General features: G+C 34.9%; 1 protein-coding gene across 1 annotated transcript; it reads right to left on the bottom strand.

The window, feature by feature from the left end:
• Positions 1 to 46,860: 46,860 nt before the first annotated feature.
• On the bottom strand, positions 46,861 to 51,615 carry LOC112703205 (cytochrome c oxidase subunit 6b-1). Its single transcript, XM_025754548.2, has 5 exons — positions 51,309 to 51,615; positions 49,371 to 49,619; positions 49,090 to 49,172; positions 48,900 to 48,981; positions 46,861 to 47,060 (listed from the first exon to the last, which is right to left on the bottom strand). Exons 1-5 carry the CDS (start codon positions 51,336 to 51,338, stop codon positions 47,007 to 47,009), a joined length of 498 nt encoding a protein of 165 aa, XP_025610333.1. The 5' UTR covers positions 51,339 to 51,615; the 3' UTR covers positions 46,861 to 47,006.
• Between the last annotated feature and the right edge of the window lie 20,474 nt (positions 51,616 to 72,089).

Genomic DNA, 72,089 nt, shown 5'->3' with positions numbered 1-72,089 from the left:
GCGTTCCCACACAATCATTCACATACAAATCTCATGGCTTAACATTTTCACTTCGGCACTATAACTATTTACTTTTCGTCACCCTCCCGTGACCTTTCAATCATTCTCATAATCACACGTGCCGATTTATCTTCTCTTTTTCTTTTAAAACCAAAACCACCTCTTTGTGACATTCTACAAAACCTTTAAAACAATTTCACTTAAACCAATTCTTCTTTCAAAAGACAAAGAAAAACTATTTATTAGTTAAACACCTCAACAAGGCCTCTAGACTTTAGGAGAGCAACAACCAATCTCATCCTCTTAAGTTCATTAGAAATCCTTAACGATCATTGTTTTCTTAAATTGAATTCAATCAAATAAAGTTTCTAAATCAAATCAAAACCAAATCATACAATTCAGAAGTTTCGAATCAATTTCAAACCAAAACCAATCCGAGTTTTATCCTTAAATCTAATTCTTTAACTTTTTCCAAGACGTCGCAAAAAAAATCATTCAATTAAAATTCAATTACTTTTAAAGTTTACTAAAACTCCTCTGAATAAAATTCTTAAATCAAATTCAAAACATAAGCCCTTTCAAATCTAAATCAACCTTAAAACTTAATACTTTTCTTAAATAATTTAAAGTCGTAAAATAATTCTTTTCTAAATAAATCAAACTCAAAACATGTACTTTTCTTAAATGAATTAAACTTGAAACATAATTATTTTCTTAATAAATCAAAAATAAAATAATACAATTTCTCAAATCCAATATTTTTCTAAATAACATTTCAAACAAAGTCTTAAATCTTATGACAAAAGTTTGGCAGCATCTCTCATAAAACACAGACTTTGCCACTCTTTTCGAGTCCCATCCAAACCATTTCTCAAACTCTTTCAAATCATTTCCAATAAATCAAAACCATTTCTAATAATAAAACATTTATAAAATCAAACAAATTAAAAATTCAACCACTTCCAAAATCAAACCCTTTCCATATCTCAAAGCATGTCATCAATTCATTTCTTATTAAATCTCAACGTCATCATCAAATCTCACTAATTCCACTAGACTACCAACAACATTTCCCCAAATTCATCAAAATAATTTGGTTCTTGGTTACATTTAAAATGATTGAATCCCAAACTAAAAACAAATATCAATATATCACGAAAATTCAACATAAATTCAGTCAAGTTCAATCAATAATCAATCAAACGAACATTCACTTATCAAATTCACATTCAATTATTATAAAATTACTAAACCCTACCTCCATATAAAATCACAACAATCGAAGCTTCAAGAAGGTTTTTGAACGAGAAATTGAAGAAGAAAACATCAGGCTATTCCACCTCCGGAGTTCCCTCGGCCGAACTTTGCATGGAGGGACAGTAACTCCACCATGAATTTTCCAAAACAAAAGTGACATCAACGTGAAGAGCAGCAAGAAATGAACACTTTCATCGGTTTAGATTTTTTATTGAAGTCACGAATCTCAAGAAATCGAACGTCGAAAATTTACGTGCCATGGAATTTTCTTTCTTTTTCTCTCACAGTTTCTTTGTTCCTTTTCACGAGGAATGTTTCGGTCATGAATGAAGGGAAAAATGATTAATGATGATTAAGGTGATTAAATGACATGTAAGTGGGTCAGGTGTCACTTAATAAGGCTGCTGAGTCAGCGATTCAAATTATAATTATCTTGAACCGATAACTATAAAAACTGTATATATTAAAATACAAGTAATAATATATATGAGTTACTAATATAAATGACATTATCAACTTAACGATACAAGATATACGGTAAAATATTAGCAAAGCTAAGTTCACCGAAAAGTACCGATATTTACTCATATCGGTGGATATCTAGCTCGACAATAATATTATTAACTAAATTTTGTTTTTAAATTAAAAATATTAATTACTTAAATTAAAATGTATATAATTTTTATTATTTATAAATTACTAAATTATATACTTTTAATTATGTAAAATATTTCATCATAATAAAAATATATAAGAATCTGAATTTAATTGAACTAAAATAGTTATAAAAATTAATTTAATTACTTTTAATAAAATAATTTCTAAAAATAAGGAACTCCAATTAATAAAATTAATTATAACTTATTTATATTTAGATTTTCAAAAATGTGGGTTGTTATATTCTACCCACTTTACAAAAATTTTTGCCCTCGAAAATTGATATGAAAAAGAAACTAGATTCACGAAAAAATATAAGCAACGTCAAGGATGAATACTTGAAAAAATTCAAGTGAACATATAGGATTGCATTCAAGCAAAGATATATATGAACGATAAAGTGTGGCTGAAAAAAGTAATCAAATCACATTTTAAGGAAGGAATCCGAAACAAAGAATTCCAATGAAAACAATGAAAGAAGAGACGACACCAAGTCACACAGCACGAATAAAGAGTATACGTTAAAATAAATCCTAAAAATGTAACTTCTAATGTTCTCAAACCCCATGATTCGCATAACCTATTATTTCTATCTCGTCTATGATAATTCATTAGTTTTTTCGTATACATAAATCAACAGTATTAAGTTGGCTAGACCTAATACTACGAGTAATGCAACGGTCGACTAACAACATTCATCAATTGATAATCATGCATGTGAAACTCAAACTCTTGTCATTATGACAAGTCCTATTGCATGATAGACACTTAGAGTATGTAGTGAAGCATAGTCAATCCATTTCCAAGGCTCTAACAGGAATGAACTACTCTGATACCATAATGTAACACCCTAACTTTTAGCAGCTCATGATCGTACTAAAAACCCAGGCATTACTTACCTTTATTCCTTTAATTTCATACTATATTTATTTAGTATTGAGCCTTCGCGAATACAAATCAAAATTTTAATTTAAAAAACAAAATCCTTTATTTTAAATCACTAAACCACAAAGGTATATATATTCACATAGCATTAATACATAGACTTATACCACGATTCTCAAAAATAAATTCTGCCCCTCTAAAAAATGAAAATAACAAACGACGAGGGAAAAATAAAATCGAATAACTTAACTCGTTAACATAATCTTTTATGCTCCTATTGCTCCGCACTAAACCTTCGCACCTGTAGCTAAAAAGGGTGGAAATAGGGAGTAAGAACTAGGGAGTTCTTAGTAGTGTTGGGGTAGTTAGTTAAGTCAGGATTAGTACAACTCAATTTAATTCAAAGTCTAGCACAAGAACCCAAAATAATAACCAGTCATAGAAATTCAAATTAACAAGTAATGAAAATCATAAACACACTCAAGCAATCACAAACAATTCACAACACCGAAGCAAATGCAAAATATACAAACAGGGATCATGCATGCCTATTCCCATCGCAGGTAATAAGATCATTTGTCGGTTTCGACCCGCACCCGATGCAATCCAACTCGCAAGTCAGATAAGGCATTCCAGCGACATAACCTCTGCAAGTTTCTACTTCTTGCAGGCGCTGATTCTCCAGCTAAAGTATGTCGAACATGACCTCTATAAGTACTTGCAAGTGCTGATTCTCCAGTTGAAGTATGTTACCCTTTTTCCATTCTATATTTACGGGAGTCCCCACACAGTCATTTACATACAAAGCCCATGGCTTAACATTTCCACTTCGGCACCATAACTATTTACTTTTTGTCACCCTATCGTGACCTTTCAATCATTCTTATAATCACATGTGCCGATTTATCTTCTCTTTTTCTTTTGAATCCAAAACCACATCTTTGTGACATTCTACAAAACCTTTAAAATAATTTCACTTAAATCAATTCTTCTTTCAAAAGACAAAGAAAAACCATTTATAAGATAATCCCCTCAACAAGGCCTTTAGACATTAGGGGAGCGACAACCAATCTCATTTTCTTAAGTTCATTAGAAATCCTTAATGATTATTGTTTTCTTAAATTGAATTCAATCAAATAAAGTTTCTAAATCAAATCAAAACCAAATCATACAATTCAAAAGTTCTGAACCAATTTCAAACCAAAACCAATCCGAGTTTCATCCTTAAAATTAATCTTTAACTTTTTCCAAGACGCCGCTGGTGCACGAAAATTACACTCACACTATGTAATTTCGCACAACTAACCAGCAAGTGCACTGGGTCGTCCAACTAATACCCTACGTGAGTAAGGGTCGATCCCACAGAGATTTTTGGCTTGAAGCAAGCTATGGTTATCTTGCAACTCTTTGTCAGGATATCAATTATAATTATCAGTTGACTTGCAAATGAACAAGAGAGCATGGATTAAATAATACTTATTATGCAGTAATGGAGAATATGTTGGAGTTTTGGAGATGCTTTCCCTTCTAAATCTCTGCTTTCCCCTGTCTTTTTCTTCACACACGCAAGGTTCCTCCTATGGCAAGCTGTGTGTTGGTAGATCACCGTTGTCAATGGCTACCATCCATCCTCTCGGTGAAAATGGTCCAAGTGCACTGTCACCACACGGCTAATCATCTGTTGGTTCTCACTCATACTGGAATAGGATTCATTGATCCTTTTGCGTCTGTCACTACGCCCAACCTTTGTGAGTTTGAAGCTCGTCACAGTCATTCAATCCCTGAATCCTACTCGGAATACCACAGACAAGGTTTAGACTTTCCGGATTCTCAAGAATGCTGCCAATGGATTCTAGCTTATACCACAAAGATTCTGATTAAGGAATCCAATAGATACTCATTCAATCGAAGGTAGAATGGAAGTGGATGTCAGGCACGCGTTCATAGGTTGAGAATGGTGATGAATGTCATGGATAATCTCCTTCTTCATATTGAAGTGCGAATGAATATCTTAGATAGAAACAAGCGTGTTTGAATAGAAAATAGAAATAATTGTATTAATTCATCGAGATGCTGCAGATCTCCTCACCCCCAACAATGGAGTTTAGAGACTCATGCCGTCAAAAAGTACAAAGTTCCGATCTAAAAATGTCATGAGGTACAAAATAAATCTCTAAAAGTTGTTTAAATACTAAACTAGTAACCTAGGTTTACAGAAAATGAGTAAACTAAGATAGATAGTGCAAAAATCTACTTCTGGAGCCTACTTGGTGTGTGCTAGGGCTGAGACTTGAGCTTTTTATGTGCCTGAACTGATTCTGGAGTTAAACAATAGGTTGTAACCTGTTTTGGGCTTTTAACTCCAACTGGTAACCTGTTTCTGGCGTTTGACACCAGAATGGAATATGGAATTGGCGTTAAACGCCAGTTTACATCGTTTATCTTCGAGAAAAGTATAGACTATTATATATTGATGGAAAGCCCTAGATGTCTACTTTCCAATCCAATTAAGAGCGTGCCAATTAGATTCCTCTAGCTCCAAAAAATCCATTCCGAGTGCAGGGAGGTCAGCATCCAACAACATCAGCAGTCCTTTTACATCCTGAATCAGATTTTTGCTCAGCTCCCTCAATTTTAGCCAGAAAATATCTGAAATCATACAAAAACACAAAAAATCATAGTAAAGTCTAGAAATATGAATTTTGCCTAAAAACTCATAAAAATATACTAAAAACTAAGTAAAACATACTAAAAACTACATGAAATTACCCCCAAAAAGCGTATAAAATATCCGCTCATCACAACACCAAACTTAAACTGTTGCTTGTTCCCAAGCAACTAGATAAATAAAATAGGAAAAAAAGAAATCAAGAAGCAATAATATCTCAGAGTTTTAAGTGAAGCTCATATTCTAATTAGATGAGCGGGACTAGTAGCTTTTTGCTTCCGAATAGTTTTGGCATCTCACTTTATCCTTTGAAATTCAGAATGATTGGCATCCATAGGAACTCAGAATTCAGATAATATTATTGATTCTCCTAGTTTAGTATGTTGATTCTTGAACACAGCTACTTTATGAGTCTTGGCCGTGGTCCTAAGCACTTTGTTTTCCAATATTACCACCGGATATATAAATGCCACAGACACATAACTAGGTGAACCTTTTCAGATTGTGACTTAGCATTGCTAAAGTCCCCATTTAGAGGTGTCCAGAGTTCTTAAGCACACTCTTTTGCTTTGGATCACGACTTTAACCACTCAGTCTCAAGCTCTTCACCTGGACCTTCATGACACAAGCACATGGTTATGGACAACTTGATTTAGCCGCTTAGGCCAGGATTTTATTCCTTTAGGCCCTCCTGTCCATTGATGCTCAAAGCCTTGGATCCTTTTTACCCTTGTCTTTTGGTTTAAAGGGCTATTGGCTTTTTCTGCTGCTCATTCTTTTTTTTTCACTGCTTTTTCTTGCTTCAAGAATCAATTTCATGATTTTTCAGATCATCAGTAACATTTCTCTTGTTCATCATTCTTTCAGGAGCCAACAATTTTAACATTCATAAAATTTAATATAAAAAATATGCAATGTTTAGGCATTCATTCAGAAGACAAAAAATATTACCACCACATATAAATAATTAAAATTTCCTTATTAAAAACTCGAAAAAAATATTGCCTCCTTATTCTAAAACCCTACTATTTTATTTATGTTTGATGATGATGAGAAAAATAAATTATATCTTAATTGGAGATAAAATCAATATAAAAATACTGATTACTACTACTCATATATAACTTCTAAGGTAAATTCCTAATAAGAACAATTATCACAGAGTTAAGGAAAAGATTAGGACTCAACAACCTTTATTTTGGGAGGTGGATGCTCCTTTAGTCTGTGGGGTGCTTGGCCCTTCAAGAGATAGCTTCTGACGCTTCAGTTGCTTTAGTTTACGCCCTTTCTCTTCTTGTTCCCTAAGCAGTTTGCAAAGCATGCTACTTTGATTTTGCTGTTCTTCCTTGAGTTGGTCCATAGCTTCTTGCAACTTGGTGACAGATGCTTTAAGACGCTCCCAGTATTCAATTTGAGGGATTTCCGGGAGGAACTCCTGTGCTTTCCTCTTGATGGGATCGTCCTGCACTTGTTGTCCTTCCATTGACTTTTTGGTGATTGGTTGCTCAACTGAGATATACTCATTTACTCCCATCTTCACCCCAGCATCTTTACATAGCATAGAGATTAAGTTTGGATAAGCTAATTTGGCATCTTTGGAGTTCTTGTTTGCAATTGTGTAAAGTTCACAAGAGATCAGCTGATGAACTTCCACTTCTTTTCCCAACATAATGCAATGGATCATTACTGCTTTTTGGATGGTGACTTCAGAGCGGTTGCTAGTGGGCAGTATAGAATGCCCGATGAAGTCCAGCCAACCTCTGACAACTGGTTTGAGATGTCCTCTCTTGAGTTGGTTTGGGACACCCTTTGTGTTGGTTGTCCACTTGGTTCTAGGGAGGCATATGTCCTCTAGAATTTCGTCCAAGCCCTTATTTGTTCTCATCATTCTTCTATTAAAGGAGTCTGGGTCATCTTGCAGTTGATGCAGCTTGAAGATCTCTCTTATTTTGTCAGGGTAGAGGTGAACAATCTTCCCTCTGACCAGAGTTCGATAGTCATAGAAGGTGGTTCCAGCTATTCTCTACCTATCTGTTTGCCACAGATTAGAATAGAATTCCTGAACCATGTTTCTTTCCACCTTTGTTTCAGGATTAACTAGGATTTCCCAGCTCCTGTTTCGAATTTGCTCTTGGATCTCTGGATATTCGTCTTCTTTCAGATCGAATTTAACTTCCAGGATCACTGATCTTAGACCCATTATTTTGTAGTAATGGTTTGAATGTTCTTTGGTTAAGAACTTCCCTTGATTCTAAAGTGATTTTGAAATATTCTCTTTCTTGCCTCTTGGAGTGGTTTGTTTTCCCTTAGGAGCCATGATCTTAGTGGGTATTGGTTTAGTAATCACGGATAAACACACCAAACTTAGAGGTTTGCTTGTCCTCAAGTGAAAGAAAGGAAAGGAGAGGGATAGATGGAGAGCCAAGTTCGAATTGTGAAGGAGACGAGGGAGGCCGAACGTGGATTTAAAGGGAAGGGGGTGGGTTTTCGAAAATTTTTGAAAAAGATAGGATAGAAGATATGATTTGTAAAAGATAAGTATGATAGGAAAAAGATGTAATTTAAAATTGAAAAGATATGAAAGATATTTGAAAAAGATAAATCTGAATTTTGAAAAGAAGATATGATGAGTTTAAAAAGATTTGAGAAGAATTTAAAAAGATTTGAAAAGAAGTTGAATAGGATTTAAAAAAAATTTTATGATTAAAATTAAGATACATTTGATATCTTTGAAAAAGGATTTGAAAAATTAGGATTTGTAATATGTTTATGCAAGAAATTATGGATGGAAACATGAAAATTTGAAAAAAAATCAAGTTGGGAACAAAAACTTCCTCCCTTCCACAATCCTGGCGTTAAATGCCCAACCGCTGCATGTTTTGGGCGTTTAACGCCCAGTTGGTGCTTGGTCTGGGCGTTTAACGTCAAGCTGTTGCTTCTAGCTGGCATTAAACGCCAGAAACTCCCTTATCACTGGGCATTTTTCTGAACGCCCAGGACGCTATAAATCTGGCGTTAAACGCCCAGAAGCTGCTTCTTTCTGGCGGTTAACTCCCAGATGGCTATATCTACTGGCGTTATGTTCAATTAAAATTTAATTACTTTTAAAGTTTACTAAAAATCCTCCAAATGAAATTCTTAAGTCAAATTCAAAACATAAGCCCTTTCATATCTAAATCAACCTTAAAACTTAATACTTTTCTTAAATAATTTAAAGTCGTAAAATAATTCTTTTCTAAATAAATCGAACTTAAAACATGTACTTTTCTTAAGTTAATTAAACTTGAAACATAACTATTTTCTTAATAAATCAAAAATCAAATAATAAAATTTCTCAAATCCAATCTTTTTCTAAATAACATTTCAAACAAAGTCTTAAATTTTATGGCAAAATTTCGCCAGCATCTCTCTTAAAACTCAAACTTTGCCACCCTTTCCAAGTCCCATGTAAACCATTTCTCAAACTCTTTCAAATCATTTTTAATAAATCAAAACCATTTCTAATATCAAGACATCTATAAAATCAAACCAATAAAAAATCCAACCACTTCCGAAGTCAAACCATTTCCATATCTCAAAGCATGTCATCAATTCATTTCTTATTAAATCTCAATGTCATCATCAAATCTCACCAATTCCACTTGATTACCAACAACATTCCAGTACCGAATTTATAAAAAAAATTCAGTTCTTGGCTGCACTTAAAATGATCGAACCCCAAACTAATCCCAAATATCAATATATCACAAAAAATTCAACATAAATTCAGTTAAGTTCAATCAATAATCAATTAAACGAACATTCACTTATCAAATTCAAATTCAATTATTATAAAATTACCAAACTCTATCTCCGTATAAAATCACAACAACCGAAGCTTCAAGAAGGTTTTTGAACAAAAAATTGAAGAAGAAAATGTCAAAATCGACTATTCTACCTCCGGGGCTTCCTCGGCCGAACAAAAGTGACGTCAACATAAAGAGTAGGAAGATACGAACACTTTCATCGGATTAAATTTTTTATTCGAGTTACGAATCTCAAGAAAATGAACGTCGAAAGTTTACGTGCCATGGAATTCTCTTTCTTTTTCTCTCACAGTTTCTCTCTTCCTTTTTCACAAGGGATTTTTTGGTCATGCATGAAGGAAAAAGAATAATTAATGATGATTAAGGTGATTAAATGACATGCAGGTGGGTTAGGTGTCACTTAATAAGGCTGCTGTGTCAGTGATTCAAATTACAAATATCTTAAACAAATAACTATGAAAACTAGATATATTAAAACACAAGTAATAATATATATGAGTTACTAATATAAATGACATTAGCAACATAACAATAAAAGATATACGGTGTAGCATTAGCAAAGCTAAGTTCACCGAAAAGTATTGATATTTACTCATATCGGTGGATATCTAGCTCGATAATAATGTTATTAACTAAACTTTGTTTTTAAATTAAAAATATCAATTACTTAAATTAAAATATATATAATTTTATTATTTATAAATTACTAAAATTATACTTTTAATTATATAAAATATTTCATCATAATAAAAATATATATAAGAATCTGAATTTAATTGAATTCAAATAGTTATAAAATTAATTTCATTACTTTTAAAAAAATAATTTCTAAAAATAAAGAACTCCAATTAATAAAATAAATTATAACTTATTTATATTTAGATTTTTCAGAATGTGGGTCTTACAGAGAGTGTCGACTCACCTTTCGTCCGAGAGAAAACCACGAACAAGCGAAATTAACCACTGTCCTTACTCAGGATAAAACTGAATCAATACGCAAGCAGGATAAATCACCATCCTTGCCAATTCATTTCAATAATAATCACAATCAATCACACTTATAAGCATAGTCAAGCTTAAACATAATCATAATAAAAATCTACCCCATAAGTCTTTATATTCATATTTATCACAAGGGTAATCATCTTCAAACCATGAATAGAATAATACCACCATCCTCACAATAGGCAGGATAAAGCCACCATCCCCACGAATCCACAACGCACTGAGCAAGCAAGACTATGCCACAATCCTTGCCAAGCAATCTATAAATATCATAATTTAAAATCATACTTGACCCATTTACTTTCAATAACAAGATATATTTAGTTCACATCATCCCAAGAATCACCTTCGTTTCTCATTTAATCTAAAATTCACAATCAGGTTCACATACTATTTAGAAACTTAATTCATTGAACCCACACTCATTTCAAAGCTTAGACATTAGATGTGTTTTATAGGGGGTTACAAGTTTGGCGAAAAAGTTAAACAGTCAAAAATAGAGTTCTTTTAAGAAAACAAGACGTGTGCGTATGCACACCTCTATTCGCACACACAGATCAAAGCTAATTTGTCAAGGAGTAAGTACTCATCACCTTGTGCATACACATAGCTTGTAATTTTTCCTTGGTGTGCATATGCACAGGATTCACTAATGTCCCTGTCTAGGTGTGCATGTACACACCAACATAAACTCTAGTGTGCTGCAAAATTCTGAAATTTCAGTTTTAAAGCGCAATTTTCAAACCTTCATAACTTTTGCTATAAAAATTATTTTTCATTCCTTCTTCAAAGTCATAAACTAGACAAACCCAGGTTTCATTCAAATTAAATTTCACATATTTTTGAGATCTAAGGGCCAAGATATGGCCTGTCGAATTTAACCAAAATCTTCTATATTGTAACATTTTCCAAAACATCCAAAGCAACTTCACTTAAAACTAGTTCTCTTTCATAAAACTTATTTTTCACTTAACCAAAATCTCCAAACTAACTTAGCTTCAAAACTATTTTAAGTTTAAACCTCTTTCAAACGACTCAAAAAATCATCTTGTTTACAAATTACAATCTTAACTGAAATATCATAATTATTTATTCTTAAATTAATCTCTTAAATTACTTTAAATCAAGATTTATTAAATTAAATTCCATAGAAAAGTCTCTAGACTTTAGGGCAGCAACAACTAACCTCATTTCTCTTATTATTCAATTTAGTCCAAACATATAAAATTTTTTGCAGCACCTCTCCTAAAACTCAGATGTTACCACCCTTCAAGTGTTCCATCAATCACAACAATTCAGTAATCTTTTTCTCAGTAATGATCAAATCAACAAGGTTCTCAATCCATTCAATTTAGTAACCAAAGTAATTTTATCAATATAATCAAATTTTATAGCAAGCACTCAAAATATAAAAAAACAGCCACAATCCAACCATCATCATAATAACCCCAAACCAAGCACAAAACCCAATTCTATTCATCAATTACTCATCATATTTCAGTTCAACAACTAATACAAAGTTATCAAGCAACTACTTAAATAACAACCAACTAAACATAATCAATTAAAAATCAATATTTCTATTCTTCTCAATCAATCAATAAATCAATCAGGAAAATAATCACATTCATCCAAAATAACTCTGTTCAATCCATAAGACACATATAATCACAAAAAATAACTTTCATATTGATATCAATTTATAATAATTCTTGGATATAAAATGGTTTAAGAAAAAATTCTTACCCCGATCGAGACTTTACTACGTGACAAACTCTCCTTTATTCTTATTTTACAGCAGCAGCATCAAATCTGACCATCCCTGCAGTAGCAACAACCATTAAACACAACATGCAAGAATCGTAGCTCAACCCTAAGATATTTGGAATCTCAAAATCCTCAACAACTTATAACAGAATAACAACGGTAAGAGTTTTGTGATGACATGTCACCATGTCATGTTTTTCTACGCTTTTTCATACAAGTAATTGATGATTTGTGCTTAAATATTGCATTCTTTTATGCTTAAATTGTGTATTTTCTTGATCTTTTGATTTTGTAAATTTTGTAGGAAATAAGAAGAAAAAGAAGCAAAATAGCAAAAATTAAGCTAAAAAGAAAAAAAAGAGGAATTTTAGGCACACTTTGAAGTTGGAGCACACTTTGAAGTCTTAGGCCACGCTTTTAAAAGCGTGACCCATGACCATGAAACCTTGGCCTCATACACATACATTAATGCTTATGCATGCATTTAAGTATAAATGGCCGAATGAATGAAATGTTGCACAAAACATTTAATTAATAATTCCAAATGAATAAACTAAATGAATACTATGTTAAGTAATTGGCATTACTAATTAAATGTAATAATATAATGTATGCATGCATTCAAGAATCATGGCATTACGTTCATTAATTGGCATTGCTAATTAAACTTAATGCATGTATAAAGCATTTGATCATTGAAGAATGAATGCTACGTAATGCATTGGCATTAATTAATGAATGCATACATGATTATTAATTGACCAATGAATAAATAACTGAGCATTAGCATTCATGGGCATTCACAAGCAAGGAAGATCACTCAGGGGAGGGCCGACATTTGCGCCAGCGTTTGCCTTAAACGTGAGGTCAAACGCTGGTGCTTGAACACCACTCAAGGGAAGGCAACGTTTGCGCCAACGTTTTCCTCAAACGTGAGGTCAAACGTTGGCGCCTAAATACCTTGGAAGAGCACCCATGTTTGTTGCATTAGAGGCTCAACGTTTGAGACAACGTTTGCCTCAAATGTGAGGTCAAACGTTGGCCAAAAACTTACCTGGGAGGAGCCACGTTTGAGCTCACGTTTGACCTCAAACGTGAACTCAAACGTGGATGACAGCAAATGGCCTTCTGTATAATGCCACACACGAAGACGTTTGAGTCAACGTTTGCCTCAAACGTTGACACAAACGTAAATACCCCAAGGTCCAAATTGCAAGCGGATTTCTTCTCAAGACCAAGGCCATCCGGATCCATCTTCAACCCAATTCCACTCCAAAGCAAGCAAAGCCCAATTGACATCACTCAAAGGCACAAGGATCAGTTAGATTAGGATTTTTCATTTTGAAATTTAATTTGCTTTCAATTTCGTTTTTATTTTGTAAAAGCCTATATAAAGGTATTAGTTTCATTTCACTAGGAGGTTGGCTCTAATAGAGAGCATAGGAGGCTGGCTCCACTAGGGAGCATTAGGAGTAGGGTAGAATAGAGAATTCTCTTTGAAACACTTTTACTTTTTCTGCAATTATCAATTTGGTTTATGAAGTTTGATGTTTCTGAATGTTCTCTTCTGCGATTTCCTTTTGCTGCAAGTTTACAATTCAATTTACATTGAGCTTGATTTTGATCTTTGGTTCCCATTGCTTTCTGTTCTCATTGCTTCCATTTTACATTTCTTGCAATTTAACTCTTCTACAATTGTTCTGCATTTTACATTTTTGTTCATGATCTGATTTACTCTTCCTGCAAGATTAAATTTCCTGCAATTGCTCTAAGATTTGATCTACTGCCTTCTTTACTTTCTAGCACCCAGCCCCCTTTACATTCACTGCAATTTACATTTCTTGTCATTTAAGCTTCTGTCCATTTAAGTTTCTGTCCAATTTAGCTTCTGCATCTTTAATTCTTGCAATTTACTTTCTGTCGGTCACTCTTCACACAATCCACTCAATGTTAGCTTGACTAAACTAATCACCCACTAAAGTTGCTTGATCCATCAATCCCTGTGGGATCGACCTCACTCTAAGTGAGTTATTACTACTTGATGCGACCCGGTATACTTACCGATGAGTTTTGTGTTGGATCATTTTCCACCCATCAAGTTTTTGGCACTGTTGCCGGGGATTGATTTAGATCAACAATGATTAAGTGGGTGAGAAGTCTATATTAAGCATTTTTTTTATTTTTGTTCTCTGTTTTAAAGTGAAACCAAGGTGTTTGAGTTTTTGCCTCACTAAGAAATTCTCATCTCTGATATGAGTAATTTCAATTTTCATTGGTGTTGTGTTTTACAAAATTCAAATGGAGTTCAACTCATCTTATGATCAAACAAATTTTATGGGATATTACCCACCGTCACCAATTTCCAATGATGGCTGGGATTATCATCAACAAATTACAGATCCCGAGCACTCCAATTCATGGAGATTTGCTTCAGAGATACAAGATGAGCAAGAGAATCATATGGGATACTTCCCACCACCACAAAATGATTCAAGTCATTATTCTAATAGTGGCTGGGAGTATCACCAAGGAATGAAAGAGCATCCACCCTCACGTCCCAGTTTCTCATTTGAAAGTTCTTCATCACTTGATTATGCCTCAACACAAAGTTTCCTCCAAAATCCATACAAGTCATCCCATCAATCACACAACTCATTCCACACCCCTCAACACAACTTCACTACAACACATCCACGTCACCAAAATTACTCTCAACCTTCATCTCTTGAACCACAGATGAGGATTACCTTCAAGCCATTGAAATACATAGAAAACTCGTGGAAAGATACACACAACCCCAATCCTGGAAAGAAATCATCCTCAAGAATATGAATGGGCCCTTAGAGCAAACAAGGGGGAACTTAGAACCATCAAACAGTGAGGATGAAGACCAATTTGTGAGTGAGAAAGTGGAAAAACAAGAACAAAAGGTCCCTGTGTTAAGTGAAACTGCAATGAAGAATGAGGTGGTTGAAAATGAAACTGCACTTGAGATGACAAAGGAACATGAACATTCACAACCCTCACAAACTTCCCTTGAGTCTGTGATCAAAAAATATGAAGAGGAGATGAAGAAATCTTGGGAAGAACAACAAACCTCCTCCATGAAAGTACTATTAAGTCAAATGTTGAATGTGAAGGAGAAAGTGGAAGAGCAAGAAAGTGAGGAGGACAATCAAGAGAATCCACACTCAAGTGAAGCAGAGAAGCACATGAAGGAAGAGCTCATGGAACCACCAATTCAAGATGCTCTTAATGAAGAAATCACTCCAATAATCACACAGCAACCATGTCTTGACATCCAAGAAGTGAAGGTAATTAACAAAAGCACCAAGAAGAGGATTGTGACCAAGATACCAAGGACAACATTCAAGAGAAGGTCAACTGCAAACAATCCTCCCCCTGATCCAGCAAGCATGATCAATCAAGCTAATTTCACAAGGAAGCTTGCTGAAAGGAGACCAAGACAAGGGACAATAGCTGAAACTTCTCCCCTCTTGGAGTCATTCCTCTTAACAAACTGGAAGAAGAGGAAGAAAGTGAAGAATAGGTAAACAGTAGGTAACATTCCTTCTCCTTGCTTTGTTTAATTTTCAATAAATTGACATATGGTTGCATTCTAAGTTTGGTGTTGCTATGCAACAAAACTTGGTTCCAATGTTTATTAGATACTTGCATCAATTTCAAGTGAAAGTGTCACACTAAGTTTGGTGTGCCACTTATCTTTTATGCCATGTATCATGCACACCCTCTTATGTTTGCAATCGCAATGTCTCTGTCTCTTGGGCCTTGATTTTTATCTTAAATTTTGCTTGCTTGCAACATATGTACTGCTAACATTTCATTGTGCAAGACATTCATGATCCATCTTAGCCCCATAGCCATTGTTATAATTGTTGCTTGAGAATGAGCAAGCATTCTGAGTTTGGCAAGGGAAAAAGGAAGAATAGAGGAAAAAGGACAACAATAATGAAGATGAACTACAAGGTTGTAGAGCTCCTTTTCTTCTCATTTGTTTCCAGCACTTAAATTTCATGATTGTCTTTATCTTCTCTATTTACATGTGTGTATGAATAAAGCATAGCTTGAATCTTGATTTGTAACATGTTGCTGTGGCATTATAATTACCAACTTGAATTCTGTGAGTTCAAAAGCAGTAAAGCATCATGATCATAAACAAATAAGGAATTAAAGAAGACTTTAGCATGTGCATACAAGTATTGGAAAGCTAGTATGATTAATTGTTGCTCAATTGCACTGGATTTTATTTAAATTGAAGTTTTCATCTAGTACATTTTGTGAAATCTTTTGAAATCATGAGAACCTTGAAGAAGCAAATACAATTAAAGCAAGAAAAGAAAAAGGGAAAGAATGAGAAAGCTGAAGGCTCTGAGTACCAATGGCAATTTATTTGCTAAGTGCTTGTGGTGTTTATGTATCAAGCCAAATGCTTGAAAACAAAACACTTAGAAGTCAAGGTTAGGCTCAAGTGCAAATGCACTCCCTCAAAGCTCAAGGCTCTGAGCATCAATGATTAGAGAGTTAAGAAAAGAAACAAATGAGCTTAATGAAGACCTCTAATTAAATGCTTGTGGTGCTTATGTATCAAGTGGTAATACTTGAAAACAAAGCATTTAGAAGTCGTAGCTTTGTTATCAACTCATGGGGCAAAGCATCCAAAAGGAGAAGCTAAAAAATTAATAAAAAAGAAAAAAAATCAAAAGCTTGTTTCAAGGAAAAATTATAAGGAAAAGATTTCATGAATTGAGCTAGATAGAAGCATCAATCATTTACATTTCTTTTGTGATTGTAGTATGCATAGAAAACTAGCTTGCCATGAATATTAACTTGCTATTCTTCTTAGCTTGGATTGTCAATCTGTATTGCATGATTCTTTTCTTGCTTGGGGACAAGCAAGGTTTAAGTTTGGTGTTGTGATGACATGTCACCATGTCATGTTTTTCTACGCTTTTTCATACAAGTAATTGATGATTTGTGCTTAAATATTGCATTCTTTTATGCTTAAATTGTGTATTTCCTTGATCTTTTGATTTTGTAAATTTTGTAGGAAATAAGAAGAAAAAGAAGCAAAATAGCACAAATTAAGCTAAAAAGAAAAAAAGAGGAATTTTAGGCACACTTTGAAGTTGGAGCACACTTTGAAGTCTTAGGCCACGCTTTTAAAAGCGTGACCCATGACCATGAAACCTTGGCCTCATACACATACATTAATGCTTATGCATGCATTTAAGTATAAATGGCCGAATGAATGAAATGTTGCATGAAACATTTAATTAATAATGCCAAATGAATAAACTAAATGAATACTATGTTAAGTAATTGGCATTACTAATTAAATGTAATAATATAATGTATGCATGCATTCAAGAATCATGGCATTACGTTCATTAATTGGCATTGCTAATTAAACTTAATGCATGTATAAAGCATTTGATCATTGAAGAATGAATGCTACGTAATGCATTGGCATTAATTAATGAATGCATACATGATTATTAATTGACCAATGAATAAATGACTGAGCATTAGCATTCATGGGCATTCCCAAGCAAGGAAGATCACTCAGGGGAGGGCCGACGTTTGCGCCAGCGTTTGCCTTAAACGTGAGGTCAAACGCTGGTGCTTGAACACCACTCAAGGGAAGGCAACGTTTGCACCAACGTTTACCTCAAACGTGAGGTCAAACGTTGGCGCCTAAATACCTTGGAAGAGCACCCCTTTTTGTTGCATTAGAGGCTCAACGTTTGAGCCAACGTTTGCCTCAAACGTGAGGTCAAACGTTGGCCAAAAACTTACCTGGGAGGAGCCACGTTTGAGCTCACGTTTGGCCTCAAACGTGAACTCAAACGTGGATGACAGCAAATGGCCTTCTGCATAATGCCACACACAAAGATGTTTGAGTCAACGTTTGCCTCAAACGTTGACACAAACGTAAATACCCCAAGGTCCAAATTGCAAGCGGATTTCTTCTCAAGACCAAGGCGATCCGAATCCATCTTCAACCCAATTCCACTAAGCAAAGCCCAATTGACATCACTCAAAGGCACAAGGATCAGTTAGATTAGGATTTTTCATTTTGAAATTTAATTTGCTTTCAATTTCGTTTTCATTTTGTAAAAGCCTATATAAAGGTATTGGTTTCATTTCACTAAGGAGGTTGGCTCTAATAGAGAGCATAGGAGGCTGGCTCCACTAGGGAGCATTAGGAGTAGGGTAGAATAGAGAATTCTCTTTGAAACACTTTTACTTTTTCTGCAATTATCAATTTGGTTTATGAAGTTTGATGTTTCTGAATGTTCTCTTCTGCGATTTCCTTTTGCTGCAAGTTTACAATTCAATTTACATTGAGCTTGATTTTGATCTTTGGTTCCCATTGCTTTCTGTTCTCATTGCTTCCATTTTACATTTCTTGCAATTTAACTCTTCTACAATTGTTCTGCATTTTACATTTTTTTTCATGATCTGATTTACTCTTCCTACAAGTTTAAATTTCCTGCAATTGCTCTAAGCTTTGATCTACTGCCTTCTTTACTTTCTAGCACCCAGCCCTCTTTACATTCACTGCAATTTACATTTCTTGTCATTTAAGCTTCTGTCCATTTAAGTTTCTGTCCAATTTAGCTTCTGCACCTTTAATTCTTGCATTTACTTTCTGTCGGTCACTCTTCACACAATCCACTCAATGTTAGCTTGACTAAACTAATCACCCACTAAAGTTGCTTGATCCATCAATCCCTGTGGGATGGACCTCATTCTAAGTGAGTTATTACTACTTGATGCGACCTGGTATACTTGCCGGTGAGTTTTGTGTTGGATCGTTTTCCACCCATCATTTTGGCACAAGAAAAATCATAATACAAAAAAGAAACCAAAGGATGGAGCAGTGACAACTCTGATGACGACTTCCAAAGGGCAAAATGGTGACAGAGCTCTGACAAAGTGCTTATATCGGAAGTAGAGGCAACCACTAGCTTCAGCGCGAGCAAGAAATAGCTTTCCCGGCAACGCGCAGCTCGATGGCGGCTCAGTGGCATGGGATAGCTCTGTCCGTCGATCTCTCTCTCCTCGATCTCCTTAGCAGCTATGGCGATGTAAGGTTCAACTGCTCCCTCTGGTGATGGCCCAGGCGTCCTCTCTTCCATTGTGTTTTCCGCAGCGGCAGCTCCTTCTCTCGCGCATTTTGGCTCGACGGCGTCTCTCTCTCAACGTCTCTCTCTCTCTCTCCTCTTCGTCAGTATCGACAGCAACGGCAAGGCTCCTCGCCGGCACCATCCTCTTCCTCTCCTTTCTCTCTTTTTTCCTTCTGGCTCGCTCGCTATCTTTTGGTGTGGGTTTGTGTGGGTGTGTGTGTGTGTGTGTGTGTGTGTGTCCGTTAGTGAGAGGGGTGAGGGGGTAAGGGTGGCAGTGCTGAGTGTGAGTGATAGTGAGGTGAGTGAGTGTGTGTAATGAAATTAGGGTGTGTGTGGTTCAAGTATTATTTTGTTACAAAGATTCTATTCCCATGGGAATCAAAGAAACCCAATGGAAGGTGGGAATTAAAATGATGGTATTCTAATTCTCTAGAATCAAACTTGCTTAGGAATAGCTTTTCAAACTTTGAACCAAACATGGAAATATGATATTTTCATCTTAAAATTCCTAGGAATTATTTATAATTCCTCCAACCACACCCACCCTTAGAGTTAGTGTGAGTTCATTTGGGGAATTAGGGTTTTGGGTAGTTCAAAAATATTAATAAAAATAGAGGTAATGTAATAATTGAAAACCAATTTTAATCCAACATTAATTATCTATGAAAATACTACTTATTCGTCGACTTACAAATTATTTTCAAATAAATACTTAAATTTTAAAATTAGAGATAATTAAATAAATTTTCCATTATTCGTAAAATAAAATTCAAAATCTAAATTTTCAAATTAAAACATATAAAATTCTTATTATTTTTTAATTGCTAAAACTTTAAATTATAAATAAAAAATATCCGATTACTAAAAAAATTATATGAATGCTAATTGATTTAAAACTCAAAACCTCATAACTTGGGTTTAATTATCTTTTTATATGATAATTTTTTGTAAATAAAATCAAATATAAATATTATAAATATCAATTAACTCATAATTCAATTTCTAAACATTCGAAGTCTTACAGGTAACAAAAAAAATTGCTTTGTATACTTGTGGATCAAAATTTGAATGGGTGTTGATAAGAGTAGAAACAAAAACATAAGCATCCAACGACTTTTAAATCATTATTGTAATCAAGTAATTTATTATACAAGACTTTAAAAGGAGTTTTAAATTCTAAAATAGATGATGGAACCCGATTTATTAGGTAAACAACATGATTGACAACATAAGAACGAGGTAAATTAAATTGAAACATGAGAGCTCTTGTAACATTTAAAATATGTTGATATCTTCTTTCTACTCTACCATTTTGTTGAGGTATTTTAACATAACTTCATTGTTGAATGATGTAACGACACCCATAATTTTAAAAATATAAATATAAATAAGTTATGATTCATTTCATAAATTGGAGTTCTTTATTTTAGAAATTATTTTATTATGAGTAATTAAATTAATTTTATAACTATTTGAATTCAATTAAATTCATATTCTTATATAAATTTTTATTATGATAAAATATTTTATATAATTAAAATTATGATTTTATTAATTTATAAATAATAAAAATTATATATATTTTAATTTAAGTTTGATATTTTTAATTTAAAAAAGTTTTAGTTAATAATATTATTATCGAATTCGATATCTACCGATATGAGTAAATATCAGTACTTCTCGGTAAACGTAGTTTTGCTAATGCTTCACTGTATATCTTTTATTGTTATGTTGCTAATGTCATTTATATTAATAACTCATATATATTATTACTTGTGTTTTAATATATCCAGCTTTCATAATTATCTATTTAAGATATTTATCACTTGAATCGCTGACTCAGCAACTCCAAACTGTGACACCAAACCTCACCTCTTGACACATCATCGATGTCATTTAATTAGGATCACTAATCATTATTTCCACATGCATGACAGAACCAAGAAAGAAAGAAAAAAAGAGGAAGCCATAAGTGAGAGATTTCCATGGAAACATAAATTTTCGGCGTTCGATTTCTTGAGATCCATAACTCCAATAAAAAATCTAATCCAATAAAAGTGTTTGTATCTACTTTCTCTTCAAGTTGACGTTACTTTTGTTTGGTAGAAGTTGATGGTAACATAGCTCCTTTTTCCCTTAAGTTCGGCCAATTGAAATTCTAGGAGGCACATACGATTTCTAACATTTTCTTCTTCAGCACCTCGGTCAAAAAGCTTCTTCAAAGCTTTGATTATTTTGATTTCCTACAGAGGTAGGGTTTAGTAATTTTATAATGATTAAATGTGAATTTGCTAAGTAAATATTAATTTGGTTGATTATTCTTTGTGTTTGAATGAGTTTATGTCGAATTATTGTTGTTGCCTGTGATTTGTTGGTTTGGCCATGAGGAACATTGTATTTGTATATAAAAAATGACAACCGAAAAACTCAAAAATAGATTAAAATAAAAGTAATATTTTGAAAGGCAAGGGCTAAGGGTTTTGGTTTTGTTATAAGAGGAAGATTAATATTTAAACTTTATTTTTGAAGAGTAACATTGTATTTGTATATAAAAATCGAGGTACAATTTGTAATTATATATATTTTTGGGTATTTTGAGAAATAAGTAAAGTTTAGGGGTAAAATGTATATTTTATAAAAGTTCAGGGTTATTTTTATAAATTTTAAAATAAGTGAGAGTTCAAATATAATTTTATAATATATTAAGGTTAAAAATAGAATATTAAAAAGTTCGTGATTTAAAAAGTAATTAATAGAAGTTTAAAAATAAGGTTTTATAAGCTAAGTTTTTAAGAAAAATATAAATATTATTTATTTACCATTTAAATTATTATATTTATATTATTGTTAATATTTTATTACGAATATTAATTAGTAGAGATATTATTAATATTATTATAAGTCAGAAAAGAGTAAACAGAGTGATCTTAAAAGTTTTAGAGAACGCAGACTTAATTAAAGTACTATATAATTCTTTTTCATAAGACACTTAGGGAAAGGCGAGGAAAGAATGTGAAGTTGAGTTATGATAAAAAAAATTAAAAGATTAAAGAAAAGAAGAATAAAGAAAAGAAGAGGAAAGAAGAATATTAAAGAAATCTCTACCACAGGAGAGCAGAGAGTAAAGATTAAAAGAATCTAAATGAATTCTTGCCACAGGAGGGCTGATGAGCGGATAATTTATACGCTTTTTGGCATTGTTTTTATATAGTTTTTAGTATGTTTTATTCACTTTTTAGTATATTTTTATTAGTTTTTAAGCAAAATTCATATTTCTGGACTTTACTATGAGTTTGTGTGTTTTTCTATGATTTCAGATATTTTCTGGCTGAAATTGAGGCACCTATGCAAAAATCTGATTCAGAGGCTGAAGAAGGACTGTAGATGCTGTTGGATTCTGACCTCCCTGCACTCGAAATAGAATTTTTGGAGCTACAGAAGTCCAAATGGTACACTCTCAATTGCGTTGAAAAGTAGACATCCAGGCTTTCCAGCAATATATAATAGTTTATACTTTACCTGAGTTTAGATGACGCAAACTGGCGTTCAACGCCAGCTTTCTGCCCTATTCTGGCGTTAAACGCCAGAAACAAGTTGCAAGCTAGAGTCAAATGCCAGAAACAAGTTACAAACTGACGTTTAACTCCAAGGAAGACCTCTACGCGTGAAAGCTTCAATACTCAGCCCAAACACACACCAAGTGGGCCCAGAAGTGAATTTCTGCATCATTTACTTATTTTTGTAACTCTAGTAACTAGTTTAGTATAAATAGAACTTTTTACTATTGTATTATGGATCTTTGGACGACCTTTTGGAACATCTTTGATCATTGTTAGTCCTTAGACATTGGGGGCTGGCCTCACGGCCATGCCTACCCTATTTTTACTTATGTATTTTCAACGGTGGAGTTTCTACACACCATAGATTAAGGTGTGGAGCTCTGCTGTTCCTCGAGTATTAATGCAAAGTACTATTTGTTCTTCTATTCAATTCATGCTTATTCGTATTCTAAAATATTCATTCGCACACAAGAACATGAAGAATGTGATGATTATGTGACACTCATCACCATTCTCACTTATGAACGCGTGAATGACAACCACTTTCGTTCTACATGAAAACAAGTTTGAATGTATATCTCTTGGGTTTCTAATCAACGATTCACATCGACTCCCCTCTGACAATGGGGTATCTGAATCCGAGATTAGAGTCTTTGAAGAACGAAACTCTCGGGGCGATCTAGAATTTTCACAAATAAACTCCCATTGTAGGTATAGCTTCTAGACCGACAATAATTCCTTTCTTACAAAAATTTTGGTTGTCACAAGTAACAAACCTCTTTGAAATTGGTAACCAAAGTATTTAAACCTCGGGTCGTCTTCTCAAGGAATTGCAGGGAGGTGTTCTTATTATTGGTTATGCAAAGGTATATTTTGGGGTTTTCAAAAGGGTTGAACAAGTAATGTAAAATAACAAGTCGTTAAAATAATAACTAGTAAAGCTCTTGGCAAGGTATGAGAACTGGAAGTCCTATCCCAGTTATCCTTATCAATTGTGATGAGAATTGGATTTTTGTCCCACTAAGTTAACCTCTAACTATGAAGGTAAATCAAGTAGATGAATTAATTTTGATTCCTCAGGTCTTAGTCTTTCCTTGGGAAAGGCTAGAGTTATTGGAACTCGAATTAATTCTTGAAGAATTCCAATTTTTAATCAACAATGAGTTTGATAACTCAAGTGTCTCCAATGACTCAACCAAAGCCAAAAGGGAAAAATCTAAATTATTTATATCATAAATAAAAGAAAGCAATCATAACTCTGAAATACCTCAAATTATATTAAATGAAGATATCAATTCTAACATGGAAAAGTTCATAAATTAAATTGGGAGAATAAATAAAAAGAACATTAAACCTGGAACTCAGAAGAAATTGTAAGTTGAAATAATAAGAAATCCTAAATCCTTTAAGAGGAATCCTAATCCTAAATCCTAAAAGAGATGAGAGAGCCTCTCTCTCTCTCTCTCTCTCTAAAACTACATCTAAATTATGAAAAGTGAAATATGAGTTGTCTCCCTTCATTCCTCCACTTTGCAGCCTTTAATCCGTGTTTTCTGGGCTTGAAACTGGGCCGGAAATAGCCCAGGATTCGCTGGTTACGAAATCTGTCTCGCTGAATTTTGTCACTGCGATGCGTTCGTGTGAAGCACGCGTTCACGTCGCCTAGCTGTATGGCCACTATGACAAATTATATATCAAATCGAAGCCCCGGACGTTAGCTTTCTAACGCAACTAGAACCATGTCATTTGGATCTCTGTAGCTCATGTTATGATCGTTTGAGTGCGAAGAGGTCAGGCTACACAACTTAGCAATTTCTTTAACTTCTTGTATTCCTTCCACTTTTGCATGCTTTCTTTCCATCCTCTAAGTCATTCTTTCCCTGTAATCCCTGAATCACTTAACACACATATCAAGGCATCAAATGATAATAAGAGAAAATTTAAATAAAAGAAAATAAAAGCAAAAGAAGCATGTTTTCAATCATAGCACAAAATCAGGAAGGAAAACGTAAACTCATGCAATTAGTATGAATAAGTGTTTGAAAGTTTGATAAAATCCACTCAATTAAGCACAAGATAAACCATAAAATAGTGGTTTATCAATCTTCGTGGTATAAGCTAGAATCAATTGGCAGCATTCTTGAGATCCGAAAAGTCTAAACCTTGTCTGTGATATTCCGAGTAGGATCTGGGATGGGATGATTGTGACAAGCTTCAAACTCGTGACTGTAGGGCGTGGTGATAGACACAAAAGGATAGTAAATCCTATTCCTACACGATCGATAACCAACAGCTGATTAGCCATACGATATCTGTGCATGGTATTTTTCATCCGAGACGAACAATCCGACAGTTGATTAGCCATATAGAAACCATAGAGGACCATTTTCACTGAGAGGATGGGAAGTAGCCATTGACAACGGTGACACCTAACATACAGCTTGCCATAGAAAGGAGTATGAAGGATTGGAAGAAGGCAGTAAGAAAGCAGAGATTCAAAAGGAATGAGGCATCACCATACACTTATCTGAAATTCCCACCAATGAATTACATAAGTATCTCTATCTTTATTTTACTTTTAAATTATTAAAACTCCATAACCATTTGAATCCGCCTGACTGAGATTTACAAGATGACTAAAGCTTGCTTCAAGCCGACAATCTCCGTGGGATCGACCCTTACTCACGTAAGGTTTATTACTTAGACGACCCAGTGCACTTGCTGGTTAGTTGTGCGAAGTTGTGAAAAAGAGTTAAGATTACAATTGTGCGTACCAAGTTGTTGGCGTCATTGAGATCACAATTTCGTGCACCAAGTTTTTGACGCCGTTGCCGGGGATTGTTCGAGTTTGGATAACTGACGGTTCATCTTGTTGCTCAGATTAGGTAATTTTCTTCTTATTTTATTTTCAAAAAGTTTTCAAAAATCTTTCAAAATTTTTCTTCTTTTTTGTTTTTCCAAAAAAAAAATTTCGAAAAAAATTACAAAAAAAATAATAAAATCATAAAATCAAAAATATTTTGTGTTTCTTGTTTGAGTTTAGAGTCAAGTTTTAAGTTTGGTGTCAATTACATATTTCTATTTTTTTCAAAAATTCATGCATGTGTTCTTCATGATCTTCAAGTTGTTCTTGAGGATATTCTTTGTTTGATCTTCATATTTTCTTGTTTTGTGTCTTTTGTTGTTTTTCATATGCATTTTTGAATTCTTAGTGTCTAAATATTAAAAATTTCTAAGTTTGGTGTCTTGCATGTTTTCTTTGCTTGAAAATTTTTCAAAAATAAGGTCTTGATGTTCATCATGATCTTCAAAGTGTTCTTGGTGTTCATCTTGACATTCATAGTGTTCTTACATGCATCATTTGTTTTGATCCAAAATTTTCATGTTTTGGGTCATATTTGTGTTTTTCTCTCTCATCATTAAAAATTCAAAAAATCAAAAAATATCATTTCATTATTTCACTCATAAAATTCGAAATCTTTGGGTTGACTTAGTCAATTTTTTTTTAAATAAGTTATTTCTTGTTAGTCAAGTCAAGATTTCAATTTCAAAAATTTATTTTTTCAAAATCTTTTTCAAAAATAAAATCTTTTTCCTTTTTTTATTTTTATTATTTTATTATTTTCGAAAATTTTTTTAAAAAAAATTTCAAAATCTTTTTATTTCAAATTTTCAAAAACTTTACTAACAATTAATGTGATTGATTCAAAAATTTCAAGTTGTTACTTTCTTGTTAAGAAAGAATCAATCTTTAAATTCTAGAATCATATCTTTTAGTTTCTTGTTAGTCAAGTCATCAACTTCAATTTTCAAAATCAAATCTTTTTAAATTTCTTTTTCAAATCTTTTTCAAAATAAATTTCAATCATATCTTTTTCAATCATATCTTTTTTTTTAATTTTGTTTTCAAAAATCCTTTCTAACTTCTTATCTTTTCAAAATTGATTTTCAAATCTTTTTCAACTAACTAATTGACTTTTTGTTTGTTTCTTATCTTTTTCAAAACCACCTAACTACTTTTCTCTCTCTAATTTTTGAAAATCACCTTCCTCTTTTTCAAAATTCTTTTAATTAACTAATTATTTCAAATTTTAATTTTATTTCTTCTCTTAATTTTCGAAAATCACTAACCATTTTTCAAAAACAATTTTCGAAAACTCCTCCTCTCTCATCTCTTTCTATTTATTTATTCTTTACTAACACTTCTCTTCTACTCATAATTCGAACCCTCTCTTCCTCTCTTTGTTCGAATTCTTCTCTTCTCCTTCTCCTATTCTTATCTTCTTCTACTCACATAAAGGAATCTTTATACTGTAACATAGATGATTTCTCTTCTTTTCTATTCTCTTCTTTTTCGCATGAGCAGGAGCAAGGATAAGAACATTCTTGTTGAAGCTGATCCGGAATCTGAAAGGACTCTGAAGAGGAAGCTAAGAGAAGCTAAAACACAACACTCTGAAGAGGACTTTACTAAAATTTTCGAAAAAGAAGTAGAGATGGCCGAACCCAATAACAATGGTGGAGGTGCAAGGAAGATGCTTGGTGACTTTACTGTACCAAACTCCAACTTACTTGGAAGAAGCATCTCAATCCCTGCCATTGGAGCAAACAGTTTTGAGCTAAAACCTCAATTAGTTTCTTTGATACAACAGAATTACAAGTTTAATGGACTTCCATCAGAAGATCATTTTCAGTTCTTAACTGAATTCTTGCAGATCTGTGATACTGTTAAGACCAATGGAGTTGATCCCGAGGTCTATAAACTTATACTTTTCCCTTTTGCTATAAGAGACAGAGCTAGAGTATGGTTGGACTCTCAACCTAAAGATAGTCTGAACTCTTGGGATAAGCTAGTCACGGCTTTCTTAGCCAAGTTCTTTCCTCCTCAAAAGCTGAGCAAGCTTAGAGTGGATGTTCAAACCTTCAGACAGAAAGAAGGTGAATCCCTCTATGAAGGTTGGGAAAGATATAAGCAACTGACCAAAAAGTGTCCTTCTGACATGCTCTCAGAATGGACCATCCTGGATATATTCTATGATGGTCTGTCTAAATTGTCGAAGATGTCATTGGACCATTCTGCAAGTGAATCTATTCACCTAAAGAAAACACCTACAGAAGCTCATGAACTCATTGAAATGGTTGCAAATAACCAGTTCATGTACACCTCTGAAAGGAATCCTGTGAATAATGGGACACCTCAGAGGAAAGGAGTTCTTGAAATTGATGCTCTGAATGCCATACTGGCTCAGAACAAAATATTGACTCAACAAGTTAATATGATTTCTCAAAGTCTAAATGGTTTGCAAAATGCATCCAACAGTACTAAAGAATCATCTTCTGAAGAAGAAGCTTATGATCCTGAGAACCCTGCAATGGCAGAGGTGAATTACATGGGTGAAGCCTATGGAAACACCTATAATCCCTCATGGAGAAATCATCCAAATTTCTTATGGAAGGATCAACAAAAGCCTCAACAAGGCTTTAATAATGGTAGAAGAAACAGGTTTAGTAATAGCAAGCTTTTTCCATCATCCTCTCAACAACAGACAGAGAATTCTGAACAGAACCCATCTAGCTTAGCAAATATAGTCTCTGATCTATCTAAGGCCACTCTAAGTTTTATGAATGAAACAAGGTCCTCTATTAGAAATTTGGAGGCACAAATGGGCTAGCTGAGTAAAAGAGTCACTGAAACTCCTCCTAGTACTCTCCCAAGCAATACAGAAGAGAATCCAAAAAGAGAGTGTAAGGCCATAACCTTACTTGGTGTGGCCGAACCTAGAGAGGAGGAGAAGGACGTGAATCCCAGTGAGTAAGACCTCATGGGACGTTCTCTGGACAAAAAGGAGTTCCCATTTGAGGAACCTAAGGAATCTGAGGCTCATCTATAGACCATAAAGATTCCATTGAACCTACTTCTGCCATTCATGAACTCTGATGACTATTCCTCCTCTGAAGAGGATGAAGATATTACAAAAGAGCAAGTTGCTAAGTACCTTGGAGCAATCATGAAGTTGAATGCCAAGTTATTTGGTAATGAGACTTGGGTGGATGAACCCCCCTTGCTCACCAATGAATTGAATGACTTGGTTAGGCAGACATTACCTCAAAAGAAACAGGATCCTGGTAAATTCTTAATTCCCTGTACCATAGGCACCATGACCTTTGAGAAGGCTCTGTGTAACCTGGGGTCAGGCATAAACTTAATGCCACTCTCTGTAATAGAGAAACTGGGAATCTTTAAGGTACAGGTTGCCAAATTCTCATTAGAGATGGCAGATAAATCTATGAAAAAGGCTTATGGACAGGTAGAAGACGTGCTAGTAAAGGTCAAAGGCATTTACATCCCTGCTGATTTCATAATCCTAGACATTGGGAAGGATGAGGATGAATCCATCATCCTTGGAAGACCCTTCCTAGCCACAGCAAAAGCTGTGATTGATGTGGATAGAGGAGAGTTGATCCTTCAATTAAATGAGGACTACCTTGTGTTTAAAACTCAAGGATCTCCCTCTGTAACCATGGAGAGGAAGCAAGAAAAGCTTCTCTCAATGCAGAGTCAAACAAAGCCCCTACATTCAAACTCTAAGTTTGGTGTTGGGAAGCCCCAACAATGCTCTGAACATCTGTGAAGCTCCATGAGAGCTCACTGTCAAGCTATTGACATTAAAGAAGTGCTTATTGGGAGGCAACCTAATTTTATTTTTTCTATGTTATTTTCTTTTTTTTAGGTTGATGATCATGTGGAGTCACAAAAACAACTGCAAAAATTAAAGAAAAATAAAAAACAGCATTAAAAACAGCACACCTTGGAGGAGAAACTTACTGGTGTTTAAACGCCAGTAAGGGTAGCAGAATAGGCGTTTAACGCCCAGTCTGGCACCATTCTAGGCGTTAAACGCCAGAAAGAAGCACTAGACTGGCATGAAACACCAAAAAGAAGCAACAAACTGGCGTTAAACACCAGAAACAGGTTGCAGATTGGCGTTTAACGCCAGAAAAGGAATAAAAGATGGCGTTTAATGCCAGAAACAAGTAGTAGTCTGGCGTTAAACGCCAGGATTGCACTGTAAGGGTGTTTACACGCCTAATAGGAATAGGGATAATAAATCCTTGACCCCGCAGGATCTGTGGACTCCACAGGATCCCCACCTACCCCACCTCTTTCTCTCTCCCCCTCACACATCTCTATAACACTCTACCCAAAACACCACTCACCTATCAAATTCTATTCTCTTCACCAATCACCTCTATCCCTCTTCCCCAAAAACCCCACCTACCTCACCTTTCAAATTCAAAACACTTTTCCCTCCCAAACCCAACCCTAATGACCGAAACCTAACCCTCCCCTCACCCCTATATAAACCCATCACTACTCCTTCATATTCACACAACACAAACACCTTTCCCCCCTCTTGGCCGAACCACCTATAACCCTCTATCTCCTCCATTTTCTTTTTCTTCCCCTTCTTTCTTTCCTCTTTTGCTCGAGAACGAGCAAACCTTTTAAGTTTGGTGTGGTAAAAGCATTGCTTTTTATTTTTTCATAACCATTTATGGCACCTAAGGCCGGAGAAACCTCTAGAAAAAGAAAAGGGAAGGCAAAAGCTTCCACCTCCGAGTCATGGGAGATGGAGAGATTCATCTCAAAGGTTCATCAAGACCACTTCTATGAAGTTGTGGCCAAGAAGAAGTGATCCCTAAGGTCTCTTTCATGCTCAAGAAAAATGAGTATCCGGAGATCCGACATGAAATCCGAAGAAGATGTTGGGAAGTTCTTACCAACCCTATTCAACAAGTCGGAATCTTAATGGTTCAAGAGTTCTATGCCAATGCATGGATCACTAGGAACCATGATCAAAGTATGAACCCGAATCCAAAGAATTGGCTTACAATGGTTTGGGAGAAATACTTAGATTTCAGTCCGGAAAATGTAAGGTTGGCATTCCACTTGCCAATGATGCAAGAAAACGCACGCCCCTACACTAGAAGGGTCAACTTTGATCAAAGGTTGGACCAAGTCCTCATGGACATATGTGTGGAAGGAGCTCAATGGAAAAGAGACTCAAGAGGCAATCCGGTTCAATTGAGAAGACCGGACCTTAAGCCTGTGACTAGAGGATGGTTGGAGTTCATCCAATGCTCCATCATTCCTACTAGCAACCGATCTGAAGTGATTGTGGATCGAGCCATCATGATCCATAGTATCATGATTAGGGAAGAAGTGGAAGTTCATGAGATCATACCTCTAGAACTCTACAAGGTGGCTGACAAGTTCTCCACTTTGGCAAGGTTAGCCTTTCCTCATCTCATTTGTCACCTATACAATTTGGCTGGAATTGACATAGAAGGAGACATCCTCATTGAAGAGGACAAGCCCATCACTAAGAAAAGGATGGAGCAAACAAGAGAGCCCATTCATGGACCTCAACAAGAGCATGAGGAAGATCCTCATCAAGAAATCCCTGAGATGCCTCAAGGATGTAATTTCCTCCACACAACTATTGGGAATAACTCAACACCTCCTTGGAAGGCTTGAGTTACAACATGGACCAACTAAGGGTGGAGCACCAAGAGCACTCCATCATTCTCCATGAGATTAGAGAAGATCAAAGAGCTATGAGGGAGGAGCAACAAAGGCAAGGAAGAGACATAGAAGAGCTCAAGAGCACCATTGGTTCTTCAAGAGGAAGACACCACCCTCACTAAGGTGGACTCATTTCTTAATCTCCTTGTCTATTTATTTTTCTGTTTTCGATTTTAAGCTTTATGTTTGGCTATGTTTTGTGTCTTCACTACATGATCATTAGTGTCTAGTGTCTATGCCTTAAAGTTATGAATAATTCTATGAATCATTCACCTCTCTTAAATGAAAAAAAGTTTTAATTACAAAAAAATAAGAAGTACTTGGATTTCAAATTTTATCTTGAAATTAGTTTAATTATTTTGATGTGGTGGCAATACTTTTTGTTTTTTGAATGAATGATTGAACAATGCATATTTTTTATAGAGAAGTTTATGAATGTTAAAATTGTTGGCTCTTGAAAGAATGATGAACAAAGAGAAATGTTATTGATAATCTGAAAAATCATGAAATTGATTCTTGAAGCATGAAAAAGTAGCAAAAAAAAGCAGCGAAAAAAAAGAGAGAAAGAAAAAGAAAAAGCAAGCAAAAAAGGCCAATAACCCTTTAAACCAAAAGGCAAGGGTAAAGAGGATCCAAGGCTTTGAGCATTAATGGATAAGTGGGCCCAAGGAAATAAATCCAGGCCTAAGGGGCTAAATCAAGTTGTCCCTAACCATGTGCTTGTGGCATGAATGTCCAAGTGAAAAGCTTGAGACTGAGTGATTAAAGTCCTGATACAAAGCAAAAAGAGTGTGCTTAAGAACTCTGGACACCTCTAACTGGGGACTTTAGCAAAGCTGAGTCACAATCTGAAAAGGTTCACCCATTTATGTATCCGGTGGTAATACTGGAAAACAAAGTGCTTAGAGCCACGGCCAAGATTCATAAAGTAGTTGTGTTCAAGAATCAACATACTGAACTAGAAGAATCAATAACACTATCTAAAATTATGAGTTCCTATAGATGCCAATCATTCTAAATTTCAAAGGATAAAGTGAGATGCCAAAACTGTTCAGAAGCAAAAAGCTACAAGCCCCGCTCATCTAATTAGAACTAAGTTTCATTGATACTGTGGGATTCATTGTATATTCTCTTCTTTTTATCCAATTTTGTTTTTAGTTGCTTGGGGACAAGCAACAATTTAAGTTTGGTGTTGTGATGAGCGGATAATTTATATGCTTTTTGGCATTGTTTTTATATAGTTTTTAGTATGTTTTATTCACTTTTTAGTATATTTTTATTAGTTTTTAAGCAAAATTCACATTTCTAGACTTTACGATAAGTTTGTGTGTTTTTCTGTGATTTCAGATATTTTCTTACTGAAATTGAGGGACCTGTGCAAAAATCTGATTCAAAAGCTGAAGAAGGACTGTAGATGCTGTTGGATTCTGACCTCCCTGTACTCGAAATGGAATTTTTGGAGCTACAGAAGTCCAAATGGCTCACTCTCAATTGCGTTGGAAAGTAGACATCCAGGGCTTTCCAGCAATATATAATAGTTTATACTTTACCCGAGTTTAGATGATGCAAACTGGCATTCAACGCCAGCTTTCTGCCCTATTCTGGCGTTAAATGCCAGAAACAAGTTGCAAGCTAGAGTCAAACGCCAGAAACAAGTTACAAACTGGCGTTTAACTCCAAGAAAGACCTCTACACGTGAAAGCTTCAATGCTCAGCCCAAGCACACACCAAGTGGGCCCGGAAGTGGATTTCTGCATCATTTACTTATTTTTGTAACCCTAGTAACTAGTTTAGTATAAATAGAACTTTTTACTATTGTATTATGGATCTTTTGACAACCTTTTGGAACATCTTTGATCATTGTTAGTCCTTAGACATTGGAAGCTGGCCTCACGGCCATGCCTACCCTATTTTCACTTATGTATTTTCAACGGTGGAGTTTCTACACACCATAGATTAAGGTGTGGAGCTCTGCTGTTCCTCGAGTATTAATGCAAAGTACTATTGTTCTTCTATTCAATTCATGCTTATTTTTATTCTAAGATATTCATTTGCACACAAGAACATGATGAATGTGATGATTATGTGACACTTATCACCATTCTCACTTATGAACGCGTGATTGACAACCACTTCCGTTCTACATGAAAACAAGTTTGAATGTATATCTCTTGGGTTTCTAATCAACGGTTCACATCGACTTTCCTCTGACAATGGGGCATCTGAATCCGAGATTAGAGTCTTCGTGGTATAATCTAGAATCAATTGGCAGCATTCTTGAGATCTGGAAAGTCTAAACCTTGTCTGTGGTATTTCGAGTAGGATCTGGGACGGGATGACTGTGACGAACTTCAAACTCGCGACTGTAGGGCGTGGTGACAGAAGCAAAAGGATAGTAAATCCTATTCCTACACGATCGAGAACCAACAGCTGATTAGCCATACGATATCTGTGCATGGTATTTTTCATCCGAGACGAGCAATCTGACAGTTGATTAGCCGTACAGAAACCGTAGAGGACCATTTTCACTGAGACGACGGGAAGTAGCCATTGACAACGGTGACACCCAACATACAGCTTGCCATAGAAAGGAGTAAGAAGGATTAGAAGAAGGCAATAGGAAAGCAGAGATTCAAAAGGAATGAGGCATCACCGTAGACTTATCTGAAATTCCCACCAATGAATTACATAAGTATCTCTATCTTTATTTTACGTTTTATTTATCTTTTAAATTATTAAAACTCCATAACCATTTGAATCCGCCTGACTGAGATTTACAAGATGACCATAGCTTGCTTCAAGCCGATAATCTCCGTGGGATCGACCCTTACTCACGTAAGGTTTATTACTTGGACGACCCAGTGCACTTGCTGGTTAGTTGTGCAAAGTTGTGAAAAAGAGTTGAGATTACAATTGTGCGTACCAAGTTGTTGGCGCCATTGAGATCATAATTTCATGCACCAAGGGCAGAGCACAGAAAAGAAAAGAAAGAAAGAACAAAAAAAAGGAGATAAGTAGAGATATTGTTTGGCACTGAGAACGAGTTGGGATGATTGTGTACCTGCTGAAGATAAGCAGAGATATGGTGATGAGTCCACTGAGATTTACTTTCTAGAGACACATCGGCCAATCCAGGGGATGGTCGCACCTGTAAGACAGAGGTTGCTTACAGAGGTTATTGATACATACATTGGCTAGAGAGCCTTACCTCTAAGACCGAGGTTGCTTACAGAGGTTATGTTTGCATACATCGGCTCAAGAGAGTCGCACCTATTTGCTTACAGAGGTTATGACACTGGAAACCAAACTCAGACAAAGGTTGCTGAGTTATGTCAAGAACGGGTTGAAACTAACAGATGAGCTCATTACCTGCACTAGGGATAGACATGCATCATACTTGTTTGCGCATATTTGTTTGTGAGTATATTTTCTATGATTGTGGGTGTGCTAAATGACTGTTTGAATTCTGTGTTCTTTAATTGTTGAATTAGATGGTACCTTATTGATTGTCATTACTGACCAAGTATATATAAAATAAACTTAACTTCTAACCCCGACCCTACTAAGAACTCCCTAATTCTTACCCCCTATTTCCACCCCTTTCAGCTACAGGTGCGAAGTTTAGTGCGGAGCTACAGAAGCATAGAAGATTATATTCACGAGTTGAGTTGTTAGAATTTATTTTTCCCTCATCGTTTATTGTTTTTAGTTTTTAAAGGGGTAGGATTTATTTTTGAGAATTTTCGAATAAGTCTATGTATATAAAACTATGTAAATATATACTTTTGTAATTAAATGTTTTAAAATAAAGTTTCCTTTCGATTTCTTAATTAAAGTATCGGTCGTATTCGCGAAGGGTCAATATTAAATAAATATATTATAGAATAAAAGGTTTAGAGGTACGTAATGCCTAGGCTTTTAGTACGATCATGAGGTGCTAATAGTTAGGGTGTTACAAATGATCCCTTTGTATGAATAAACTTCAGTAAGAAAAAATTCAGGACCATTATCAGAACGAATAATCTTAATTTTTGAATTTGAATTGAGTTTTCACTAAAGTAATAAATTTTTTATTAAGTTGTGAAACCTCACTCTTAGATTTTAATAAAACAATCCAAGTAAACTGACTAAAATAATTTACTATAGTCCAAAAATATTTATGATAATGAAACGGAGGGGGTTCTAAAAGGTCCCAAATGTCAAAATATAATAATTCAAAAATAGCATTTGCATGACTTAGACTAGGTGAAAAGAATTTTTTTTTTTGTGTGTAGAAAAATGGCATACATCACAAATTTTATTTTGGTGTGTTGAAATAAAAGGGTATTGTTTATGTAAAAAATTAAGTCTTTTTCAAAAAGATATTCCAAATGAAGATGCCACTAATATGATGATGTTGGGTGTTGATAATGTGTGAGGTTTATTAAATGTAAAGATATGGTGGTGTTATTAGTGGAATCAAAAACTTTGTCAAAGATGTACAATTCTTCTTTTAGTTTATCCAAACTAATCATCTTCAATGCGTTCAATTCCTATAAAAGACATGAATGTTGAAAAAAGTGAGATCACATAGAAATATTGAAATAATTTTAGAGTCAGAAATTAAATTGAAATAAAACATTGACAAATATAAGATATTGTTCAAGAATAAAGATGTTAAAATTTTGACAACACCTTTATATTGTGTATTGACTCGTGACCCATTTGATAAGTGAATAATAATAGGTTTAATTTTTGTGTAAGAAATAAAATTTGACAATTTTAAAATTATATGGTTAGTAGCACCAAAATTAATTATCCAAGTACCAGAAAAAATTATAAGATGCAACATTGTTTAAAATAAAAAAGTGTATGAAGAACAAAGCAAATAAATATCCAAACTTGGGCTAGGAAGCAGCCCAGTTTAAGAAGAAGTGGAGCCCTTCTAATCTTTGTTTTCTGAGGCATGGGTCTCGACCCATTTCAAAAAAGTCAATAGAGTAGTGTGCTAAAAGGGAGTCAAGCCCATTATTGGCTGCTCCTAGACTATCTTTAGCGCATGCCTTCCCATTTGAATTATGGTTTCTAACGGCCGTGATCGTCCATGGAATCATGGATGGCCTAGGGGATAACTGTACTTCCCACAGCAAACGTCCACGGTATGCCACCATTTTTCACAAAACGTACACAATTTGGAGGGAATGAAATTGCGACCAGCTCCAGCGGAGTCAGAACCTCGCTCGCAACTATAGAGAGATCATCGAGTATCCACCGCAGCGGCGAGAATATGCTGTTCGTCCAAGATACCAGATCTAATTTGGAGCTGGTGTTCATGTTGAATCACTAATGCAAAAACTCTGGTTACAGGAGATAGAGGGTCCATGAGAAGCATCTGAGAACGAATGATAGAGAACCTTTCATCCAGGCCTTTCAAAAACCTGATAATGAAATCCTGAGTTCGATGGGTTCGAGCTGGACAATTGCAGATGAAAAGCGGTCTGGAATTTTTAAGTTCCTCCCAAAGGATTTTCAGAGAAGTGTAGAAGTCAATAATAGTAAGAGTACCTTGTTTAAGACTGCAAACTTCTTCTTGTAGTTTCGTTATGTGTAAGATGTCTGATTGAGAAAATCTCTCACAAAGATAAACTCAAACAGAGGTAGCAGTGTTCAAGTATATAACACTTTGAGTAATGGAAGGAGAAAGAAAATGAAAAAGCCAGAAAAGCATAAAGTTGTTATAACGTTCCCAAGATGAAAAGAGCAGATCATCTAGAGGAGGAGAAAGTATTGTACCAATAAAAAAATCGTATTTTTTTTAGAAATAACTGTCATGGTGAATAATTTACTCCAAAAATGATAATTATTCTCTGTTAGAAAAGGAATAACAAGAATAAATATAAAATTTTTGTTGAGATGTATATAACAGGAATTAAATTGGTCTTTAAAAATATCCATGGTATGTAATAAAGAAGAAAAAGAAGATGGGAATGTTTGAACATTAGGATTTGAAGTTTTAATCATTGTTTGAGTATTAATACGACTGAGTATAAGAACCCGATTTTTCTATCCCAAAAATTTTGTTTATTTTCAATAAAATTATAATTTTTGTAAATAGATATATATGTGTGTGTTAGATAGATATTAAGACAGAAAAATTATAATTTAATTTAATTCGTCAAGTTTAGATTTTTTTCTGATGACAAGGTTCACTAACTTAAGATTTCCGTTATAATTAATTATTCTGCGGAATAATTATTATCACAAGTTAATCACCACCTCTTTAATTAATCATATGATGAATTAATTATAAAGAAGTATAGATATATTATTAGATTAATTAACCGTGAACGAAAATTTATTGAACCGATATTTTCCTTGGTTCAACTGAACCAAAACCCTTCACCCTATTAAAGGGACAACCAACTCTGATTAAAGCCACACCCCTCCTTGTTTCTTCCTTAACCGAACCCACAAGAAGCTTCCAACCATGATTACACCTCCTGATCAGCCAAGGTAATGATGAAGCATACATAGGTGTTGCATGGAGCAGAGACCAGCGAAGCCTTCACCACCTCTTCTTCTGACTATATAAGCACCACTCTTCCTTCCTTGAATTCACAGAAAGCAGAGAGAGGGCAAGGAACGAGGAACAGTCAAAGCACCAGTAAGCAAGAACAGGAGCGTTTTTCAAGTTTTCTGGCTCTTCATCAACCACAGCACCAAGAAAAGAAGAATGATAGCCAAGGAAGGAGCTGATCGAAGCTGAAAAGGGAGCTGCATTCCACTCACCCAACTGTTCTTCGAGCTTCTCTGCTAGGTGACGATAGCAACTTCATCTTCTTCCTTTCCTCCTCTAATTCAAAATTTTGATCCTTCCCTTGCTTCATTCTCCTAGTTTACTCAATTTCTGTTAACATAACTAGCATCACAAGCAAAGAGAAGTGAGTGATTTTCCCTCCTCTGTGTTTAATTTGGCCGAATGGCCTGGTGAAATGTAACCAAAACTCCTTGGAATGGTTAGGGTTCGGGTTCAAGGGAGAATCAGGGACAAGTTTTGTGCTTTTGATCAACAAAGAGGTAAGGGTTAGGATGCTAGTTTAGTCTTATATGTTACTGTTAGTTGTGTTTTCTTGTTTTGGATGATTTAGTGTGATTAAATATTGTAATTGTTGCTAAAATTACTACTATGGTGCCTTGATACTGTTGAAACATTGTTGATGTAAATAGCGTAGTGGTGATATTGTAAATTGTGGTATATTGTGCAGAATGTTATATCATTTGTGATATATATATATATATATATATATATATATATATATATATATATATATATATATATATATATATATATATATATATTGATTTGAGGCTCTTGGTGGGAATATGAAATAATAAGAATCAATTATGAGACAATTAAATTAGTGTAGGTTAGAGTTTTAAGGGGATTAAAATCGGTTATTGTATATTAGGGAGAGATACTGTAGAATTTCTGCATAATTTTGGACAGCAACTTGCCATGAGAACTGGGAGCAATCTAGACATATTTTCTACACCAATTGATTTTTCTAATAAATTCCAAGATGTCCAGATTGACCCATAAAAAGTTCAGAAAATTTTGCCAAGTAGTTTGGGAGATATGATTTTTCAAAATTTGGGGTTTTGTGCTGAAAATCCTGCTTCCAGTTTTCAAAACCGTGTCTTCTAGCCAATGTAACTTTTGATTTACGTAACATTTTAAGTTGTAACCAAAAGGATGATGAAATGTTGCTTGCCGAGATTTCAGAAACTGGTTTATGAAAACAGGTCACCATTTTCCCGCTGCATTAATTGCTCATATGAATTGATATGGAACTGGAACTTGTTTTGTTTTAAACTTGAGGAAGTCTAGTATACCTCCACAAAATTTCAGAAGCATTTAGTTAGAAATGAAATTTTGGTGATTTTTACAAAAGATATGTTACTTGTTGTTTTCTGTAGATTTTTAAGTGCAGGGGACAAACTTTTAAAAATTGTATAAAATTCATTTTTAATCCAAATGCTATAAAATTTATACCAAATTAAAGCTCAGGATGTAGAACAACGTTAACCTGAAAAACCAGATAAACAGTCAAGGTTTTCTTAGTATACCGTTAGTTTTCGAATCCTGAAATTTATTTTACATAGATAGCACACGCGTGGATATATAATTTACGCGATTCCGAGTGTGTTTGTCTTATTAATTATTAAATAGAAAAATAGTCACCAAGTAGGCGTTAATCTAAAAGAAAGAGTCAAAAGTATTGAATAATGATTAAAACCCAAAATGCCTTATACCCCAGTCAAAGAAACGTATTAACTGAGCAGAGACCCCGGGTAGGGAAAATGTACTTGCTGAGCAGAGTTGTTAAGTGGGGACACCTATTAGTAAGTGGTATCTGACTGATATGGGTTCGTCTGTATGGTACCCTATTTTTTACTTAATGCACATATGCTATAGCGATTTTATGATTATGGTTTTAGCTTAACTCACACGGGTAAACCTGTGATTTTGGTATCTAACTCAGATGGGTCCACCCATGTGATATCTGTGCTTACTGATTTAGTGGAAAAACCATATTCCGCATCCATTCCGGGTAACATGAGGCTGCGGATAGTCAACCAATGCGTGAGTTTATGATCTGCACTAGAAACAAGCATGCACCATCTTGTTTGCATATGTGAATTTCTTGTGATTGCTTATTGCAGTTTTCTAATTGTCTATGACTAATTCTATTTACCTGCTATATATTTGTACTCTGTTATTTTTATGTGACGATTTTTTATTTAACGAGAATTTAGAGACAAAGATCCTATGATTCCTTTTTTCCTGTTTTACTCTGTTAGGAACTTTAGGTTCTCACCTCCTTTCTTCTTATGTTTGCAGATATAGATAAACTTGGTTTCTTCCTATGTTTGCAGATAGAGATAAACTTGGCAGCTGATGACTTGAGTTTAGAGATGTCTGGAGGAGTTAGTGAAGAATCTTCGTAGGATCACTTTTGAGTAGATGACAGGCACTCTCTATCTGGATCTGTATGACCTTGATCCTTAGTGATACATTTCCCTCTCTTTTGATATTGTTTTGAGAAGTGTTAATTCATTATAAATCAACTTGCATCACTAGAATTTTTATGAAGAGTTTTTGAAGTTAAAATTGTCAAAGAAGAAGCAAAGTTTTAGTTGAATACAATAATCATCAATTTGCTAGATATTGCTAGAAGCTAATATATTGGAAGCTTGAAGATTTTTGAAGAACATTCAAGAGAATAGTACAATTACAACATTCTACAATATTAAAAAAATTCAAAATTAAATTGAATTGAAATTGAAGACCAAGCAATCTAAATTAGAAGATTATAGAAACTACATAAATATAAGTTGAAGGAAGATTCATGAAGACAACTCATAGCATAGTAGTCATTACAAAATTGATTTGTGATTCATAAATTATTATTTTAGTAGGAAGCATTGCCTATATAAAGGCACATATGCCTTGTGTATTGTATGTATGTTCCATGAAATGAAAAAAAAAAATATGATTATGTGAAGTCCTTCTTTGTTCTATTATTTCATATGAGTGTTGATGAAGTTGAGAGATGAAAAATATGATAGCGTCATTTATATGAGTGAGTGATCCTAGGGCCAATTGAAGTGTATCTTTATTGGCTATAGCACAGACTCAAAAGCATACAAGTTGTACAATCTAGTATCAAAGAAAGTGATCATCAGCAGAGACGTGACATTCGACGAGAAAGACATATGGGACTGGAACACAAAGATAGAAAAGCATCCGATTATAATTTCAAATACATGTGATGATGAAGAAGAAAGACAACCTGATGCAACCGAGCAACCAGAATCATCTAGAAGACCTCAAAGAGAGAAGAGACTACCAGCTAGATTAGCAGATTATGAGGTTGGCAATGACAACGATCCGTCTGATGAAGAAATCATAAATTTTGCTCTATTTTCAGATTGTGAGCCGTTAAACTTTGAAGAAGCCTCTAGAGATAACAATTGGAAGAAAGTAATGGATGATGAGATTCATGCCATTAAAAAGAATAACACATGGGAGTTGACAGATTTACCAGCAGATAAGAAGCCGATTGGAGTAAAGTGGGTTTACAAGCCTAAGTACAAACCCAGTGGTGAAGTTGATCGTTTCAAAGCAAGATTAGTTGCTAAGGGATACAAACAAAAGTCAGGTATCAATTATTTTGAAGTATTTGCTCCTGTTGCTAGATTAGACACTATTCGTATGATTATTTCACTCTCGACTCAAAATAAGTGGAAGATACATCAAATGGATATTAAGTCTGCATTTCTAAATGGCACTTTAGAAGAAGAAGTGTATGTTGAGCAACCTGCAGGATATGAAGTTCTTGGAAAGGAAGATAAAGTTTACAAATTGAAGAAAGCTTTGTATGGGCTAAAGCAAGCACCAAGAGCATGGTACAAGAAGATTGATTCTTATTTTATTGAGAATGGTTTCAAAAGATGTCCATTTGAACATACTCTTTATATCAAGTTCGTTGAACCTGGAGATATCTTGATCGTGTGTCTTTATGTTGATGATTTAATCTTTACTGGCAACAATTTGAAGATAATTGCAGAATTCAGGGAGGTTATGATAAAGCACTTTGAAATGACAGATATGGGTTTGATGTCTAAATTTCTTGGCATTGAAGTGGTTCAAAGAGATGATGGTATTTTCATTTCTCAGAAGAAATATGCAAATGATATTTTGAAGAAATTTCAAATGGAACATTCAAAGCCAGTTTCTACTCCAGTCGAAGAGAAGTTCAAATTGCTGAGAGAAGATAAAGGAGGAGCAGTAAATCATACATATTACAAAAGCTTGATTGGAAGTCTAAGGTACTTGACTGCGACTAGACCAGATATTGTGTTTGGAGTTGGTTTGCTTAGCAGATTTATGGAGGAGCCTTGAACCAACCATTTGCAAGCGGCAAAGAGAATTCTTCGATATATCAAATGTACTTTAAATGATGGAATTTATTATGAGAATACTAATGAAGTAAACCTTGTTGGCTACACTGATAGTGATTGGGTCGGAGATATAGAAACAAGAAAAAGTACTTCAGGATTTGTATTTCATCTTGGTTCTGGTGCAATTTCATGGTCGTCAAAGAAACAACCAGTAGTAGCACTATCTACAGCAGAAGCAGAATATATAGCAGCAGCAAGTTGTGCAACACAAGCAGTTTGGCTAAGAAGAATTCTTGAGGAATTGAACGAGAAATAAAATACTCCAACAACAATATTTTGCGATAACAAGTCAGCTATTGCACTTTGCAAAAATCCAGTATTCCATGGAAGATCGAAGCATATTGATATTCGATTTCACAAAATCAGAGAGTTGGTGAATGAAAAAGAAGTTGTGATCGAGTACTGTCCAACTGAAGAATAAGTTGCAGATATCTTTACAAAGCCATTGAAGACAGAGTTATTTTACAAATTGAAGAAGATGCTTGGAATGATTAATTCTGCAAGCTTGATTTAAGGGAGGCAATGTTAATTCATTATAAATCAACTTGCATCACTAGAATTTTTATGAAGAGTTTTTGAAGTCAAAATTGTCAAAGAAGAAGCAAAGTTTTAGTTGAATACAATAATCATCAATTTTTTGCTAGATATTGCTAGAAGCTAACATATTGGGAGCTTGAAGATTTTTTAAGAACATTCAAGAGAATAGTACAATTACAACATTCTACAACATTGAAGAAATTCAAAATCAAATTGAATTGAAATTGAAGACCAAGCAACCTAAATTAGAAGATTTATAGAAACTACATAAATATAAGTTGAAGGAAGATTCATGAAGACAACTCATAGCATAGTAGTCATTACAAAATTGATTTGTGATTCATAAATTATTATTTTAGTAGGAAGCATTGCCTATATAAAAGCACATATGCCTTGTGTATTGTATGTATGTTCCATGAAATGAAAAAAAAAATATGATTATGTGAAGTCCTTCATTGTTCTATTATTTCATATGAGTGTTGATGAAGTTGAGAGATGAAAAATATGATAGCGTCATTTATATGAGTGAGTGATCCTAGGGCCAATTGAAGTGTCGGTATTATACTTACAAGAAGTATTCATCCTAGGCCAAGCCCTAGTCTAGGAGACCCGTTTGAGGATTAGGGCCGGTAATATCTTTTGGTTGTATATATATATATATATATATATTGGCATGTATACTCTTTGACTTCTTGACTTATGTTTATATATATACTACTTATCTCTATATAACTGTGTTTGAACGTTTTTAATATTTTATTTAAAAAATTTTTAACCGTTACGGTCTTTATCACGTGTGAATATAATCACGCTATTACGAGTAATGCCTGATTATTGACATTGGTCATGATGTGTCAAAAGTTTGGTTGTTACAGATACCATAACAAGAATTAGGTAGAGATGCATAAAGATGAATGAAATGTGTATTACTCTTTTATTATTTATCAATAATTACAGAAGCTATATATATACAAGAAGAAAAATACGTAGCTCAACAACTCTGTATAACAACTATCAAATCTAAATCAAAGAATTTTATCCTAAAAAATGAGTCACCACATTCTAAAACAAAAGAGAAAAAGCATGAATAAAAGAAATAAAAAAAAAAGAAGAAAAAGTTGCTTATTCTAAATTTTATATTTGGACCTAATTCTCGTGTGTTGTTGCTATATTGGGCTGATGATGGTTGGCTCACTAATTACTATTGCGATAAAGGAAATAATTTTTAAAGTAATTTATCAAAATTGTCTTTTGAAATATAGTTTTTGAAAAGATGTAACACATTTGGTAAATTAAATTAAAAATAATTTCAACAAGCACATACAACAATTGTGTTGATTAAAATGAGGAATTTCAACTGCCCAAGCGCGATTAGGAAGGCACACATTAACTTTATGCCCTACTTGAAAAAATATCCGGCAGTGATAATCAATGTTAACTCTTTGGGGGTTGCTTTGTACAAGTCCGTATTGGTTGCACAACTTTGCAAGTTGAGGTGCATCCGGAGCAATAGTATCCCACCTTTATAAGCTTTTGTGCCAGGGACTTATTGCCTATGTGGTGCCCGCAACATCTCTCGTGGTTCTAGGCATTTGAGAAGGGGTTGAAATATTCCTTGCCAATATAGGTGGCCAGAAAGGAATGAGCAGCTTCCTTTTCTAGGTTGTTAGTTTCCGTTGGGTTCGTGGGTAAAGTGCCATTTTCAAGCTAAGGATGGAATCATGTTCAAGGGAAATTAAGTTCTTCCTTACTATTTCTTTGATAAGTTACCAGTTTCCCAAGTTGGCATTGGTGCTCATCAATTTTGACAGGATATCCGCTCTGGTATTCTCCTCCGTTGGAACATTAATATCATGACTTCCTCAAACACTTGACAAAGTTCCCTTCACTTTTTCCTAGTACTTTTGAGTAGGGGATCTCGAACTTTGTCTGAAATGTTACCACTTGAAAGTGTCAACTTGAGAGTCGTTGTAGACTTCCAAACTCTTTGCGCCTACCTCTTTGGCAAGTGCCAAACCAGCAAGCAAGGCTTCACATTTGGCTTAGTGATTTGGTATTAGGGAGTCATAGTTGATAAAATGCCCGATGGTTATCCTTACACAGTTTTCTAGGAGCATGTCAGCATTGCTTGTACTTTGATTGCATTTTTAGGCTCATATTCTGACTTCTTAGTGCTTACCCTAAATAGAAGTCTTCATCTCTACCTTCTTTACGGCTTCTCAACTCATAAGGCCTCGATATGGTTTTATTCCGTTCATCGTATCGGAGGTTATGTTCCTTTTTGCTTTTTTTCAGGCTTCTTCTCATTCTTCTCTTTAAGATTAGGATGGCTCTGTCCTACTTAGACCGAGTCACAACTATTTATTATATTCTAGAAGACTCGGGCACACTTCCCTAAGCAAGCAATTAATCATGTTTCCTGCGGTAAAAGAATCAGACTAGTCTCCGGCCGCTCTGACAACAGACTAAGAAGTAAGGAGGGCTTGATGGAAACTAGACTAGGGTTCAAGTGTTGGCTTTTTTAAATCAAGACATGGTGGAGTTGGAATAGCTCAACGATCCAGGTAAGCATTCTACCCACCATGTTTGGTTTGTAAAAAAGATATCCTTAGAGCAATTGAGCACCTTTTCGCATTCTTGAATCCATTGGAAGGTCAATCGTTTCTGTCTTCTTCGTCAAATTGAAAAACAGAAGCGCCTTTTGGGTTAAGGCTTCATGGAAAGAAGATAACAACATCAGCTGGTCCGTAAGGAAGTTCTCGAACTTGGCATTTTTATGATTTGGCTTCCACTTTTCTTTTGGGTACTTGGTTGAATTATGAAGGCGCATCTTGCTCGTTTAGCTGCATCTGATGCTTCCTCAGGCAGTCAAAGATTTTCTCCAAGTCGCTTATTAAGTGTTCATCCTCACTTTTCTTAACAATCATGTTGTCAATGTATACATGTAACTTCTGCCTGACCGTGTCTTTGAAGATTTTGATCATAAGCGTTTGGTATGTGGCATCCGCAATTTTCATTTCAAAGGTAATTACGGTATAACAATTGGCTGTATCTTTAAAGCGGGTCTTCTTTTGGTCAAAGTAGTCTATACACACATTTTCTACTTTTCGTCAGCTTTCTTATCTAGGACAATGTTTGACAACTCGGTTGATATGACAGTTCTCTAATGTACCTAATTTGTAGGGGTTGATATGACAGTTCTCTATTGTACCTAATTTGTAGGAGACACTCGAGTTGCTTTCTTACTTCCTGTGTCCTCTGTGTCCTCTTGCCAACATTTTCTTCTTTTTGTCATTGGCTTGGGTTTTGGGTTTAAAGCTAGGCAATGCGACATGACATCAGAGTTAATTCCCTGCATGTCTGCTGACATCCATGCAAAGAGATCCTTTTCTGGCCTAGGCCTCGGATATTCCTCAACTCATGCATCTGAGTTTGCCAGGAATATCCCTGTGGCATCTTTCTTAGGCAAAGCTTGCATTGTTACACAAGGATCGTAATCAATTATGAAATGGGTCGAAATCCTAGTAACAATAACTTGCAAGTATTTGTGTGTATGGTTGTTGTTTGCTGAGGACACCAGTTATTACTTATTAGGCCGTAGGGCTGCATTAAGAGGTCGATTATCTTCTGCTCCCATCAAAACTTTAGATCTATCCGATTATTAGTGTAGCGTTCTAATAAGTGCAGAGCGAAAAAAAACTAAAGAAAGTGTTCTAGTATTTGAAAATTACCTTTAATATAGATATTTGCGTCTCATCTCCACTTTTCTGATCATTAGTAAAATTCTAACACTATAATAATGTAAAATTAAACAAAAGAAAGTTGTATATTTTAATCATTTCCGTTCGTTTACCTTTATTTCGGGGGATAGTAGACTTGAACAAAATCCCTCAGGCAGTAAGGAATCCGGTAAATAATATAGCAACCTCTGGAAATTCCCCCCAGAAGCGTTTCATGGAATTTGTACAGCTCAAACTAGTTCAAACAGACAGCCAAAATTTTCTTATTAAACCAATGCCTGACATGGACAACATTTCTCCCAAAGTATGTGCTTTTTATCTCCAGCAATTTTAAATGCAACAATGCAAGAAAATTGAATCAGCGGTTACAGACAAGTGCAGCCTACAGTGGGCCCGGGAATGTTCCATTCTCCCTTTGCTCGTTCCATCGGTCAATCTGATACGACGACAATTAAGGAATCACAATAGACCCTTAGAATGCAATATAAAGAATAATGATAACATAAACAAACACACATAACGAAAAAGATGTGTTGATCTGATGGAAATCGTCAACAAAATTTGCTAATCAGGCATCCATCTTAAACAGCGAGAAAACTAATGCAAACATTACAGATATGGCGACGTTGAGCTTTTATGCCGTCTAATTTCAGTCCCGGTCTAAACCATATACACTATTATGACCACTAAACTCCTTGAATGGTATCAAACACTAACATTCTACAGTGAAATGTTTATACACTTTAAAAACCTATTAAAAATGGTTCACAAGTATTAGAAATTCAAAATCCCAATATAATGTATGAAAGAAAGAATTGAAAGTAAAGTAGGCTACTTGAGGGCTAAAATTGTGAAAGGACATGATCAGATGGTTATGCTGCGTTGACAGTGCATAGCCAATGTGAGATCAGGAGATTTTAGAGGGTTTTAATTCTGTAAGGGGGTTCATTATAGGGTAGATCACCTAATTGGCCAGGACTTTGAATATATTCTCTCTTTTGCTTACAAGTTCAATCTTCTTTCCACACTCTTTTCTGAGCTGAATTTCATATTAGTCATTAGAATTCCAGCTCGAAATCAAATATATAGGGTTTCTTCATTTTCTTGTGGGTCTAGTATAACCAGTTCTAAGTAGCAAGAAGTTATTCACATACAGCTTCTTGATTAAAAGAACTAATCACTACAAAGAAAAAAGAGGGTTCTAATCATTTCAAAAAGTTACAATGATCTTTAGATGGAATTGCATTGTCAGGTAGCTGATAAGAACCAGTAGTTCATGCAATAAAATGAACAAAAATCCTGGGAAATCATACTATCAGAGTTGCAACCAGTCAGTTATCTGTCCAAAGGAATGGATAATATGAACAGAAATAAGAGAACAAGGTTCCAAGTGCTATACTGCTATATCAGCATAGTTTCTCGCAGTCCAAGCCAATATTCAGCTTACCACCTTTCGGACCTCCCACATTTTAGATCTATATTCTCCCCTTTTTACCAACTCATACAATATGTTTGTGTCTCTTCAGTGGCATATTGTTGTCCCCAGCACTTTAGGACTACACACTCCTTGATATTCCCCCAATCTAACACTTTACAGAACTTCCTTCTATGACATACAAATACAGCTCAGGTCCTATCAATAGCAGAGAGTATGTATCTCGAACATTTGCAAGGATAAACTGAATAGAAGTATTTAAGCCACAAGAGTTGAAGGAGGAGACGCATGACAGAATGTAATATGACAATGGATGAGCTGAACAGAGCAATTAACTGAATGTTCAAAAAAGCTGCAAGTGTCCAAAAAGTTATCCATCTGTCCATGTAATAAGAACATCTACCAAAAATTGTACTCAAGAATTCTTCATTTATCCCAATAAACTATCCCTGCATGTTTAATAACTATAATTGCTACCTTATTGTCACTTTTCACACGTTTCTGATTTAACAGGAAGTCAGACATCAAAGTGAATTTAGAACACAGAAAAGCATAGTTGCAGGCTAGTAGCATATAGGATGCAATTTCCTGTCAGTTTATATAACTACCAACAAAGTAAAAGATGCAATGCAACTCCATCTCATAGAAAAAGTATCCAGTAAGACCACAAGCACATGGCAACTTGACATAAGCAAGAAGAAATCTAAGTAAGTGAATCTTACCAGACATGCAGACCCAATGCTTAGTTATTCAATAGATAATCGACAATGTTGATCGAAAATTTCTATTGTCTGAAAAAAATAGATGGATAAATAAATAATGTCCAGTAAAAATACATACCCATTCACCAGGGCAAAGTGAGCGATAATATTTAGCAAACTTATCGCATTCTGGTGCACCTTCTCCTTTTGCAGCTACACATCTGCACAAGAATTTCATAGTTTAAAACAAAAGGTTGGTGAGCCTCTTTTTAAAGTGCAAACAATCAGCTCAATAGAAATAAAAGCCAACAATAAAGAAGATGGCTAACCGGTGATATTCCACATATCGGGTAAAGCAATGCCTTGTTTGATTTGTGGTTGGAAAACGGAAATCTGCTGGAGCAGTCTCAAGCTGGAAACAATAACACAAATATGAACATAATTATCTTGAACACAAAAGGAGGAGCATCAAGCATGATTGAAATGTAATGTGTCCACTGTTAGTAATCCTCAGAGACTTAATTGTTCTTTTCTTTTTCAGGGACCCATTAGTCCTCTGTAGAACTCCTAAGGGACCTAGTTCCTGTTATTCAAAATTTTTTAAAACTACCTTAATCTCCGGGGTCTCTTCAGCTGCATCTTCATCACCAGACTTTTCTTCTTCAAAACTTCCACTACTTTGCTCTTCGGTGCTCTCTTCAGGAGGAGGGACGACTTCACTGCTTTCCTCAGCAGCCGTCGCAGCAACAGGAGTTGTTTCCTCCGCAGTCTTCTCAACAACAGTTTCCTCCAGAGCAGACTCTTTTTCAACTTCTTTAGCTTCAACAGGTTTCTCCTGTTTATCCTTTACGTAATATTCCTGCATGTTGGGGAAAAAAATATCTACCATCACATTCATAACACAGAACATAAGAATCAGAAATCTATTATAAGTGTGTGTGTGTATATATTATATATATAAAGCAGTTTAAAATGGATTCCATAAGAGCCTGTTTGGAAACTCTTGGAATAGAAATTTCTAGAAAATTGGAATTCTATTTCACGCTTTGGTATTTAAAAACAGCAAAGATTTCAATTCTAATGAGGATGCAATTCTCATGTTAAGGCTATATACAAATCAGACCAAAATGGATCTAATTTCTAATTCAATTCTCACAGCTTGATACATAAAAATTGATATACCAAAACTATCCTCATTAAGAAACTAAAATAGCAAAATATAACCCTAGTGTTATCTAACACTTCTTTTGTTTCTACACAAGAAGTGACTCTAACAAACCACCACCATCATTACTTCCATCATCTTTATTTGATCTGCTCTTCCTCATATTCCCATTCTGGGTCACCACCTCACTCCTTCAACTAAAAACAAGGTAAGCAAGAATAGACAGACTAAATCACAAAGTCAGCCATGTCTTGTTTATTAGGCAAAAACTTCAACAAATTACTTTGGGATATTGTGGGAAAAGGGTGGTTCTGGGTAATGGATTTTACATATGACCATTTATCTGTATAAATGTGCATTCTTCAATGAAGAGTTGGAACCGAAACTTCGCTATTGTGGGTTTTTCAATAGGGTACTGGTGTTGAAGTGTTGAGGGTATAATTCTCATTTTAAACTACTTCTACACAATTCAATTCAATTATATTCTAATTCATTCCAAACTTAAGAACTCTCCTCAGAATTGAATTAATTCAAGAATTCTATTCAATTCCATCACAACTTTTGTTTCCAAAGACACTTGAATTTTCCTAGAACCAAGCCCATTTAAGATAGGGGTGTCTATCTATCTCTTCACACGACATAACCATTGGATAATAAACATGAGATCCTGCATTTCTTATAAAATGATATATCATCTACCACGAATAAAGTGATGGAAACTTAGCTAATAAACACATATTAGAAACTAAACACAATATGAGAAAACTTGTATGCTGTACCTTGTTAATACGGTAGAAAACAAGAACCGAAACTCTTCAATCATACAACAACAGACTGAATTACAGTGGAAGGGAAAAATAAAGCTCCCATAGAAAGAACAAAGTTAATTTGGACAATAAAAGGGACTTGTCCTAATTCCCATGATATAGATCTAACTTCGCATTTCTGTTTCCGGAAGTTTAGGTAGATACAATACAACAGATTAGAAAATGTCATGGATTATCCCATAAGTTTGTGCAAGATCCAGAACGTATAATAAGCTTAATTTATCATGAAACACTTTAAAAGCAAATTAAAAAAAAAAACACAAACACACGCATTAAAAAGGAAGTAAACACATAAACTTTTAACTATAAATTGAATCCAAGCACAAGCTAGCACAAAAAATCCCTACTGTGAATTAATTGAATCAAGCTTCAATTTCTAACTTACGCATTCTAAATTGATTAAAAAAAAAAAAGAGCTTTTAAAAGGGGGAAAAGAAAGAGTGAACTTGAATAAGCTAAGATATACCAAAATTAAGAAAAGATCGTCGAGTGTAGAGAGTAAAACTGACAAGAAAGATAAGAAAAGAGTGATAAATGAGAAGTTAAGGAACGGAACCTCAGCAAGGGATTGAGGCTTGTCGGCCATGGAGTGAAGAAGGGTAGCGGCGGAACAACAGAGAAGGAAAGGGATTTCGTTTGCTTTCTTGTTTGGTAGGTCAAAACGCAGCGGCGGCAGAAAACAAATGGTTTTAGTTTTTGCTAATTAAAAAAGTACATGGTTGAGCTTTTGCTGTGTAGTGAAATGGCATCCCCAGTCAAAGCTGTGTGTGTGGCGCCACGTGTCTATAATTCTCGGCCACGTGGGTCGAGATGTTCCCAGATCCATCCCGAAGGTCATGGAGCCCTGCTCTCCCTTGTACTGAAGGACTGTTACTGCTGACTTGGGCCTTTCTGTAACTTTTCTTTTCCTTGCTTTAGTTTTAAACAGTGTCTTGGTATCCAACTTCGATCGAGTTAATCTAGTAATTAGTTATTAGTCTCCTTAAATAACTGTGGAGTTTGAATATTTTATGTATATATAATAATTTATTAATAATTTATTAGTTAATAATAAATTTTTAAATAAAATTTTAATTTATGATAAATTAACTTTTAATTTGTCAAATAGAGATATTATAAACAATAAAAAAATAAATCTTAGGTTGTTATCGCCCAAAAAAAACTTGTACTGCATTATTCTTAGTTTCTCTTTTTTTTCGACGTTATTCATAATTTAAAGTAATAGCATTAGGTTTTTTAAAATTGAAGAGATATGTAAAATGACAAAATAAAAATTTAATTATTTTTAAATTAAGAAAGTGAAATTCATACATAATCAAAATTACAAATTCAATAGTTATTAAATCACCACATTTTCTCTTTTTACTAATATTTTTATTTTAAAAATTTTTGTTCCAATTTAATGTGGTAGATAGAATGGCAATTTAGCCGACCAGACCTGACTTGCCGCATTTTTCAACTATTAACAAAATTTTGGAACGGCCACGAATAATATCTGATGATAATTGTTTGTGTATCGAGCAGAAATAAGTAGTAATTGTCTCGTCCTTTACTCGTCTCATACCTGTCCTAAACATATGCAACTAAATGTTTGAAATAAATAATTAACGAATTTGTTGAATTTAGTTTAATTTCATTAAACTTCTTTAAGATTTGTTAGAATTTGTAATGTGATGATTTTAATTATATTTGCAACTTTTTTTTTTTTTTCCAAAAGTAAAGTAGCTATATTCATTTCTGAGTAAAACAAGAGAATATAAGTGTCTAAATAAGATAAAGAAAGTGAAAGAAATGGATCCTCTCTATTTTTTCTAACATTTGAGAGAATAAAGTGTGATTTATCACCTTTAATTCTATAAGTGAGATTAAAATTAAATAAGAGAGAGAGAACAATGAAAGATGAGATCCTCCACTGGACACCATCCAATTTTTTTTCTACTGGAGAGAGGATCCACTTCCGAAAGTGAATAAGAAGAACTTCCACTATTCATACTAGCTTAAAAATATTTTCTCGGTTTGCATTGTTTTTCTGTCTTACCTTGCTATGTCTTTGGTGCTTATAAAAGCGGTATTGAATAGTTTGTCAGTGTATTATTTAAGCTTATATAAGATATCAAAGGCTGTGGCCGAGAAGCTGATCTCTTTGCAGAAAAGATTTTTTTGGAGCAAGGAGGATGGGAGGAATGGTATAGCTTTAGTGAAATGGGAAGTGGTGCAGGCTCCTAAGAAATTTAGGGGGTTGGGAGTGGGCGACGCTATGGTTCGTAACATTGCACTCTTGTTCAAGTGGTGGTGGCGGTTTGCAAAGAAAGAGTGCTCGCTGTAGAAGAGGATGATCTGCTCCTATAATAATCTGAATCCGAATGAACTACTATCCACTCAAGTGCTACCTACTAGAGGAGGACCATGGAAGGACATTTGTCAAATCCAAATCAAGGAGCAACTTATAAGGGACAAGATGATTACAGGTTTGTCCATAGAGGTTGGTGATGGGAGGTGCACTCGGTTTTGGGAGGATGTATAGTTATAGTGTGGATCTTTGAAAGATCGGTTCCCCAGGCTGTTCTCTATTTCAAACCAATGTGGATCGATTATAGGGGATTGTGGGTTTTGGGATGAATTAGAGTGGATTTGGAACTTCCAATGGAGGAGAGAGCTTTTTCAGTGGGAGTTGGACCTTCTGGGTCAGTTACATGAGGCTTTGCGACCTGTGAAACTAGTAAATAACAGAGAGGATAGAGTTGTGTGGAAATATGATAGGCAATATGTTTTTTCGACTAACTCATTTGTGCAGATTCTGTAGGAGGATTTACTGCCAGAGGATATATCCAGTTATAACTTCACTAAGACCATATGAAAAGGCGTAGTCCCCCCAAGAGTGAAGCTGTTTGCTTGGTTTGTCTTGGTAGGGAGAGTGAATACTAAAGAAAGACTGAGTCGGTTCGGGATTCTTAGCCAGGAAGATAATGGGTGCATTTTTTGTAACAAGGATGTGGAACGGGTCCATCACTTGTTTCTTGGCTATGAGTTTGCTTGGCAGGTATGGTGTGCATGGATAGCTGTGTTTGGCCGACAGTGATCCTTTCCGGGTTCATTAAAAGAACATTTTCTTAGATGGACAGAAGAACCACGTAGAAAAGAGGATCGCAAATAGTGGTCGATGTGCTTCTATGCGATAGTCTAGAACCTTTTGTTGGAAAGGAATACGAGGATTTTTCAGAATCAGAGCAAAGGTATAGAAAAAATTATCAACATGACCTTGTTTAGTTGCAACGAGTGGAGAGGTGTGAATCTCTTTTGTTGTTGATGGCGATGCTGGAGATGACTTGGAGATTGTCTTGTGTTTTTGGTTTTTAGTTTTCTGTTATTTATTGTCTAATTCTATTTGCTCCACTTTAGTGTGTTGAGCTCCTTTGTTTAAAAAAAAAGGATGTTGTCAAAAATATTTTTTTTTAATATGCATATCATGTAAATTGTGTCATTTATTGATCAATAAAACAACTTTTAAAATATACCTTTTTTTCATACAATTGTTTCCTTTTTTTTCCTCTCGAATTAGCTTCAAATTTTGTTTCTTCAAATTTGTCCAACTTGTTTAAGACTTTAACTCCACTCGTTCATTTTGGTGGAAATGAGTTTTCTACTATTAATATTTTAAGTGAGTATCGATCACAACGAAATGTGTGACCAACAAGTAAATACTATCACTCTATCAATGGTAATCAAATTCAAACCTACAGGTTTTAGTATCGCATTGTAGTTGAAACTATTTAGTGTTCTTCATGCAAATTTGACAGGTTAGTTCACTATGAGTGCTTCAAGCAGTCAACATCTCATAAGCCAAACAATTACTTATAGAACCTTTAACACATTAACTAGTGGTCTATATGATAAACATCTAGTTTTCTTCTTAAAAATTTTGGTCCAAGAATCACAAAATAAAGAAATGTGTACTCTCTTCTCATGCACATACTTGAAAGAAGATTATAAAGTGTGATAAATACATGTCAACATGAACATAGATTCTCGAGCGAGAAAATGGATTAAAATTATCATTGGTATCAAATTGTTTTCAAACAATAACATTAGTCTGATGTGTGATTATTGATTCATCTTGGTATACTCCACCCACGTGTAACTTCATATATTCTGCAGTAATTTTAAATATAGATAGACATTGATGTCTTGGAGTAATTGAAAAATATCTCAATATTTAGTATGAGAAAATTTCTACTGTACTAACTAAATTCCCTTCGTTTGGCTTGAATTACAGGCAGAGGCAAAACTAGCTGATATTTAAGGGGATTTGATAAATTCTTTTTGAGTTTTTTATTTTAAAAGAATCAATTAAAAATTTGTTATACGTAAAAATAGAAAATAACATCATATGTACCTTACAAGTTAGCCATTATATACGCGTGAATTTATGGTTAATTTTTTTATATATTTTATATTTTAATATATATTTTATACAAATAATTACTTTTTTTATGTATTTTTTGCATGATTTATAGGAAATAATTAACAATTAAGACTTTGTAAGAAATCGAAAAAAACATAGATTAACACTATAAATTAGATAAATAAAAAATAAAATAATTAAAAAAATAAACTCACAAAAAATATAAATAAAGTTATAAAAATAAATTAAAAACTATAATTTATAAATGAAAAAAAATTAGAACTTGTAGCTGTGTTTTAATTTCACAGATTAATTATAAAAAAAATATTGAGAGTAGAAGATGCAAGAGACCACTCAAAAGAAATATAGCTTTAACTTTTTTTTTGTATTGAAACCGGGTTATAAAAACCCAAGAAACAAATATCTAAATACAAACTAAATGGAGTAAGATAGTCCCTGTTTCATCATTACTCAGGATACTAGTTAGATCTAAAGGAGGTAAATTCCAACACACAAAATCATCATCTAAACTTAAACTCTTTTTTGCTAGACAATCAACAAATCTATTGTCTTCTCTATAAATTTGTATAAAATGTAAACTCCAATCCTTCCTTTTTCACTCATTCACTTTTCTAATTACAGAATTTGGATGGGAGGCTAATTTCTTTCCTCCGTTGAGTCTCTGAACCACCGCCGCAGCATCTACTTCCACTACCACTTTTTTGAAGCCCATCGTCCATACAAACTCTAATCTCTTAACCACTCCCCATAGTTCTACTGTTAACATTGTCGCTTCTCCAGTTCGATGCAAAAAATCAGTGTGGGCACAGGGCCTGCATCGCAGGGTCATCGTAGACTCTCCATGCAAACTGAATAAAAAAATATGTCCAACATCAGTAACCATACGCTACATAACTAACCATCGAAGATATACCGTATTACAACACAGCAAGTATTTAAAATCACAATATATTTAATTTCATGACTAACCTCATCAATCCGTAACCGGTCGATTGTCACCCTCCAATGCAGGACCCTGGCCTGATGCTGATCCCTACTCTGCTGCTGCAATCCAACCAACCTGACAGTAACAGAGATATATACAATTCATTAAGTAACAAACAATAGGAATTAACAATAATATTTAATGCGAAATAAAAAATTAATATTTCATTACTTTGCAGCTAGCGGATACTAGTAGATTCCTCTATCTGGTGGACACTACTGAGAGAATCTCTGATAAATCCAGCTCATCAACAGCGGAGTGCAATCAACAATGTTCGTGACGCCCCGCTGTGTTGTCAAACAGAGTAACTGGTACGTCCAGGCCAGCACAGCCGAGCCCCAAGACAAGGTCCTACACTCCGCGAAGTCCCTAAGAAGCGGTAGCCAACATATGTGCACTAGGTTGTTGGACTTATCTGTCAACAGATACCCTTCGATCAGCAACCACACCAACTTCAGCGTGAAGGACTCCTTCCTCTACGCAGCCTGCTGTGCGGCCATCGAAGGCCTGGCACCTAGCAGCTGCATCATTAGGCGAGTTAGGCTGATGATTTTGTTGTAAGATTTCTATTCTTTTATAAAAAATTAGCTTACATATTTGCTTAATAAAAAAGTTGCTTAATAGAAAATAATACTCTACTAATAAGATAAGTGTTATTAATTTGTTTTATTGGAAAAAAATGATATATTGACTGGAATTTTCACTAATATATTTTTTAATTTAATTAATTAAATGTAAAATAAATTAAAAATATATATTTTAAATGAGTAGAATAATAAATAGGACAATTTTAATATTAGTGATGGTGTTTTTGTGGAAAAATAATTTCCAAACACACAAATCTAACCGGCAAGTGTATCGAGTCGCATCAAGTAGTAATAACTCACAAGAGTGAGGTCGATCCCATAGGGATTGATGGATCAAGCAACTTTAGTAGGTGATTAGTTTAGTCAAGCTAACATTGAGTGAATTGTGTGAAATGTAGCCAACAGAAAAGAAATTGCAGTGAATTTAAAGATGCAGAATATAAATGGGCATAAAACTTAAAGAGCAAGAAAAGTAAATTGACATAATCTTAAATGACAAAAAATGTAAATTACATCAAATGTAGAGGGGATTGGGTGCAGGGAATTTAAAGAAAGCAATAGATCCAAGGCAAAAAAAAGTAAATTCAGATTTGCAACAAGCTCAAAGGTAAAGTGTAGAATGTAAATGTGTAGGAAATGTAAATTGGAAGCAATGCAACAGAAAGTAAAAATTGCAGAGAAGGAAATTGTAGCAGAAAAATAAATCAGCAAGAAGACTGAGATCAATTCTCAAATCTCAAAGAGCACTTGACAATTTCAATGAAATAGTAAAAGCAGAAGGAAAACCAAGAGCTCAATTGCTCACTTGATCAAGACAGAAACAAAATTCAACTCAATTGTGAAATTCAGAAAAGAAATTGAAGATCTCAGGGATCAAAGAGACTAGAAAACAAGTCTAGATCTCAAGCCCTTCCTTGATTCAACAGCAGACATATTGAAAAAGAAATGAAGATGAAAGCAGTAAGAGAACTTTGATTCAAATTGCAATTCATTGGAATTATGTAGCAAGGCAAACAAAGAGAAATCTCAAAGGGAGAATGAAACAGAATTCCTTCAATTCTCCAGCCAAGATTCAAAACAGAAAATGAAAACTAAAAGAGAGAGCAAAATGAAAATTAAAGAATGCAAAACTCCCTATTGGAGCCAGCCTTTCCTAATGGAGCTCCCCTAATAAAGATGAAAATGATGCCTTATATAGGCTTTATAAAGTGAAAGTGAGAAAAAAAATTAAAACAAATTACATTTAAAATAAAAATCCTAATCTAATTGATCCTTGTGCCTTTGAGTGATGATAATGGGCTTTGCTTGTTTTGGATTTGAAGAAGAGTGGATCCAAAATAGCTTTTTAATTGAAATAGTACCATGGTGCAGCTCCCAGGGGAGCGTTCAGTTAACTAAGTTAACTGAGTGCTCAAAGCTTGTTTCCTTGGCCCATTTGATGCGTGCCTTGCTCCAGGGTAGCGTTAAGTTAGAATTTTCTAACTGAGCGCTACATGTGCTTGTCTTTGGCCCAATTCCCTTGCGTGACAAAGCTTCATTGGGCAGCCTTCATAGTGCTAAGTTAACTAAGTTAACTGAGCGCCCCTGCCTTGTAGAGAGAGGCTCCAAGTTCGAACCTTGGGTGAGTCAAATTTGTGCCATTCTCCTTGTATTTTCTTTGAATGAGGCACGATAAAGTTAACTTAAGTTAACTGAGTGCTCCTTGTGAAGTATTGCCGCTCAGTTAAAACATTTTAACTTAACACCCTTGCTTTTCATTGGTCTCCACTTCGAATCCTGGCTCTCCCAATTTGGCAAATTTCCTTGTACATTAATAGCACTACTTTGCTTTGGGGAGAGGCTCCCACTTCTAGCCTTGCTGGTTGCATTTTGTGGTTGATTTTTGGGCCTTAAAGACGCCTTTCACTTGTGCTTCAATTGTACGCCAAATATGGATTTCTATATATCGTTGGAAAGCTCTGAATGTCAGCTTTCCAACACAACTGAAATCACATCAATTGGACATCTGTAGCTCAAGTTATGGCCCTTTAAAGAAGGTATGGTCATGCTGTCACAAGGTTTTATAAAAAGCCCGAAAAAGTTAAGTTAACTCTTTTTAACTGAGCGCTCTCTTCAAATTGGGCGCTGGTTCCTTGTTGAGCGCTACTTGGTCATCGTGTGGCCTAAGGCATCAAAGTGTGTTCTACTTTCAAAGTGTGCCCTAAAACTCTTCTTTTTTTCCTTTTTAGCTTATTTTGTGCTTTTTTGCTTCTTTTTCTTCTTATTTTCTACAAAATTTATCAAATCAAAAGATCAAAAAATATACCATTTAAGCACCAAAGCATTCAATATTTAAGCACAAATCATCAATTTCTTGTATGAAAAAGCATAGAAAAACATGACATGGTGACATGTCATCAATTAGTATAAGTTAAATTTAATTGCTCAAATAAGCACTACTGTAATAATATTAATAAAAATTTGTACAAGAATAATATTATTTATATTTTAATTTTATCAACTAAATTCATTTCAAAGTATAAGTATTAAATTTAATGTGCTAAATTTTTATGGATAAAATAGAATTTCACAATAAATTAATTCTATCTAATATTTATTAATTAAAGAAATAAATTTAAAATCTTCTTCAATAAATTAATTAATGATAAATTTTAAGAAAAAAGCTAATCTCATCATTTTTGTTAACTAAATTATGATATAAGATAGTAATATAGATAGTTTCATGAGCAGGACTTATTAAAAATAACTTAGAAATTGACAATAAATAAATAATAAGGGTTGATAGAAAAAATAAATAATAAATTTTGTGCATTGTTAACATTATTGGTAAAAAATATTTATTAAAAAGTAAAATATTAAATCATTAATTAACATCTTTAAGTGAAAGATATATGAAGGCTTAATTTGGTAAAAGGGTTTAGTACGATTTTGGTCTCTAAGGTAGAAGTTGAAAATTTATTTTATCTCTGGCTTTTTTTTCGCTATATGTTCCCGAAAGTTTAACTTAGTTTTAAAATCATTTTTTTATACCAAAATTTTAATTTTTATTACCAAATTACCCCTAATTAATATATATATATATATATATATATATATATATATATATATATATATATATATATATATATATATATATATATATATATATATATATAAACGGGTTAAAAATTGGGGAACAGGAAAATGGTTAATCACGCTGGGAGAGGTGGGTTTTTAATGGAGGAAAAGGGAAAAGGGAAGGTGGGAAAGGGGAAGGAAATCCGCCGCCGCCGCTGCTGGTCTTCGATGTCGATGCCAACAGATCTGGGAGGGTGGACGTCGTGCACCGCTCGCTACTCACCGTTTCTGCTTCTCCTCCTCGCTTGGTCGTCGGTCGTCCCTGCTCCTTGCCGGTCGCCGTTGCTTTCAATCGGGTTTGTTGTCTTCATGGTCCACTTGACAACCATTCCTATCACTGGAACTAGGATTAACCCAGTTAGGAGTCTTGGTGCTGCCATCATCTTCAACAGGGACCATGCATGAAATGATCAAGTATGTCTTTTTTGTTTTTGGCTTTTTTTTCTCACTCATTTCTTTCTAAATTTCATATGTCATTTTCTTCATTGTAGTGGATTTTATGGGTTGGGCGTTTCATTAGAGCTCCTCTTGCTGCCGTGTACCACCAGATAGTCATCCGATTTTGCTTCTGTTTATGCTTCTGATTACATTGATTTTGCTTTTGATTTTATTATTTTTGCTGCTAGTGTTGTTGTTGTTTTTCTACTTCTGGTTGTTGTTATTTCATTGTTGCTGTTGCTTCTGCTTTGTTTCTGGTAGATTTTGGGGAAGGAGGAAAAGGAGAAGGGAATTCTAATTGATTTTGGAGAAGAAGGGAAAGGGGAAGGGTATTTTAGTCCGAATGACGATTTTAAAACTAAGTTAAACCTTTTGGACTATTTTGTAGCGAAAAAAAGGCCGGGAACGAAATAAATTTTTATCCCCTATCTTAGGGACCAAAATCATACTTAATTCTTGGAAAACTTCTACTTTTCAAAAAGTGTAACATTTATGTTTGGTAAATCAAATTAAAAATTATTTTTAATAAATACAAACAACAACAATTACGTTTGGTAAAATAATTTGTAAAATTTAAAAATACTATAAAAGACATAAATTTAAACGTTAAATTAAAAAATTAGTTAATATACGAGATTATATTAGACCTTTAAATTTTGAAAAATACAAGCCAACTTTAAAAAGCTTGTTAAAAGGGAGTAATGGAATCCAAGTAGCACCGTTGAAAGAGAGCAAGAAAATGGAAATCCAAATAGTAAAGTTGATGTTAGCTGTGACGAAAAAAGAGAATCTAGTAACAGAACTATTAATAACAGCAGAAAATTACACACACAAAAGCATGTGCAACAGAAAGGATCGGAGTTAGTTAGAACTGACTTGCCAGATCAACAAAGTTTGTTAGAGACAGATCAGCAGGGTTTGTTAGAAGAAGAACCAATTAGCTCTCCAGAAATCTCTATTAAAGCCACTTTATATATTACAAACTCGGTATCACTTCAAGTGTAATAATTTAATAATCATTCTGAAAAAAATCAACACACTTTCTAACTCTCGCTTCTCCTTCTTCTCCAACTCTCTCTTCTCCTTCTTCTCCTTCTTTTATCTGATTCGTGTTTTTCTTCTCAAGAAATTTAATACCTCACAAAGCTCCACCTTAGTTGCTTTCAAAAGTATTCTGATCTTTTAAAAGCTGTAAACATAATCACATACTCTTTTTGATTTACCAAACACAAAATAAAGAGCTTGTACTTTTAAAAAGTACAAGCACCTCTTCAAAAATCTTTACTAAACCAAATCATAGTCAAATTAAAAAAAAACTAGAATTATAGACTCACAAATTTTATAAAGCCATAATGAATTAATTTTTTTTGTGTGTATAAGAAATCATTTAATAAATAATTTAAAATTAATATTAAATATATTTTCGTTAAGTTTTATTAACAAATTGCTTACACTTGTAAGTTAAGGATAATTACTTATACTACTTATAATTGATTAGATAAAAAATTTTAAAATTATAATTGTCCTAAATTAATATTCTTTTGTTTGACTCTTTTTTTTTATTTTATTTTATGATAAAATTTAATTTAACATTTTAAAAAATAATAATAATTCTTATAAAAAAATAAATAAGCACATATAAACTTTTTTGTTGTGATTCTTTAGAATCTATTTAGAATAATCATCTTTTAATTTATATTTTAATAAGCATTATTGTTAATGTTTTTTTCATATCCTATGATAATTAAGAAAAGTAAATAAAACGAAAAGATCTTAATATTAGTAAATTAAAGATGGACGAAGAAAATATTAAATAGAAAAAATATATCACTTTTATTATTAAGATATATATACAATATTTTTTACTTATATTGTGTGTTAGTTTTTTAAGATAACAATATTTAATTTCACCTTTAATATATTATAAATAAGTAGATAAACAAAAGCAAAGAAATAGAAAATTTAAAAAAATGAAAAAAATAAAAAGAAAAAAATTTCAATTATAGAGATCTATTTAATATTTATCACCCGTTTTTTTCTATTACTCTTTGTTTTTCTTGTTTAAAATAATATAGTAAAAGACAAATTTCAATAATATATTATAAAAATATTTTTAAATCGATATGTTTATGCTATATTTAAATACTATTATATAAGAAAGAAGTCATTATATGCAAGGCAAGTATAATTGTCTTTTTAGTTTATCTATACTTATTAAAGAGAAATAATATTAATATTAAATACATTGAATAATCTAAAGAAAAAAAATAAAATAATGCTATACATCTAACTATCTTTGTTAACTAAGTATAATCAAATTAGTCTAACATAACAAATATCAATTATAGCTAGTATTATTTTAAATCTTATTGTTTAACTTGGTTAGACTTGATTCATAAAAAAAAACTTAGATGTGTAGCATTATTAAAAAAATATTTTATTTGAATTAGAAATTTTTGTGAAAAAACACTTTTTAAAATAATAAAGTATTTTTATTAAATTTTAAACATATTTGATACATTTAAAAGAAAAATTTTTACAAAAAAAAATTATTTAATTTTTCTAAAAATCAATAATACTTTGATTTTAAAAAAATAAATGTAAAATAAGTTTTAATTATTTTCTTTACTAGGCATATCATTTATTATAATTAATAATTACAATTTATACCTTTAAAAAAAATTACTCAAATTGAATAATTTTATTTGAGCAGTGAAGAAGTAAATTGTAACAACATATATAATGTTATCATATTTGCAAATATTAAATTTAAGTCTTTATAAATTTAATAATTTGTCATATATTATGTATGAAATAAGATTAAAGTTTATTATTTTAAATTTTTCAATTAAAATCAATGTGTTAATTATATAAATCATAACTTCTTAAATTAAGAAATAATATAGAAAATAGATACATAATTATTTAATCAATATACAATAACATGATATATATAATTTTTGGAATATAAAAAAGTATTATTTCTTTTAATAAATTTATTATTTTTATACGTTTAGCTCAAACTATTGCAAGTAATTTTATTTTTAAATATCTTGTGAACAAAATTCTTTTTTTTAATGAGATTTTACAAACAATATAAATCATAATAAATAAAGAAATAAAATTTCTGCACATGGTTTCCCTTTGCGCTTTTGATTTTTTATACGGAGAAGAGAATGTAGTAATACAACAATGTGGAGAAGAGAGATATTTTACATATATATGGTGTTAGCAGAAAACGGACCCTCCGTTTTCAGTTTGAAAAAAAATAAAAAAAGTTAAAATTACAATACGGACGGTCCGATTTGTAATTTCAAAAATGAAAAAAAATTTTAATGTTAAAATCGGACCGTCCGATTTTCATTTCAACAAATTAAAAAAATAAAAAATACAAATCGGACCCTCCGATTTCGTGTTTATTTTATTCCTCAAGCAAATTGGACCCTCCGATTTGTAGATTATTTTTTTATCAAACAAATCGAACCGTCCGATTTGAATAAAACACCATATAAAAAAAAACACCTAATTTTCTCATAACAATGTATTACACCTATATTTTGCCAATATAAAAAAAAATTAGCCCCTTCCCTTTGCAATAGTATAAGTTTTTTTCAGGTTCAAGCTACTATGTTATCTTTTTGTCTTTTTACTTTATGATTGAAGGGTTATTTTCGTCTTTTTATCAATACCTATAAGACAAAAAATTAACTGCAACTTCATCGTACATGAAACATTGAAATTCCAATAAATAACTGAAACACCTGAAAACTTTCCAAAACTTTATTCTCTTTAATATTCAATCACCACACATATTTCAATTTAGTCATAATTGCGTCAGTGATTGAACTCTTGTCACTGCTGTAGCAGTAAAAAACAAAAAGTGATTTTAAATTTAGAAGAATAATTGGTAAAACTAAAAATCACCAACTTTTTGTTATTAAGGAGAAATACTTTATCCCATGAGTATAAACTTCCAAAAAACTCTATATAATAGCTTCTTTCTCCATTATGTGGGAATCACATTCCAAGCCTTTTATTTTTGTCTCTTCCACACAGACATATTTCTAATCTTTCAAATGTTATTCATATACTTCATGTTCATATTAATATTAATCATCTTCAAACTTGGGTTTACTTGCGGGTAGGGTAAGATACGGGTTCAGAGTATGTTTTGATGATTACCTGAAACTGTAGGTCGATCTCGAACGAGATCTTCTGTGCTAATCGAAACGGTTGTGTCTGACTTGTTGGACTTGGAGGTGGTGCTGATTCCTGCGTCACCGGAGGATGGTAGTACCTGCAAGGGATTCCGATACTTAAGTTAGTAAGGGTATTAAGCAGGTTTTTAGTAGAATTAGAGTATGAGTTATACTTGGGTGCTCCAGTGTATTTATAATGGTGTGGAGTGATCTTCTTAGATAAGATAAGTTAGTTATCTTATCTTATATTTATCTTTTGAGTGGGGTCATCTTATCTTCAAGGGAACCGCCTTTATCTCTATAGGCTTGGGCTGCCCTTGGGTTCGGGTCGTGTTCCTCTGTTTGGGCCCTTTATTGGGCTTCCTGGTAGTTGGGCCGAGCTCTTTGAGAAGAGGTCGGATTGTCCTGACCTGAAGAGGTCGGTCGCTTTGTCGGTAGAACACCCCGGGTCGGATAGCTCGACCCAGGGTATGAACAGTGCCCCTGCTCGAGCTTGGTCTTCTTTTGAGGTCGAGTCTTTAGTCTGTAGGACTTCAGACCTTTTCGGGTGAAGCCAAACTCGAGCATTTTGTCGATTTCTTCTTTGTAGAGTTCTTCTTTGAATGCAGAACGTTTCTTTTGAATTTTATTCTTTTGAAAACGCGCGTCTCCCTGCTTTAGGAATGCGCGAGGGTTTAATTACCTCATTAATTCTCTTAATGCTCCGTCTCTTCGTTCGTTTTGAACTTTTTCACAAAAAGGTTTCTCTTCTCTTGCCTTTTTGCTGTAACTTCCCCTTTTCTTTCTCCCTTTCTGTTTTCATCTGAAATTTGCATTTTTGCGTTTCTCTTGTGACATCGCTTGGTAGTTGTTGATGCTTTTGCTTCGTGGAACGTCTTTCATCGCTTCGTCTTTCAACCTTTCAAAGCTTTTCTCCTTTCTCTAGGTTGGTTCTGCTTTTTGCTCCCTTACTTCTTTCGTTGCTTTATCTTCAATTTTTGATAAAGCTTTGATTTTTAAATACACGCTGGCAAGTTTTGATCCTTTTTGTATCACTGTGCGCCTGCTTGTTTATTGTTCGGGGGTTTTTTCTTGCTTTTGAAATGGTCCCTCTGTATTCTAGGGTTCATACTGCTTGTTTTTCTTCTTTTGCAAACTGCATGAACCTGCTTATTTTTCCGGAAGGTTGCTTCTTTGATGTTTTTCGTCATGCTGACAGCTTTCTTTGCTGATGAATCCTGTTCATACCCTGGGTCGAGCTGTCCGACCCGGGATGTTCTACAGACAAAGCGACCAACCTCTTCAGGTCAGGACGACCTGACCTCTTCTCAAAGAGTTCGGGCAAGTCGACAGGGAAGCCCAAAGAAGGGCCCTAAACAGAGGATCGCGTACCAAAGCCCAAGGCAGTCCAAGCCCGCAGGGAGAAGGGCGGTTCCTTTGAAGATAAGATGATCTCATTCAAAAGATAAAGATAAGATAAGATAACTAACTTGTCTTATCTAAGAAGGTCACTCTGCACTATTATAAATACACTGGAGCACCCAGCTATAACTCATACTCTGATTCTACTGAATACCTGCTTAATACTCTTGCTAACTTAAGTATCGGAGTCCCTTGCAGGTACCCCCACCCTCTGGGAACGAAGGAATCAGCACTGTCACCTAGTCCAACAAATCAGACACGGCAGCTCCGACCATTACAGAAGATTTCATCCGAGATCGACCTCCAGTTTCAGGTAACCCTCGGAACATTGGCGCCATTGCCGGGGACCTAGAAGTCATCCCATCACCATGGCGGACGACCATGAAAACGACCACACCTCAGATCTAGAGGAAAGAACGCCGCATAAAAATGCGGATGCCACTCCAAAAGACACTTCCCAAATCAACAACAAGAAGAACTCCCCAAACGAGGGAGTCATGGATGCATTTCAAGACCGGTTAAAACAACTTGAGGAAGAAGTCCTACGCCAACGAGAGGCCGAAAAGGACCTACAAAGGGAAATAAGGTGACGTCGGAAATTGGAGAACAAACTCCTAAAACTTGAAGCCGATGTCAAGACAAAAGCCAACCGATCCACTCCCGAAGAAAGCACCCGCAAGGAGTAAGACCCATTCACCAAGGAGATCATGAAGATGAAAATCCCAAAAGACTTTAAACTCCCAGACATGACCTTATACAACGGCACTACAGATCCCAGCCATCATCTCAGCAATTTTAGAAGCAGAATGTATCTCACCGACGCCTCAGATGTGGTTCATTACAAAGCCTTTCCAACTACTTTAAGAAAAACAGCAATTAGATGGTTTGACAACCTCCCTCCTAGGTCCATCTCAAGTTTCGACGACATGGCTAAGAAATTTCTGGCCAGATTCTCCAACCAAAAGGACAAAGCTAAACATGCTCCGAGCTTACTGGGAATTAGACAAGGAGAACGGAAAACCCTGCGCAACTACATGGAAAGATTCAACAAGATATGCATGGATATACAGAACCTGCCAACAAAAGCCGCTATTATGGGCCTCATTAATGGCTTACGAGAAGGGCTCTTTAGTCAATCTATATCAAAAAAGTACCCGACATCTTTGAACGAGGTACATGAACGAGCGGAAAAGTACATCAACATGGAGGAAAACTCCCGACTAGGAGAGACCTCGAAGGCCGGGTTCACCCCTCGGGATAAGGATAAAGATTTCAAAAAGAAGGAAGACCGACATGGAGAGAAAATTAAAAAATACCACAATTACACCCCTCTTCGGGTGTCTCTTGTGGATGTATACAGAGAGGTTTGCAACACGGAAAAAATACCACCAGCTCGGCCACTCAAAGGCAAAAAAAAAGGAGGAAACCGGGCTGAATATTGTGAATATCATCGGATCCGCGGGCACTCCACCAATGAGTGTTTCGATTTAAAAATGTCATAGAAAAGTTCGTACGAGAAGGAAAGCTAGATCGATATCTGGCCACCCACGATGATGAACAAAGAAAAAGAAGAGCAGAAGATGTCGGACCAACAACGCGATCATCTCAAATGCCAGAAAGACATGTCCACATGATACACGGCGGATTTGCCAGGGGAGGAATCTCCAAATCATCTTGTAAAAGACATCTCAAAGACGTATATCATGTTGTAGGAAAGGAGGAAGCACCCGACATTCCGGCGATCACTTTTACAAAGGAAGTCACATCCGGCGTCACATCTGGGCATGACGATCCCATGGTCATCACTATTATACTGGCAAACGCAAATCTTCACCGTACGCTGATAGACCAAGGGAGTTCTGTCGACATATTATTCAAAACAGCTTTCAACAAACTCGACCTAGAAGAAAAAGAACTCTGAGCGTATCCAGACAGCCTGTTTGGGCTAGGCGATACCCTTGTTCAACCGATGTGATACATCTCACTCCACACAACTTTCGGAAAAGGAAGTCAGTCAAGAACACTCAAAATAGATTACATCGTAGTCGATGTAACTTCAGCCTACAATGCCCTAATAGGTCGGACAACGTTAAATCAGCTTGGCACAATAGTCTCGACTCTGCATCTATGCATGAAGTTTCCAACTACAGGAGGAATAGCCATGATAAAAGCAGATCAGAGGATGGCGCGCCGCTGTTACAACGAAAGTCTAAACCTCAGAGGCAGAGGAGAAGAATTCCACACAACTGAGCTCGGTGGAGTTCAGAGGCGGGAAGAGCTCGCCCACAACCTGAAGGAGAAATAGAGAAAATCCAGATCAGGGATACCTCAGAACAAATAACCAATATCGGCACACTCCTGAAAGGAGACATCAAAGAATCACTCATACAGTTTCTACGAGACAACGCCGAGCTCTTTGCATGGAAGGCCGCAGACATGCCAGGCATAGATCCCACGCTAATGTGCCACAAGCTAGCAGTCTACCCAAGATCTCAGCCGGTATAACAAAGGCGTAGAAAGCTAGGACCAGAACGCTCTCAAGCTGTGGAAGAATAGGTACGAGATCTACTGGAGGCAGGTTTCATAAGAGAAGTCAAATACCCGCTATGGCTTGCTAATGTCGTATTGGTAAAAAAAGTCAAACGGGAAGTGGAGAATGTGCACTGACTATACCGATCTCAACAGAGCCTTCCCAAAAGATCCTTACCCGCTCCCAAACATCGATGCTCTGGTAGATGCCTCCTCCGGATATAAATACCTCTCCTTCATGGATGCATACTCGGGATATAACCAAATCCCAATGTACCCACCCGACCAAGAAAAAACCTCATTCTTAACCCCAAAGGCAAATTACTACTACATTGTCATGCCCTTTGGTCTTAAAAATGTGGGAGCCACTTACCAAAGATTAATGAACAAGGTTTTTTCGGATCATATTGGGAAGGTCATGGAAGTCTACGTGGACGATATGCTAGTAAAGACACAAAACGAAAAGATGTTATTATCCGATCTGACACAAGTATTCAACACCATAAGACGACACGACATACGACTCAATCCAGCAAAATGCACCTTTGCAGTAGAAGCTGATAAATTTTTGGGTTTTATGATCACACAAAGAGGAATCGAGGCAAACCCAGATAAGTGTAGGGCCATACTCGACATGAAAAGTCCGACTTGTGTCAAAGAGGTACAATAACTCAACGGGAGGTTGGCAGCCTTGTCCAGATTTCTGGCCGGATCAACAATAAGATCTCTCCCTTTCTACGCCACTCTAAGGAAGGGAAAGGAGTTTGAATGGACAGCAGAATGTGAGCAAGCCTTCCGAGACTTTAAAAGATTCTTGGGATAGCCACCTATACTAAGTCGGCCACGAGAAGGAGAACCACTCATATTGTACCTCGCGGTGGGAAATCGGGCAATAGCCTCAGCACTGGTCCGAGAAGACAACAGTGGGCAACAACCCATATACTTTATCAGCAAAGCATTACAAGGATCCGAGCTGAACTACCAGAGAATAGAAAAGTTCACTTACGCTCTCATACTAACATCACGACGACTTCGCTCATACTTCCAGTCTCACACCATTAAAGTTCGGACCAACCAGCCCATAAAAGGGATCTTACAGAAAATAGACTTGGCAGGAAGAATCTTGCAATGGGCAGTCGAGTTGTCCGAATTCGACCTTCAATACGAAGCTCAGACGGCCATCAAATCTCAATATCTGGCTGACTTCATTGTGGAATTCACGGACACACCGGAAATCCCCACAGAATGGAATCTATATGTGGATGGTTCCTCAAATAAAACGGAAAGTGGCACGGGCGTAATAATTGAAAGCAACCAGGGAACCCAAATCGAACTCTCCCTCAAATTCGGGTTTCGTGCCTCAAATAATCAAGCAGAATATGAGGCACTACTAGCTAGTTTGAAGCTGGCTAGGGAGGTTGAGCTCAAAAACTTATCATCTTCAGTAACTCACAGGTAGTTACTTCACAAATAGTAGGAAGCTACCAAGCCAAAGATCCCACTATGAAAAAGTACTTGGACAAAACCAAGGAACAGCTTGGACAACTCGGAGAGTATGAGATTCGTCATATACCCCGAGAACAGAATACCCGGGCCGATGCACTCTCAAAACTAGCCAGCACCAAACCAGGAGGCAACAATAGAAGCCTCATCCAAGAAATTCTACAGAATCCACCAATCTCAGAAGAAGAAAAAGTCCTAGCCATAACAGGTCGCGATCAGGGATGGATGACTCCCATAATTAACTACCTCAGAACAGAAGCTCTTCCCACAGATGAGAAAGAGGCAAAGAGGTTAAAACGGGAAGCACAATACTATACCATCATAAATAATACTCTATACAAAAGGGAGATTTCAATACCACTACTAAAATGCGTGCTGACTTCCAACACAAAAGATGTCCTAGAAGAAGTACATAGTGGCATTTGTGGCAATCACCTCGGAGCGCAGGTACTCGCCAAAAAAGTACTTCGGGCAGGATTTTATTGGCCAACTCTACAAAAAGAAGCCACAGAATTTGTAAGGACATGTTCACCATGTCAGAAACATGCCAACTTTCACACCGCCCCACCAGAGGAACTCATCAGCGTGACCTCACCTTGGCCATTCGCAAAATGGGGACTCGATCTCTTCGGACCTTTTCCTCAAGGATCGGGACAAGTCAAATTCCTCATAGTAGGAATAGACTACTTCACAAAATGGATCGAGGCAGAAACCCTAGCCAACACTATAGATCAAAGAAGTCGGAAATTCCTATATAGAAACATCGTCACAAGGTTCGGAGTTCCATACTCCATCACTACAGACAATGGTACCCAGTTCACAAACATTCAAAAAACTAGCAACCGACTTGAATATAAAATAACAATTCACCTCTGTTGAGCACCCCCAAGCCAATGGGCAAGCTGAAGTTGCTAACAAAGTTATATTAGCAGGATTAAAAATGCAGATTACAGGATGCAAAGGGAGCCTGGGCTGAGGAGCTCCCGCAAGTCCTATGGGCATATCGAACGACTCCACATTCCACAACAAAGGAGTCACCTTTTCGATTAGCTTACGGAATGGAGGCAATGATCCAAGTGGAGGTTGAAGAAGGATCACCCAGAGTAACCCATTTTAGCGAAAAAGCTGATTCCCAACTTCAAAGGGAAGAGCTCGACTTACTTCCGAAAATCTGAGAAAGAGCTTGGATAAGGGAAGAGGCGTTGAAATGACGAATGGCCTCCAGATACAACCGAAAAGTAATATAGCGGGCCTTTGCTGAAGACGACCTCATCCTAATCCGAAACGACATAGGAACAACTCGACCTGGAGAAGGAAAGCTGGCAGCAAACTGGAAAGGACCCTTCCGAGTCATAGAAGTACTGGAAAAGGGCTACTACAGGCTTTCCGAACTCGACGGGCGAGAGCTTCCGAGGTCATGGTACGTCTGCAACCTAAGAAGGTACTATAGCTAGGGATGATAAAAGATCTTGGACAAGGCGCACTCTTTTTCCTGAAAAAGGGTTTTTAACGAGGCGCCCAGCCAAGACCTACAAATCACCCGACTTCGGAAATTAACCCCCCATGTATATTTGCATTCTCTTTTAATAAAATTTGTTCAGATTCTCTACAGACGCTCAAGTCGGATTATTCTGAAACATTCATCGCCCGATTATAAAGCTACAGATCGAAAGAAAGTGAAAACCAAATTCACTGCGTGATCACGATAAAAACGAGGGTTAAAACCCAAATTCTACAAAATCGGCAAAGATGAAAACAGAATAATGCAAAAAGTTATAGAAAGTGATCCATAGAAAGGACTTGACGAGGTCCTAATTAAATGGATTGCTATAAAATAACTTAAAGACTGGCCGGCACAAAAAGTCAGACCAGCCACAACAACCCAAGTTATAAGTAAAGTCCTGGAAAGAGGTCTGGCCAACCCTATAAAAGAGGATTACTATAACTTCGATGAGCCCGACATGATGAAGTCGGACTCCTACAAAAAGTTACAAAGATAATCCCTGAAAGAGGTCTGAACAAGGACCAAGAAAGAGGATTATCAAGTAACTCGACAGGGCCCGACATGACGAAGTCGGCTCAGAAAAATAAGTTACAAAGATAATCCCTGAAAGAGACCCGAACAAAGGTCCAAGAAAGAGGATTATCATGTAAC

This window comes from Arachis hypogaea, chromosome 7 (assembly GCF_003086295.3).
Source record: "Arachis hypogaea cultivar Tifrunner chromosome 7, arahy.Tifrunner.gnm2.J5K5, whole genome shotgun sequence".
Lineage (NCBI taxonomy): Eukaryota > Viridiplantae > Streptophyta > Magnoliopsida > Fabales > Fabaceae > Arachis > Arachis hypogaea.
This window is presented reverse-complemented; position numbering and strand designations above follow the sequence as displayed.

What these genes read in the sequence shown, in the direction of transcription:
- LOC112703205 (XM_025754548.2), bottom strand. Translation starts at nt 51,338, where the DNA reads ATGGCCGACAAGCCTCAATCCCTTGCTGAG. An exon ending in AAGAGACCCCGGAGATTAAG is followed by an intron (nt 49,173 to 49,370) that starts GTAGTTTTAAAA and finishes TATTGTTTCCAG; the next exon opens with CTTGAGACTGCTCCAGCAGA. An exon ending in CACTTTGCCCTGGTGAATGG is followed by an intron (nt 47,061 to 48,899) that starts GTATGTATTTTT and finishes TCGTCGTATCAG; the next exon opens with ATTGACCGATGGAACGAGCA.